General features: G+C 33.7%; 4 protein-coding genes across 4 annotated transcripts; 1 reads left to right on the top strand and 3 right to left on the bottom strand.

The window, feature by feature from the left end:
• The first annotated feature begins 12214 nt into the window (after positions 1-12214).
• LOC142614033 (abscisic acid 8'-hydroxylase CYP707A2) lies at positions 12215-15122 on the top strand. The gene is made up of 7 exons (XM_075786556.1): positions 12215-12590; positions 12707-13025; positions 13261-13647; positions 13803-13977; positions 14098-14204; positions 14303-14421; positions 14555-15122. The coding sequence occupies exons 1-7, from the start codon at positions 12256-12258 to the stop codon at positions 14682-14684; spliced, it is 1572 nt and encodes a 523-aa protein (XP_075642671.1). The 5' UTR covers positions 12215-12255; the 3' UTR covers positions 14685-15122.
• Positions 15123-30918: 15796 nt separating this feature from the next.
• On the bottom strand, positions 30919-33819 carry LOC142612637 (putative small nuclear ribonucleoprotein F). Its single transcript, XM_075784752.1, has 5 exons — positions 33730-33819; positions 33542-33629; positions 33412-33449; positions 32399-32463; positions 30919-31281 (listed from the first exon to the last, which is right to left on the bottom strand). The coding sequence occupies exons 1-5, from the start codon at positions 33733-33735 to the stop codon at positions 31212-31214; spliced, it is 267 nt and encodes an 88-aa protein (XP_075640867.1). The 5' UTR covers positions 33736-33819; the 3' UTR covers positions 30919-31211.
• Positions 33820-38182: 4363 nt separating this feature from the next.
• On the bottom strand, positions 38183-51294 carry LOC142612926 (uncharacterized). The gene is made up of 8 exons (XM_075785100.1): positions 51023-51294; positions 50856-50924; positions 50686-50715; positions 47668-47700; positions 44466-44536; positions 41423-41504; positions 38658-38750; positions 38183-38514 (listed from the first exon to the last, which is right to left on the bottom strand). The coding sequence occupies exons 1-8, from the start codon at positions 51176-51178 to the stop codon at positions 38461-38463; spliced, it is 588 nt and encodes a 195-aa protein (XP_075641215.1). The 5' UTR covers positions 51179-51294; the 3' UTR covers positions 38183-38460.
• Positions 51295-53577: 2283 nt separating this feature from the next.
• On the bottom strand, positions 53578-66575 carry LOC142613110 (AP-4 complex subunit epsilon). Its single transcript, XM_075785309.1, has 10 exons — positions 65950-66575; positions 64402-64923; positions 64194-64304; positions 63648-63845; positions 63428-63559; positions 61368-61424; positions 61137-61253; positions 60054-60131; positions 56826-56969; positions 53578-55134 (listed from the first exon to the last, which is right to left on the bottom strand). The coding sequence occupies exons 1-10, from the start codon at positions 66430-66432 to the stop codon at positions 54031-54033; spliced, it is 2946 nt and encodes a 981-aa protein (XP_075641424.1). The 5' UTR covers positions 66433-66575; the 3' UTR covers positions 53578-54030.
• Between the last annotated feature and the right edge of the window lie 5514 nt (positions 66576-72089).

Below are 72089 nucleotides of genomic sequence, written 5' to 3'. Positions count from 1 at the left end.
GTCTCCTCCATTTTACCTCCCATTTAAATTCTCATGTATTGGGCCTCACTTATTAAAATGCAGTTTCAACCCACACATGAGGAAGAGTATTAAAATTGTGTGGTTAAATTAATAATTAAATTTACCATATTCCAAAAACTTATATTTTTAGGACAATCATTAATTTAACAATTAGAAAGTATATGATTTTTAAAGTAAATCACTCTAGTAAAAAATTGGGGGGGGGGGGTGTTTGAGTCTCATGCTACCCCTAATTTGAGCTATTTAACACGTTCTTTCTTCCTTTTTATCATTTCTTACTTGCTTCTAATAAAAATTTTTGAAAAAATCACATTGCATGCTTATCATGATACTTGACTGAAAATGGGGGAAAAGTTTTTTTTTTTTTTTTAATTTTTAAAAAAAGGTTTTTTTTTAATTAAAAAAAAAAGAGTTTTTTAGAAAACCCCTTTTGGAGTGATATTATGGATGTTACAAATTTTACTATGTGAGCTTAACATACTCATGTATCAACTTTTAAACACAAAACAAAACAAATAATAAAAAAATGAATTTATATGTTGTTAATATGACACTAATCACATTCATTGATACGTGAGTTTTTAAATATTTTCTAATAAATTGATAGTAGCTTTAGAATTTTCTAATCACTTTTTGTACATTTTTTATGCACTTGAAGGAGTAATTTGAAGTGCAGAATGATAGAAAATTCAACACTGTACAGAAGGATCATTGGTAAGGAGAAAAAAAAAATAGGGATAGCAATTTTGTTCTGCCTTACCTTAACCTGTCCCTTCTGTCTTGCAAGGGTTTTCCCCACCCCGTAGAGGTAGTGGGATAGGGATGGAGGATTAGGCTTTTTAGCCTCGTCCCACCCATACTATATTGTTATGTATTAGACTATTAGTGTTAGGATTTTTTAGGAACTTTTTATGGGAAATGAAATTTTTTTTTTTTTAAGTTTTTTTTTTATATTTCTCAAAAAAGTGATATCAAATTTCCTAAAATGGTTTACTAACAAGTTCTCTAAGGACACCCACCCGTTAATCAGACACTTATTGTTAAAGACTTGATTTTTATTACTAAGTTATTAAATGCAAGGATATTAAAACTTTTGTCTTTGTTGTGATACTATCTTGTTAAAAATACTATTATTAAGCCCTTAATAAAATTTAGTTTAATTTGATGTGATAAATTTATTTGTAATTGTATATTTTTATTAATGAAACATATTTTATAAAGATTAAAAAATAAAAAGTAATAGAGTTTTGAGGGGTGGGGATGCAATTACGTGGTGCAAGATAGTTTGCCCTATACGGGAGAGGTGATACTAAGGCAAAACAAAACTATGCAGGATGAAAGTGAAGACCCATCATTCGGTCCCCCATTGCCCCATTGTCATCATTAAAAAAAAGTGATAATTAAATTGAAAACGGCAAAAATCCAGCCATAACAAGGATGGAGAGTGGAGAGAGACATTAATTTAAAAGCCTAAAACCAGTCTTATGTATGCCATTCAAGATAATACAAAGATAATTAATGAAATACGTCTACCTTCTTCTATATAAAATGCGTCGACGTTTGGTTGCTTTTTTTTATATATATACAAGATAGAATTTCTGCTCGAATCTAATCTAAGTGTATATGTGTGTAAAGCTCCCTCTTGGAGACTTAAACTCCGGCCCTTGCCACTCATACCCCACAAGCACTTATACTTGTGGAATGACTATTGCACCAAGAGTGTGCGGTGGTGTTGACATTTGGTTGCTGCATTATCTTTTCATTGACAATCTCGAACTACATTTATTAAATGGAGTTATCTTTTCCTTTATAAGTTAATTATAACCTCTATGATTATAATCTTTTTAACCTTATAAATAAATCGAGTGACTTCATGAAACTTAAACTTTTGTGCATGTGGAGCATCCAAAATGGATAGTGTCATAAAGATTCTCACCACCCAGCCATTACAAAGAGGCCAGGCGCCATGGCTGAATTTGACAGTTTTTTCAATAAATTATATATAAAAAAAAAGTTCATATCTCACAGAAAAATATAAAAAAGAAAATTTCAAACTACATAAAAAACTAAAAAGCGGAATAATGGGTTAGGTGGGTTGCATTAGGTTGAGGCTATATGTAAGTGTTTCTAAGATATGTTTAATTACTTGTAAAGACGCATGGCAATCAATTGAGTTTAAAGATTAAACAAGTGAAAGTGAACTAATAACATAAACACACATGTGTGTACTTTTTTGGCTAACGTGAATATTCATAACTCTTCGTACAATTGGCTATTCTTTCATTTTTACATATATCAAATACTAATTACGTAGAGGAATCTTCTTCTCAAAAAAATAAAAAATTACATAGAAGAATTTATTGAGGTAATTCCAAGATTAAATTAGGAGTTTTGAACTCAAAACTTCATAAATCTCATTAGATCTTGGAAATAACTAGATCAAGCCCTGAGGTTATGTTTGTGTATATACACACACTAAACTCTCATAAAATTTTTGTGCATTAGTTAACTAAAGAACATTTTAGTTGTTGCATAATTAAAAGTGTTGGGATGAATGCCACTCACAACTAGAGAGGATTTTGATGTTCATAATAATAATAATAATAATAAATCTTTGTACCTATTTCTTTGAGAAAAATCACTTTTTTGTATAAACTTCAATCAAAAAGAAATGATTAACTAAAATCCAGTTGAATTAGGTGCACAAGAAAAAATTTGTATTGGTTTGTAATAAAGAAAATGCTAAAATTACTAATTATATAATAAAAGATTTACAAATTGACATGACAATCTAGGTGTCTAATGCCCCATCTACTGTTTAATAGCTAATTACCATAATCATATATATATATATATATATATATATATATATATATATATATATTTTATTATTATTGTGTTTGATGTTTCTTGATGACTAGCTAATGACCAAAAAATTCAACAATGGCTTTGGGGAAAAGAAAACTGTTGCAGGGTGGAAGAAAAGTAAAGGAGGTTTATTTTCTCAACAAAGAAAAAAGAGAGAGGTGTAAAGCGCTACATCAAGTCTTTTATAGAAGGGAAAAATCAACCTATTTTCCTCCAAGGGACTAAGATGGAAGAAGGAATTTGGTATCAAATGATACCATGTTAGTGATATCAAAATTCAATAAGCGTGAGATATGTCATCAAAAAATAACTAATCCACTAACAAATGAAACACATGTATTAGTAAGTAGTTATTTTTGCACACATGTCTTTTTTTATTGGATTTTAATATGAATAATGTTGTATCATTTTATATAAAATATTTTTTCTTAAGCTTGAGGGACTTAGTTACAGGTTCCTCCCTTGCAAATGAGCCTCTGGCTTTATATCCTCAATGCCCTGCATGATTCTAAGAAACAGAAATGCCGAACTCTATATGATCAGAGAATTCTATTAATATGGTGTGTAGAGGCGAAACAAGGCAAATAAAGCCAAATTAACAAGGTTGAAAATGACAGGGTCTGAGCTCCAAGCACTAAGTTAGGCTAGGAGATCCAGTGCAAAACTACCATAGGAGTCTATTTGAATGGAAATACCTCATTCGAAAAGCAAAATAAGTTAGTGTGCATTTGGCATGGTTTAAAAAGTCAGTTTTTTTTACTATTCAGTTTATTTTTGCTACTATTTATGGGTCCTATTACACTTTTTGGTACTATTCATGGGTCCACTGTACTATTTCAGCTACGTTTTAGCTTTATCTACAGTATTTTCAACAAAAATTTTCGTTTTCAGTTAAATAAGTTGTTCCCAAACAAATGCTTAAGGGTTGTTTGGTTTAACCATTTTCATCACTCATTTTTCAATTTCCATTACTCATCACTCAAAATCTGTAGACCCCACCAGTGGTTTTTTTGTTTGACTCAATTTTTATTCTCAATTCTTATCACTCAGTACTCAGACAAGTGACAATGAGTGATGACATATGAAAACATGTTTTGTGTGTTTTCAAATTTTAGAAAATTGAGCTAAGTGGCAAAATCGTAATAACACACACAAAATAGGACCCATATGTGATGAATTGTCTCATCAAGTCAGATGGTATGTGTTACTCCAAGGACCCCAACAACTACTTGCTCCTTTTTTTCTTTTTCTTTTCTTTTCTTTTTTTTTAAGGAACTGGCTATTTACTCATTTACTAGAGAGGAGGGCACTATACCAAACGTCCCACCAGTTGAGTTAAGGAATTATGAGATATGAGAATGAGTGGTAGTTGTGAGTTATGAAAATTAGAGTGACGAGTGATAGGAAATGAGTGATGAGTGATGAGTGACCATTTTTTTTCACCCAAACAGTCCCTTAGTATCCCTTCTTCACTTTAGCCTATTCAACTTAGAGATTCTTATATCTTCTCCCACCTTTTCTTTAATTAGGAATTATAAAATTTTCATTTTGAAGCCCTTTCTTTAATTAGGAATTATTTCTATTTGTAGGTCGAAGTTGCAAGGAACATAGGCCCTCTTTCTTAAGGATCTTCTGATTGACGTCATTAAATCTGAAGAGACTAGTGTCATATGGTACAAATATCATCCTTTCATTGGATCATGAAAACAACATATATATACATATGACCAAAGATCAAGTTGAAACTCCAAGATTCAAGTGAATCCAAATTTTGGCTTCTCCGCCACTGTCGGTATTGCCAAGCAGACCACAACCATGATGACGACCAGCTAACCTCGATTTGACCTTAAAATTTGATTTTTTTTCTTTCCGCCCCCAACCCACTCACATGCAATTGGATCCCCAAAACGCTATTTTCTAGTACCTTCACTAACTTTTTATGCCAAATATGTATTTTGACTCTCCAAATTTGGGATATCTTTAAATGTTGAAATTTTCTATTTTCTGAAATTTGAAACCATTTATTCTTATTTTTGCAATTTATATATACAAAGGGAAATGTTAACTGAAATCTTAAGAGCATTTGTTAATAAAAAATTTTAGGAAATATTTTATAAAAAATGAAAGAAAAAAAAATTAATGTTTTGACAATTTTTTTTATTTTCCTTAAAAGTATTGTCAAAATTTTTCTAAAATAATTTATTAACAATTGCCTTAAGGACGTCCATTAACATAACTTATATATAAATTGCAAAAGTGAGAATATATATATATATATGTGTGTGTATATATGTATGTATGTATTTTGCAAAAATGAGAATATATATTGGTAAAATGTTTGATACATTCCAAGCCTAAAACTTTAGCTAGCAAGGGAATATACATCACGCGCTGGAAATTGGAGTTGGTAAGACAAGCAAGAAGCTACATATACGTACAAACCTATGAATTTCAATCATACAAGCAAATTACACACTATGCATACCACCATTTTGAGTTTATTTAAATACTGTTTATTTTGTTAAAATTAAAAATTTATTACTGAAAAAATTATAGATAAAAGTAAAAATTAATTGAAATAATAGAATAAAATCTATAAATAGTACTTAAAAAATGTAATAAAATTTATAAAAAATAACAAAAATAAACTGAATAATAAAATAATTTTCAATTTTTATTTCAATCCGAGGCTCGATATCTTGCTTTTGGCAACGTGTACTTACGCAAATATGACATATTACATGCAATAATTGATCATCACCCTCTTAATTTCTCCAACTTTCAAGCCCGTCTCTTTTTACTCTCTTTGTCGTCTGTACGTGTCTCTCTGTGTGTCTATGCTGTGGGCCTAATACAATACAAGGTGAGCGTTGTCTGTTTTTTTCCTCCATAAATACATAAAGCTGCATTACTTTGACAATATTATCCTGAATTCTTCTTCCTTTCCTCATTTTTCAGGGCACATTATTTTACATTGTGTATTGGTTTCAGACATGTTGATGAGATACAGGCCTTATCTAGTAACTACTTTTATGGAAAGTCTACTTACATTGTCACATACGTGTAATAAAGTCTGCCTTGTCTTGGTCTAGCAAAAGAAAAAGTCTTGTTTTGCTCAAATGCTTATTAAAAGTCTAACCACCATGCACTGTGCCAAGATAAGAGCTGAATGGATAAACTTTTATGGATTATTACGAGGTTCAATCATTGATATTATTTTTTTATTTTTTATTAATAATTTACTTTTGTAACAATTAAAAAAAAATTTGTCTCTAAAGTTTTTGAAAAATATTTAGACTCCTATTTGATTTATACAGGAATTAAAAAAAACCTCATTTTAATCAAATCTTAACTATTTCATCTTTAAGAAACTTCTAATCCAAACTCGATGCTAACACAATTTTATTGATATAATCCAATTTTGATATGTTTTGACACTAGAATTTGCCAACACATCTTTAAACCCTAAATCTAACCCAAACTCATTGTCATAGTGCCACCCTATAACCCAATTCCAATAGTCGGATAAGGATTTGGAAACACACACATGCATATGGTTGGGTTCAACTTATACTTGGTGTAACCTTAACCAATGTTACATCACCTAATAAATTTTTATTGGATAATATTTCGAAAATTCTATAATTAGATTACATATTCTTTATATTCTAAACATTCATGAAAAATTTTGTATTAATCAGATGTTATTTGTTATTTGATCCATAACCTCATCTTTCATGCATAGTTTTTCTTTGTTTGTGGGTTGATAGAGCATTTATTAGGGGTGTTTCGGTTTGGTTTCGGTCGGTTTTTATGGGTATGGCCAACCGAAACCGAATATTTTGGTTTGTGAAATTCTCAACCGAAACCGACCGAAATGGCTGGAAACCGAACAGTTACGGTGTATTTCGGTTTCGGTCGGTTTTCAGTTTTTCAAAGAAAGGGTTATTGAGATTTTCAAAACCCTAACTTTAATCCCATATAAAAAACAAAGTAATAGAGCAACAGAGAGGGAGCTATTGAACAAATCAGAACGACAAAGAAAGAAAAACTTCCAACAATATTTGTTCAACAATTTACACACAGATTCGAACAAAAAATTGAACTTTACCATACCATAGCAGGAGCCTACCACCATGCTTGAGCCTACCAGTGATTTTTCGTTCCCTGTACAGAGATGTGACTCATAGAGAAGAGAAAGGCATGGCCATGGTCCATGGGACTCATAGAGAACAAAAAGAAATGAAAAGAATGGGGAGGCTAAGGTAGATGGGGAAGGAGCGGCTGAATTGAAGCGAGAACGACAGTGAGAAGGGTAGATGTGAGAAGGGTTGATGAAAAGAAAAGAGAAGAAGAAAATAGTGAGACAGAGAAAAAATTGGGGAAGGGGGCGGCTGGAAAAAAAGAAAAGAGAAGAAGAAATTAGGGAGGATAGGGGTGGGTGGAAAAAAAGAAAAGAGAAGAAGAAATTAGGGATAGGGGCAGCTGGAAAGAAAGGAGAGAGAAGAAGAAAGTAGGGATATTTATATCATGCTATAGTACTAGGGTTTTAAAAAATTAAATAGCAAAAAAATCACTCACGCCCACGTGAAGGCTCGATCTCTGGATCTACTAGCCAAAACATAAGGAGCATACCACTAAGCCACTGATGAGTTATGTTTTAAAGTTACGTAAATATAAATATATATATATATATCGGTTGATTTCGGGGTGAAAAAATCCAACACCGAAACCAAAACTGAACCAAACCGCACCGAAATTTGGCAACGGTTCAATCGGTTTCAATCAGTTTGTTCGGTTCCTCAGTTTTTTGCACACCCCTAGCATTTATGAAGCTTTTGTGAGGAGCAATACACTATCTCTACAAGTTTGCTAAGGGAATGTGTATCTAAGCTGCTCCCCCAATACAATAGAGTAATTACATATTTGGATTGTTGCATTTAATGCAAAAAGGGGAGAAAGGATTTCTCTTGTAAGAGTGAATAATTTTTAAAAGAATAAATGATTAATGAGAGTAATTAATGTTTACGTGAATAATATCTTAAGGGAATGTATGATTAATGAGAGTACTTAATGCTAACATGATGGGGTGAGTGACATTTTGTTAGGCATTGTTTTTAAGGTGGGGAGGTGCTTGGTTACCAAGCTCTCGGCATTCTCCACCAGAGTTTGGAGCTTCGCCCTTCTAGGTGTTTGGCCCCCTGCATCATGTGTTTCAGGATTGAGAGAACCTTTCTTAGATATTGACTAATGCACAAAGTACGTAGGTCACTGAAATGAAGTAGGGTCACCAAGTGGACGTGGTCGCAGGCTGGACCGCTTATGCCAAACTTGACCTTAATAATTTTAAACATAAATATCTAGTGAATTGGCTTCGAGTTAGTAAACCATAAACCAAATTTAACCAAATTCTAAACTAACCTGAACCCCGCAAACACCTCTAAGCATGTTTAATTTCTGTGTACAGTTTGCAATTTAGCAGGAGCATGACTTGAAAATGTATAAGCGATAAATGAATTAAAAAAAAGAAGAAGAAAGCAAACAAACAGAGCACATAGTAAGTATGAGTGGCATCTTTATTCTTTAATCGTTAATTAATCTTCTTGTAGAAAGAAAAGTAAAGAAAAATTCAATATATACTCTATTTCTTAATACTAAAGCATCTATGCATAGCTCATCCAACACTTGCCACAATTTAACTTAACGAAGGTTCGATGGACACACAGTTTACATGAAAAAATGCACTTAGGTAAAAGATTATAAAGAGAGATAGACAAAAGTGATAACTGTTGTACGTTGCTGTGGTGTTGTGATAGTTTTTTTTAGAAAATGCTTGAGCTACAATTATTTTACTATATTTGGTCATGGAATCTATAGGTTTTTGGTAGAATATTATTGAAGAATGGGGAATTTTTTTATTATTATTAAACCTAAGTACGAGTTATTGGTTTTATAACGTAGTCTAAAATTACTGGTTTAGTATTTGAAATTTTGAATCAAATATTACCTCAAAATGTACACCAATAGGCTTACTTGAATCAATCCAATTATATTTTGCTCTTTTTTTCTTTCTTTTTTTTTTTTTTTTGTCAAAAGGGGGGGGGGGGGGCAAGATACAAATATAATAATATAAATAAACTAGATGCATTTGAAAAAAAAAGGAAGAAGAGAGAAATGAGGTCCAAAACCCTGTTTCATAATTGATAGATGCCTTTGTCACTGCTCCAAGAACTTGGGCATCTATTCTACTCAATTTCGATTCAATATAACCTTATTATATGTCTTTGTAGTTATTATAATAATGATTTTGTAGATGTTTGAGTTGAATCCCATTTTGTATCAAATAGCAAGTTGGCATATATTTTTTTTGAATGCAAGCAATGTCATTTTCAGAATCTGCCCCATTTGATAGAAAAGAACACTAGGCAAAAAAATAAGAAGCCAATATAGTAAAATAAGGTTTTAAATGTTATGAGCTAAGAGGTGATGAAAATATTGGCCCCCCAAAAAGTCAACTATTAGTTTAGTTTTGTTTAGTTAATTGGTGATAACAACATTCAATCTGTAATTAGCATCATGTTCAAGCTCCTTACCAAATTGACCAAGGTAGTGTTATGTTGTATCATTATGCACGTGAACATGCACCCAAAATGTTATATATATTTATATGTTGAAAGAAAGAGGATTACAGGAAAAGGAAAAAATTGCAATATCAATAATATAATCTCTCTCTCCCTCTCTCTCCTTTTTTGTTTTTGGTAATAGAAAGAACAGATCAATTTGACTCTTAAGAAACCTTCACCAATATCTTTTACATGCACACTTTACAAGCATAGGGGTACGGAATTAGCATGATAATTAATCCCAATATTTAAATTTTTATTTTTTCAGAATAGTTAGGAGATGAGGTATTTGAGCTCTAGATGTCTCTATTAGAAATGCGAAGTATAAGTTAAGTTACAAGACTGTTAAAAATATTTAATTATCACTGTATGTATACTAAAAATTTCAATATATATTGTTCGGTTGCTCTAAACTCTAAAGGCTCTTTATGGAAGACCAAAAAAAAGAAGAAAAAGAGTGTCTAATAGCCCCATTGGAAATCAATTTTAAACCTCTTAAAAGTTTTTATTATTATTTTTTATCTAAAAAAAAGTTGAAATTTAGAGTTTTTACCCCCAAAAAAAAAACTCTACAATTACTGTTCAGACTTTAAAAATTTAGAATTTTAAATTACTATTGAAAATAATTTATTAAACGTTAAAGATTTTTTTTCCCTCAAGAATGAATAGAGTTGATCATTTGAAATCTTGGTGCAATCAACAAAATACTAATCAACCTGGAGTAATAAAGAAAAAAAACAAAAGAGAATTGTTATAATTAATTACAAAGCCACATTCTATAATCAAGAAATCATGCAATGATCAAGAGGTCACATATCGTGTTTCTTTCTCTCGTGACAGTTGACACACACTAAAAATGGGTGTAACTAACATTGAAATGTTAACTGAATGAGTGGCAAGAGCGAAGACCATCCACATTTGGTCAATAAAAAGTAAAAATACTTTTTCAAAATTTTCATCGTTTTTGAGAAAATAAGAATCCATGTAAAAATACCTTTAGTTGATATTGACAATGAAATGAAATTGATAGAAAATGAGATGAAAAAAAAATCCAAACGTGAAAACGATAACTATTTAAGTAAAATATTTTTTGACTCACTTTCGGCAAAAATGAGTTACAATGTGAACCGCATATTCTTTGAAAAGGTGAAATACTCCCGAATGAAGCACAAACATTTTTTTTTTTTTTCCAGATACTGAGATACCCCATTATAAAACTTTTTATTTTTATTTTTTGAAGCCCCACTAAAACTATTTAAAATGGGAAAATCATTCCAAATAAAGAAATTTGAAAACCATTTCTTTTTGGTGGTAGGGGACAAATTTTTATTTATTTATTTATTTAAATGGCACATAGTCTGAGATCATAAATGCAGCCTCAGCAGCTCCATTGAAATTTTTGACATCATTCAAAAATAGGAAAACCCATGTTATGAAATAATGCCATTTGGAGTAGAAAAATTCGCACATTTTGAATCATGAATGAATTATTTCAAGGTGGGTGGCAACCTCACTGAATAAAGAATTCCAACCCTTATCTTCTAACTGCTACCACATGGTTTGAATGTGAAGGATTGATTAAATAGCCACGAGTTTTGTAGTTGAATTGATACATTCTCATTCAAAAGTGTTTAGAGTTTAGAGAAAAAAAAAAGTTTGAGCTTCAGGGATAAAAAACTGGAAAAAAAAAGGTCTAAATTATTCTATTTATAACTTGTACATGTCAAACATTATAAGACAAAATTTGAAAACATAGGTAAAATATTGGATAGAATTCGGGTCATCTATTTCTGTATCAATATAAAATACTAAATACTAAATAGTGTAAGAGGATATTTTCATGGGTCCAGTTAACAAATTTGTTTTTGAAAAAAATTTATCAAAAATTAAAAAAATTGTCAAAACCTTTTCAATTTTGATAAAACTTTTTTAAAAATAATATATTATTATGTGTCCTAAAGACACACGTTAGTAAAATTCTATTTTTATTATTAACCATTATCTGAGATGGCAACTATTTTCATTATTGACCATTATCTGAGATGGCAACTAAAAGCTAATAGTAACAAATAATTCTGTGGGTTTGGCAGAAAGTTGGAGTGAGAATGCTGAGTAAAGGGAATTACTAAATAGGAAGTGTTAAGAAATGAAGGGTAATGGTTTTCTAGCCGACTCCAGAAGAAAGGTACGGACAGAGTTTTTTTAAAAGGTTCTTCACTTTAAACTCCCCTTTTGTCTTACTCAAGGGCCACTTTCTTTTTTAGGTTCTGGTTCTTTGTGATTCCAAAAACGCACCCCTTTCTTCGTCGATAGCCACTAATATTACTCGTGTGTAAGAGTAATGCTACAAACATAACATGATATTTATTTAGTAGTCGAGTTAGTGAGTTTTTACTTGCTATTAAATGGATTTATTACCGATTTTTTTTTCTTTTAATCTACTAATAACAACTTTATTATTAACAGTTGTAAATTTTTTTATGAGAGATGCTTGCTCATTGCTGACTCACTCACACGGTAAACCTACGTTGTATACTCCTCACACGATCTTTTTCCAACTCTCGTGACACGTGCTCTCTCTTTCTCTCTCCAAGGATAGGCAAGACCCAAAAAAGAAGAGGGAAAATAAAAAAAAAAGGCATAGGAAAAAAAGAATGAGCTGGAAGCGAGATTCCGTGTATTGAGGATTCAAGCTGTAATCGAAAGGCTCCTCTCGCCCTTCCCTCTTTCTACCTCTCTTCCCATGGGCATGGGACAAAATAAAGTCTATATATATCCCTTAATTCCTTCACTTGTTTGCTCACACTTCTTTTCATTATTCTATCTACCATTACTCTATTCCTCTTCATACAAATACTACCCAACCCTCAAAAACCTAATGGAGTTCATCACCTCCATGTTTTACCTATTTTCTTCCATTTTCTTCATCTTCCTTCTTCATTCTCTCATCAAATTCTTCACTTCAAGTCGCCCGAAATTGCCACTTCCACCCGGTACCTTAGGATGGCCTTACATAGGGGAAACCTTTCAACTCTACTCTCAAAACCCAAATGTATTCTTTGCCTCAAAAGTAAAAAGGTTCATACCCTTTTGCCCTTTTATCATTAAATTTGCTAACTAATTAGTAATAATGTTATGTAAAGTATATATACTAATTTATAAGAGATGGGATTTGTTGGTTTTTTGACTTATAGGTATGGCTCTATCTTCAAGTCCCACATATTGGGTTGTCCTTGTGTGATGATTTCAAGCCCGGAAGCCGTGAAATTTGTGTTGGTGACCAGAGCTCATCTGTTTAAGCCAACATTCCCAGCAAGTAAAGAGAGGATGTTGGGAAAAGAAGCTATCTTCTTTAACCAAGGAGACTACCATGCCAAACTGAGAAAGCTTGTTCTCCGCGCCTTCACTCCCGAAGGAATTAAAAACGTCGTCTCCAACATCGAATCCATTGCCAACGATTCCCTCCAATCCTTGGAAGGGCGGTTGGTTAACACCTACCAGGAAATGAAGACAGTGAGCTCTCTCTTCCCTAAACATTTCCTACCTACTTTTCCTTAAATAAAAGAAAAACAGAGCAAAACAGAGCAAAGCAAGACTCTGCTATGTCCGAGCAGACTGCTGAGATTGAAATATCTAAGGAAAAATAATAATAATAATAATAATAATGAGCTTAAAACTAGATAAATTAAAATGGGTTCGTGGTATTTCATCAAAATATCTAAACGCTAAACTTTGTTTGCATTTGCAGTACACATTCAACATTGCACTGCTTTCCATATTTGGAGAGGATGGAGTTTTGTACCGAGAGGATCTGAAGCGGTGCTACTACATTCTTGAGAAGGGTTACAATTCAATGCCCATTAACCTTCCTGGAACACTCTTCAACAAATCCATGAAAGCAAGAAAGGAGCTAGCTGAGATCTTGGCCAAAATTCTTTCAACCAGGAGGCAAATGAAGAAGGACCACAACGACTTGCTGGGATCTTTCATGGGTGACAAAGAAGGTCTCACTGATCAACAGATTGCCGATAACATCATAGGTGTCATCTTCGCCGCTCGTGACACCACCGCCAGTGTCCTCACCTGGATCTTCAAGTACCTCAGCGAGAACCCCAGTGTTCTTCAGGCAGTCACTGTAAGATATCCTAAAATACTTATAATAATTACTTTATAAGTAACAGCTAGTTTTGAAAATAGTTTCTTTATTTAAATTATTTTTTTCACAAATCAAGAAAAGTTGGTAATTGTTGCTGCAGTAACTAATGATTTTGAGTGATTTTGGATTTACAGGAAGAGCAAGAGGCCATTGTGAGGAGTAAAGAGGAATGTGGTGAGGAGAAAGTTCTAACTTGGGCAGACACCAAGAAGATGCCAATAACTTCAAAGGTCATTCAGGAGACACTTAGAGTTGCCAGTATTTTATCTTTTACTTTCAGAGAAGCTGTGGAAGACGTTGAATATGAAGGTCAGTCAATTACTTAGAAATATGATACAGTTTATATATCTATAACCCATTAACCTTAGTCAGAGTTTCATGCATTATTCTTATGCTAATACTAGTTTCTGTTTGGATATTCTTCTTCAGGGTATCTTATACCAAAAGGGTGGAAAGTTTTGCCACTATTCAGAAATATTCACCACAGCCCAGAGATTTTCCCAGACCCTGAGAAGTTTGACCCCTCAAGATTTGAGGTAAATTTTCATTTGCCAGTATTCTCTCTTAGAAAAAAAAAAAAAAGTTTTACACCCTGGAGCTAAATTTTTAATTGATTTTCTTTAATGATCCACAGGTTGCTCCAAAAGCCAATACTTTTATTCCATTTGGCAATGGGACCCACTCATGTCCTGGGAATGAATTAGCTAAACTTGAAATATTGATCCTTCTCCATCATCTGACCACAAAGTACAGGTAACAGAATAAGTAAACCTTTTTAACTTTTTTTTTTTTTCACTATTGGTTATGACTTATAGAAGGCCAACTTCTAAAAATAGAATGTTTTAAGGAGTGTGCTGACATGAATTTTGTCTGTTACATTATGCAGGTGGTCTGTGGTGGGTGCACAGAATGGGATACAGTATGGTCCTTTTGCTTTACCCCAGAATGGATTGCCCATTAGATTATTTCTGAAGAAAGACTACACCAACACCAAAATGCTAGTCCCTACAGTTTAAGAAGAAGCACTTTCTAAATATAGAAATAATTGCATCACCAATTGGTTTCTACTTTCTCAAGATAATTATTTACGATGATGAAGAAAAAGACCAATCAGCAATTAAGTGGAGAGAGAGAAAAACTGTCTTCACTTTTGGGCCAAGACACCCAAAGGAAGAAAGTTTAAGATTATACCAAGAAAAAAAAGGTCAAGAACCAAGTGTACAGAAGAGTAGTCTGCATACCAAAAACATAAAATAAAATATAAAAAAAGTGTGCAAGCAAATTTTGCTCATTTTTCTTCTTTCTTCAAGAGAGGAGGAGAAAGCTCCTCGGGTATGGGATTAATGTATTAAAGTAGGTTTATACAGATTTAGTAGTGTTCTTGTTATTGTTAACAATTATAATCTCGGCCGCAAGGTGAAATGAGAATTCAATGATCAACATTTTGATTCCAATATACTTTTCTTGTTTATATTATTTTTGCCTTTCAATTACTTACGCCACAACTCAGATCATCCCAGTGCACGTATGAGCCATGAGGATAATGCTTCCCAAAATACTTCACAACAAACAGTGTAAATAGACCCCATACAAATTATTATAAGGAACAGCAAAACAGTGAAAATAGACCCCAATTATTGTACAAATTTATATATATATATATATATAAAAAAGGCAATACTTATGAATCACTGCACTTCCAGATCATTCCAATGATCATCTTGGCTTCCAGCTCTTCATAAAGGCATGATCCAAGTCAATTTTTTACCAAGGTTATAACTTTATACGATCGAATCATGACAATACATCACTGTCATGTCCAATATTAGATAACTTTAGTTGCATGCATAAATGAGAGTGTTACTGACAAAAATTTGTACTTAAATATGTTTGTTCTTTCTCCCAGTGATCGAGGTTGGAACATCTCACAACACTGACACGTTCCACCCAAGTCCTTCTAAGTTCTAAGCAATACAGAATTAATTCAGTGATAGTTAAGAGGATAATAGCCACTTCTGGCAAAAGTCTGAAAGGAATATTAGGAAGCTAAACCAATCTTAAGGATTACTAGACTTGGCAATTGCTCCACTCATGTCAAGTTCAATCTAGCTAGTTCAAGCCAAAATATTTGAATTTAAATGGGTCAAACTTCAAAGACTTGGCAATTGCTCCACTCATTTCAAGATCAATCTAGCTAGTTCTAGCCAAAATATTTGAATTTAAACGGGTCAACACTGATATGAGCCAACCCGCACACAAGTCACTTCTCTGTCCCCACCCCCCAAAAAAAATTAGAAATATACTAATTAATTAATTAGTAGCATTAAATTTGATAAAATATCATATATCTCAATTAGCATGTGATATATCTTAAGATTAATACAATTTACAATTACTCAAGTTAAATAATTTTAACAATTTACAACCAAAATGAACTTAATGTGATATATATTCAAAAAAAAAAAAAAAATTTAAAAATGTTGCTGTGGGTACTCAGGATCTTCGCCTCAAAGGCCAAGGGCGGACCTTGGAAACCTTGTTTTTGGCTTTACACCTTGGTCCCACATCGAAGAGAACTTCTCCCACTTTCTGCTTTATAAGCCGTGAAGCGAAGAAGTAGTGTACCATCGCTTCACGGCTTATAAGGCAGAAAGTGGGGGAAGTTCTCTTCGATGTGGGACAAAGGTGTAAAGCCAAAAACAAGGTTTCCAAGGTCCGCCCTTGGCCTTTGAGGCGAAGATCCTGAGTACCCACAGTTGCAAAGCACACGTATATAATGAATCAATATGTTAAAGGAAAGATTAGGAATTGAATCAACCTTAAGGATTATTTACTTGGCAATATAGTTTGGGTCATATCAGGTTCAAGTTTGACCCAATTTACTTCATATAAAAGTTATTAAAATTTAAACGTGTTCACTCGGATTCAGGCCAACCTGCAGGTCATTTCTCTTTATTTCACCCCACCCCAAACATTAAAAATATATTTGCACACATATAGTGAACCTTTTTTTCTTTAATTCAGTTTTGTTTATCGTATATTGTATCTATCGTGCATCATATATACATAATTACTATATAAAATTTATAAATATATAAGGTGTATTTGTTACAAATTTGAGATATATTAGCTTAATAATTTATTTTATCATCACTTAATTATGCTATAATATTTCACAAAGTTTAGAAATATATTTACAATATCTACAGTAAAATTGTTCATATAAAAAGGTTCCATATATGTTATAGACTTGCAATCCTATGATTATTATAGATAAAAACCATGAAAATAAGAGGAGAAGGGAGGATACGATTAAATAAAATGGAAGAAGAGAAAGAATACAAATGAACGTAGAGAGCTGTTTCGTCTACAATATTTTTACAACGTTTTCATAACAAATTTTAGGTGGTAAGTTGCTATTAATTGTTATTGGTGGGCAAAAAAGTAATTCTAGTGGTAGGTTCAAATTAGATCTAATAACAACTTATCATCTAGGATTTGTTGTAAAAATGTTATGAACGTAACAGTTGTCCTCACGCTAATCTATCTGGTGAAATGGTAGAGAGGGTGTATTTATATGGAGGCTCATAACCAATTTATGTTATGATCCTAGTATCTCACATGGATTAAGTATAAGCTTAACTATGTGTTTATAAGCTCTTAGGTACACTCAAGCTAGTTTTCAAGAGTGAGTTCTACTTATGGGTTTGTAACATTTGGTATCAAAACCAACTATCACATCGAGTAATTGGATGTAACTCATTGAGTATGGAATCAAATGAGTTGTGGCTTTGCGGTCGGATCTCAAAGGAGGCAACCTAGAGGCTAGATTGAAATTAATAATAGGTGAGTGAAACCACCAATAAGAGAAAGGGCTACCATCAAGTCAGTGTCGCTAGAGTAAGCTGTCGTGGATGTCAGCTGTGAAGCATGGTGGTATGTTATAATCCTAGTGTCCCACATAGATTAAGTATAAGCTTAACCATGTATTTATTAGCAATTATACCCATGAGTTTGTAACAGTTTCATAGTTTTTATCAAATCTAGCATTCTGCATGGTATGAAACTCGAGTTGTGAGGATGACTATTTAACCCTGTACATGTTAACCCTTTTTATTTTTGTGCTTCATTTTTATTTTTTTTGTGGAGTGAAAGAGAGATAAACAATTTAATCAAAATCAAGAATCTTCTTATGTTTATTTGACTCATTTGAGGGTTTATTTTCCTATATTTAATGGGAATATTCAACCAGATATGTTCATTGCTTGCCTAAAAAAAGTGGTAGCTAGAAAGCAGTACTAGATTAGAAAAACGTAATTTGGAAAATTGTTTACAATTTGAGCCTTTTATGTAATTTTCCCTAGTATAAATAGATGTGTATGTATAATTCTAAAAATTGAACCAAACAAAGAGCTGGTTTAGGTCTCAGTACTCGATTGAATGGGTTAAATGAATCAGTTGGTCTAGTTAGATTTTTGAAATTTCAAAATAAATAAGTAAAAAGGTCAAAACCGAACTAAGTCTATATCCTAGTACACATGGTCAGATCAAGACCGACCAGTCCAATTCAGTTTTGGAAACTATGGGGGTAATTGAACCTTAGGAAATCATCATTTCTTACATTTCTCATATCAATGAAACCTCTTTCTTTCTTAATTTTTTAAAGTTAATTCTTGCACTCTTTATCTTTTTTTCTTCTTTCTTGATTATAGATAGTTCACTAGTCACAAATAAGGCTAGAGTTGTATAGCTGAATATATTTATATTTTAGCGACATTACCTTATGTGAAATACATTAGATTCTCCTCTCTTTTTTTTTTTGAGAATTCTCCAATTAATTTTAAACATATAGTTCCATTGAAATTTAATTATTCTTGTATAAATAATAATGTTTGTAATTTATTGATCAATATTGTTATGTATTTGAATTTAATTGGAGAATTTAATGTGCGCATCTAAATAACTATACTTAAGTTTTGTCCATTATAATTTTTTTTATATAAGATAGAAATTTAACTCTAGCATAATTTACGTGTATATGTATGTGAAATTTCCTCCTGCAGACTTGAACTCCGGCCCTTACCCTCCACACCCCGCAAACATTTATACTTGTTAAGTAACCATCGCACTAACAATGCGCGTGGTGTCCATTACAATTAACTTTTTCAACATTTGGTAGCCATTGAACATAGCCATAATGTGTCATCGAACTTTCAAAACTACTAATGGTTTTCGTGAGAAGGCATATCCTATGTGAGCCCATTACTTTTGAGGATAGAAAAGATAAGGAATATCAGAAAATCTACTTGTGATCGAGTAAAGTATAAATTTAGTTTGGCTGTAAAGGGTTTATAAATTAAAATAACAATAATTGCGATGGGTGTCATTTCAACAAAAAAAAAATGTTAAATTAAAATTTTTTTTTTTTTGATATCACAACAGATTTAAGTGTGATTGACATTATATTTAAACTTTAATTTTTAATTTTTAGCTTTAAGCTTTTATGTGTAATTTTTTAAAACATCATTTTTTTTTCTTACATTTTATTATTTTTTTCAAGGTACAAATATATTTTAGCATTTTTTTTAAAAAAAATTCCCTAAAAACTAAATAAATTGTTCTAAAAAACAAACAATATAAAGGTTTATGCAGTAAAATCTATGTAGTATTTAGCATTACTCTTGTATAACTAATATCTTGTGCACTTCAGCAAAAAAAAAAAAAAAACTAATATCTTGTGCAAACATGTGTGCGATTATGATTTGTCTTATAAATTTTTTGCTTTTAGAGTAGAGTCTATTGACTGACTGATATGAAGCAGTGATTAGTGACAGGTAGTGGTAGGTAGGGAAATAAAATTCACCGTAGGAAAGGTGATCATTAGTTAGGAAATTGTACATTAATCACATTAATTAGGGTGATGGTCTTCTAAAGCAGGGTAATATGGGACTGGATTGATTTGGACAAGTTAACAGGGTAAGACTTTTCTTTTTTCCTTCAAATTCATTACTATTTTAATAATTTTTAGAGAAAACCTTTTTTTGTGGGTTAATAGTTGATAGTAAAAAGTAAAAAAAATTTAAGATTTTTTTTTTCCTTCCGTTCTTTCACTTCTTAAGCAGATGCAAGATCAATTGCAAAGTATGCAATGAGCTCATAGGTAACAATACAAAGAATACATGTTAAACATACATAAAAAAAAAAAAGTATATCAATACATACAAGAGTTGCTATAATATGAACTTGTAGCCAAAAGACTAGTAATTTAATTAACAATAGAGCCGACAATGACAGCTTGCAAACACGACACTAAAATGACACAATTTTTGAGGGTTAGGGCTCAGTCTTAACGATTTTGGTCATAATCAAGGCAACCCGTAATCAAACACGGTAAGAAACATGTCAATTTCATGTTAACCTTTCTAAACCTTAATTGACATGATTAGTATGGTTATTTAATTGTGTCTACACAAAATGACCAATTTTAACACGACCCATTTAACATGCATAACAGTTAAATATTTATTTTATTTTAGATGTAATAAATTAGGACTTTATATGAAATTTGTTATTTATTAAATTCAAAATAATATTAATCAAGTCAAACAAGTTGAAATGGTTCGTGTTTGAAGTGGGTTAAAAAAGTTGTATTTGTGTCAACTAACACAACTTGCTTTTTAAAATAGACCATGTAGCCTTCGTGTTAACTCAAAATGATCCATTTATACATTGGTTAAGTGAGTCATGTCATGTTAACTAGTTTTATAAACAAATCAAGTTGGGTTGAAACGATTATTAATAGGTTGTATTCGTGTCAACTCATTTACTCAAATAACTCTAACTCAACGCATCACACTAACACAAATTGTCACTCTTGATTGACAGCTCTCTACATACAAAGTGTTAGGTGTTAAGGGAAAGGAGTTCAAGTAGCAGAGAAAGCCATATGTTAATATATATTTCTAACAACTTAAAAAAAAAAAAAATTTAAAAAAAAGGGCATTCCGGCTATGTTCCAAACATTTTTGTTTGTTCTATCTCTTTCTACACTTAAGAGTTTAACTATTTTAAAGAATTACTCCTACTGCTTAGGTTCTTATCATGTTCTATATGTGTTGTTAAGTAAGAGATCATAATGGAATGCTTTCAGATGTGCTGTTTTAGAAGCTAAATACCAAAAACGCATGTAAGCCGTAAGGCACTGAGCTTTGACGGAAATGCATATAGATTGTAATTCTTGCCAACTATAATACGCAATGCATGGGAGGCTCAAACTTAGATATTTCGGATACAAAACAAACTCAGTCATAGATCAGTCGGACTTTTCTTTGCAAGGAATTTACAGATGTGCTAACAAGGCATGCACTGATGCACATGGGCACAATAGGATATTGAGAACATATTTTTTTTTCTTCTAATCTTTTTCAATTTAAATTTACAGATGACTAATTTGTTTCCTCTAGCCGACCTCTCTCTTTCCTTTGTTCTTTTTTTAAAAAAAATATTTTAAATGTGTGTGCGTGTGTTCTGGTTCTTAATTTCTTGTGCCCTTGTGATTTTTTGTCTGTGTCTTTGCAAAAGCCAAAAGAGAATAAAGAACAAAAAAAAAGTTCAACTATGTTAATTTTTTCCTAAGATGACCTCTAAAGTCAGTGGTGTAGCTTGTAGGGTAAGTGTTGAAATATCACGACTAGTATAGAGGATTGGAATTAAAATATCTCAGTACGTACCAATTACACGATTTATTTGTGTTTACTCCATATTCTTTTAATTTCTCAAGGAAAAACTAGTTTCATTCTTCTAGAGGCCAGCAGAAATGGACTAACTTTTTACATTCAAAGAGGCGAGGGGTGGGGGAAGAAAAGTCATACACAAGATTGAAGATAATTTTAAAGAAAACCCTGCTTATTTTGAAGGATATAATAAAAAGACATAGCTTAGTAGCTTACCATGATCACATATATATAGTTTTCTTAAGGGATGCAATAAGAGCTCTCTTTTCATGCTTGTTGAGATTCTCTAAGTCATAGAATGAAATTCATGCAAATCCCATGCCCTTCTCCAATTTCACTACTTAATTTTGGCTATTTACAAGTAAAAAGTTTACTTTCAAATTGGTTTAGAAGAAAATTATTTCAGTTTACTTGATGATGATTGATAAAATCAGGCACGAGTACTTTTAATCATATAAACTATTTTATGAGGCGTGTGATTTGTTTAAATAACACACATTGTTTATGAATTGCCCCATAATGGGATGAAGAAGATTTCTTCAAACTGAATTTGGAAGAAAGTTTTGTTCTATTTATAACTTTCCTACACCAATTACTTGTTTGCCAATAGTTTTTTCTTTTATGTGAAGGTCCTATTTTTTAATCTTTATACATTTTAAGTGGTGATAGGTATTTGGATCTTAAATATTTCTATTTGAAATACTAAAAAAGTGTCATTTGACTCACAAATCATTAGCCACAGTCAAATTAACCCAAGACAAACTTGGTTAGCTATAACCACTATAAATATATGAAGGATAAATATATGACCTTCACATCTCAAAAATGAAATGAATACGTACGTAGTTTGTGAAGATTTTAGGTTTTGCAAATATTGCTCTCTCTTTTCCAAAACCATTAAATTCGGAACAAGGTTTTTCTGCAGCTGATTCCAACTGAATTCTCAAACCACTTCATTACGCTTGAAATTGTAAATGTTCGTTCATTAAGTCACTTTCACTTTATCAACAAAAAAAAAAAAAGTCACTTTCACTAGTTCTACGTACTGCTTTCATATTAGTCCAGTCCAACAGAATAAGAACCAATTTCTAGACTAATAGAATTGTCCCTACTTAATTAGAGACTTTTCACACGAATCTACTATAACAATTTTTTTAAAATGTTAATAAAAAAGACAGCTTACCATGATCATAAGAGCTCTCTTTTCATGCTTGTTGAGATTCTATTAGTCATAGAATGAAATTCATGCAAATCCCATGCCCTTCTCCAATTTCACTACTTAATTTTGGCTATCACCTATATTTACAAGTAAAAAGTTTATTTTCAAACTGGTTTAGAGTAAAATTCTTTCAATTCACTATGCGATGATTGATAAAATCATGCACGAGTAATTTTAATAACATAAATTATTTTATGAGGCGTGTGACTTGTTTAAATAACATACATTAATGGGTTTATGAATCGCCACGTAATGGAATGAAGGAAATTTCTTCAAATTGATTTTGGAGGAAAGCTTTGTTCTATTTATAACTTTCCTACACTAATTACTTGTTTGCCCAGTTTTTTCTTTTATGTGAAGGTCCTTTCTTTCTAATCTTTATACATTTTAAGTGGTGATAGGTATTTGAATCTTAAATATCTCCATTGAAAATACTAAAAAAATGTCTTTTGACTCACAAATCATTAGCTAAAATTAAATTAACTGAAAACAAACTTTGTTAGCTATAACCACTATATATATATATATGATGGCATAAATATCGGACCTTCACATCTCAAAAATGAAATGAGTACGTACGTAGTTTGTGAAGATTAGGTTTGCAAAGATTGCTCTCTCTTTTCCAAAACCATTAAATTAGGAACAAGGTTTTCTGCTGCTAATTCCAACTGAATTCTCAAACTACTTAATTACGCTTGAAATTGTAAATGTTCGTTCATTAAGTCACTTTCAATAGTGCTACGTACTGCTTTCATATATTAGTCCAGACAATAGAATAAGAACCAGTTTCTAGACTAGTAGAATTGTCCCTATTTATTACAGACTTTTCGTACAAGATGCTACTAAAAATTTTTTTTATAATCTTTGTTTATTTGATTTTCAGCATAGTAGAATTAGAGAACCAAAGAACTACACTTTGCTAGTACTGATTAATTTTCAGCAGGTCATTATGATCAAAATCAAAGGGAAAATTATAATTTAAACTTTTTTTGACCTAGTAGATATATTATATATATATATATATATATATATATATATATGAATTTTTGACCTAGCATATAATAAAGAATCAACTGAAAAAAAAATCCCAGGTTTACTACATCATTGTTTACAAGAATGGAAACACCTCTTTTGACCAAATAAAACAAATAAGTTTCATTTTCAGGGGTGCCCAAGTGTTACCTATAGGGCTCTTAAAGGGTCACATTCAGTTGAAGGAATTTTATTTGCTAGACTTTTTATTCTAAGAAAGAAAATTAATATATATAGCTGTTCATGAGTGACTGGTTGGCTGAATCTTCGAATATTCATAAGTTCAAACTGCTCGGGTCATAAAGCAACTACTTTTTGTTTCATGATAAACTTCAAAGTTGGAATGTTTCTTTAGATGGAGATTGTTTTGATGATTCGTGAATAATCAAATATTGTTTCCTAATCATAATTTCAATGAATCAGCCATTGAAAAGGACTCATTTGAATCATTACAACTATGATTAAACAAGTCAGTTTTTCAGCCTGCTTGTTCCATTCTTTTTTTAAGCTCTTTTAATCTCTTTTTTCTAATTCCAAGTTTGAACGTAGAAAATAATGAGGGATCGAAATGGGAGAAATAATGTAAAAATGTTTTGCTCATAATCACTTCCAGTATCCAAAAGGCTGAGCCAAAAAAGAAAATTTGTAAATTGTAAGCGCAAGCATATATATATAGGCTTTGGCAGCAGAAAAAGTTATAGAAGTATATTATGCACCCGATAAATTGTGACTCAAACCACTGACAAGAACATCTTTGTAATGACCAAATCTTTAAGATAATGCACCTTATTTTCTTTGCTATTTCAAAAATAAATTTGAAGAGAGAAGTGAATAAATAAAAAACCTCTCTCAATAAGTAATTTCGAGCAAAGTTCGTCTATCAACCCAGCATAATGGCGACCGTTCATAAATGTTAAGAGGAGTTTCAGATGTCTTTGATTTCCTCATTGAGTACGACAGTGTGACAGGAGCTGAAATAATAATTCTTCTTCTTCTTCTTCTTCTTTTTTATTTTTTTAAATGGAAAAGAGATAGGCATATGGAATCAGAGAATGCACAAAGAAATATTTTAGTGCGTCTTCCATTCACTCATCACCTTTTATTCTAAGCAGCGCTGGAGTTATAAATTTTATGCTGGTTATCTAAATTAATCTACAAAATAACAAAAACACACACAAATTATATATATATATATATATATAGCTTTTTTCTCTTTCTTTTTTCTTGTATAAAATAAAATTTTCATCAATATAGTTCTATATCATTAAAAAAATATTTTATTTCATCAAATCATATACAATAATCCTTAAAGTTATATTAATCATAATTAATAGTCGTTAAACATTTTAAATCTAGGTTTAATTTTAATAAATAATTAAATTGAAGATTACACATTTACACATAATAATATACACTAGAATTGTATACAAATAAATCAAGTTCAGATAGAATAAATAATAAATGTCACACTTATGTGCTTAACAAATACAATGTAAATAAGATAAATATAATAAGCACATAAAATAAATGAATTTCCCTACATTTCTTAAATAAATAAATGAATAATTTGTTTTTGGAAAAGAAAGTTTTTAAATAAATAGATTTACTTATATATTTTGTAAATATATTCTTTAAATAGTAATTTTTTAAATGTATGTTTATAATATATTTTTTCACCACCGCACACATTTGGTGATGGTCACTCCACAAGTATAAGTGCTTGTGGGGTATAGAGAGTGGGTAAGGACTAGGGTTCAAGTCTCCAAGAGAAAGCTTCACACACATATACATTTAGATTAGGTTAGAGTACGAAATTTCTATCTTGTATCAAAAAATAATAATATTTTTTCCCTAATAAATGAGAGTAATAAATAAATTTGAACATAATTCTATTATTTTCTTCTTTCATATTTTTCGACTTACCATGACAAGAAACAAATGGATGACAAGAATGAAAGAAGAAAATAATAATATAACTTGTTGGATTGGGTGCTAATCAAATGCATACATGCCGATGACCTTCAAGTCAAATGTTACATTTTCTATTGTTTTTAATAGAAACATGTAGGGTTTGCATTTCCCGCCCCTTATTTAAAATGTATAAAAAAAAATAAAACATATATTTAGAAATAAATAAAAACATTATTTTTTTTAAAATGCATATATATATAGGGATTATCTAATGCTAAGTTCTTTTCTTTTTAAATCTTTTTCATGAGAAACATCTAATACTAATTTGTTCAATTTCTGTAAAAGAGAAATACTTGCTATTCAGTGTTCACGGCACCCCTTAATAATTCCAAAATGATGATAGATATACGCATCCATTTTTCCAAGCAAGAATTTTGACTTTTTTTTTTTTGATGAACAAAAATTTTGACATTTTTGTTTTATGGGCTATATGAAAAAAGGCATTACATTGATTCAAATCAATCACTGTTATGTTTCATTAGATTTAGACAATGCATGTTACGTGCCTACATAGTACTCGTTCGAAATTACGTGTTGTTTTCTTTCTTTTTATAAGTTCCGGCCATTGCGGCAAAATAACATCATTGCTAAGGTGTCAAATGCATTTTGTCTACTCCTATTATTGCTGCTTCGCATTTACTTCACATTTTATAATTAGTGTTTTTTTTTTTAATGAAGAAATATCAATTATTTTTATTGATAGTAAATTAAGCTGTTGGATTCACACCAAAGAAAAAAGTATTTAAGTTTTTTTTTTTCTTAAGTAAAGTGTAATAATTCATCATCTTCATGAAGGGAGTTAGGGTTTAGGAAGGATATTTCGTGTTTTTTTTTTTAAGAAGGAGAAATGCCTTTTATTATGGAGTGATGGGTTGTAAAGGAATTGAAATATTTAAAAATGAATAATGGTAGAGATACAAAAAAAATTTACAAACTATTGATGTGATGAGTGATTGTTAATAAATGAAAAAGTTATATTAATGACGGGTCTAGATGAAAATCAAAAAAATGTTGTCCACATCAACATTTTGTAAAAATGTTGTGAAATAGTTTATGCCCATAGCATTACTCTTTAATAATAACTCAAGCTCAAATTGGAAAAATATTAGTTTATGTTCGTTTATATACTAAGTCGGTCAAACTCAACTTAGGTTTAGGCTCAGCTACTAAACTAGTCAAGTTTAAATATGTTAATGTATTCATTAAAAAAAAACTTGGATATGAGGCTAGATTTAAATATATATATATATATATAAATAATATTTTTATACGTATACATGAATAAAAATATACTTATACAAACTTGAAATTAGATTATATAAATTTATAAATAAGTTCACTAGATATCACATGATTAATTGTTATTTATTGATAATATTAATAGTCTACTGAAAATTACTTTTAACAATACACTGTTGGAAAATTTAAATTTATAATTAAGTTTGGAAAATAAAACCATTTTATTTAATTAATATAATTTCAACTATAATTTAGTTATTGATTATTAGCATTGAGTTTTGAATAGTTAAAAAAATTAGTGGTAGTGTTTACTGTGAATATAATAAATTATGCAAAAAATTTGTAAACAAACTCAAATTTGTTCTACAAGAAAATGAAACAGGTTTTGAATATGTACATAATATAGTTTGGTAATAAACTTGAGCTAGATTCATGTTCAGTAAAATTAAATGAACGATCTTAAATTGTTAATACTTTGCTAAACTTGACTTGTTTACAACCCTAAATCTAGTTTATAAAATGAATTTGAATTTATATACATCTTTTTACCCCACATATATATATATATATATATATATATATATATATATATATATATATATATATATATATATATATATCTCACTTGCAAGTCATGCTTAGAAAATCAAGTAAGATGAGTATAACTACCACAAAGTTGACGTTTTCCCCAGTTATTAGCACAAATGAAACATAAACAATCTGTCCATATAAAATCATTTCTTAGGGAATCAAAGAAAGAAGCACAATTTCACACATAACATAGTTTGTTGAATTGGTTTAATACAATAACAGAACATCTTCTATCAAAACGCATCAATCATTTTACAAATAATGGCTAAGGCATCCTCCTTTGACTTGAAAATTGAAATGTCTCCAAGATCCAAAGCCGAAATGGTGACTTATGTGGTCCCATTTCTAAATACTATAGGACAGGTGTCTCTCATTTATACTATGATGTAGTGGACAGATTTTCCAAAGTATGCATTTGGACATTTCCACACAAATGAAAACCTACTAAACGTTCAAAAATGGCTGACTCTAAATATCCATTTTCAAATTAAAACATTCATCATCATGTATGTCATTATAAAATGTCAAAGGACTTTTTCTTTATAGAAAAATTCTAATGATGATTCATGAATAAACAATATTTCTTGTGTGGTCATAATCTTCATGGTAATGTTATGTCCACTTTGTATTCGACCTGTTCTGGAGCCCTTGAGAAATGACTCAACTGACCACTACTGCTACCATTAATTTATCAGTTAGTTTCCTGACTATAACCTACCAACTCTATTTCTTTCTCATTATTCTTTAAATTCGCACTAATAAAATTGACCCACCAACTCTTTTATCTTTAAATTCTTTTTATTTATTTACACAAAATACATGTTTTTAGGCTGTATTTAAACTATAGTTTCCAAAATACATGTTTTTTAATACTTTTCTCTTGAATTAGTTCTTCTTGAGATCGGACATCTGTTAGGTTGGTAAACAATTATATTTTCTAACCATGAAGAAACACAAAACAAAATACCGCTCAAAATAATTTATGTGGAAAAATTATGCCTTTACTAATGCAAGAGAAAGTTGATAATAGGATAGCATATACTGAAATTTCATGTACTTCTCCAAGATGCTGAGTTAAAGAAGACTATAAAAGAATACACTTCTATTTGGAGTTCATATTATGCATTTAAAGTCCTTGATGTGTCTTAAATTTTTATTCTTTTTTTTTTTTCAATCTAAACTTTGATGTTTTTGAGTCTAATTCTTTGCCTTTGATAGTAGCAATTGTCTTTTACACAATAAATAAAAAGGCCGAAAGCCCACAAATTCAGACAAAAGTCCATATCTCCAGCACACTACCCGTGAGAATAAATAGCAGAAAGTCAGTTGAATTGGGCCCGCAAAATTTAATCCTAAGGGCCCACTAATTTTGCTAATTAAATAGACCAAATTTACAGTCTAAAAACTCATGAAAAATTGGCCCATCATCAATGAGATTATTAATTAATGTGGGTGGGAAGAAAAGAGGACGTGAAAGAGCCATATTGGTCCAGCCCATGGGAGTCAACCCCTAAGCCTAATTCACAGCCCATGTGTCATGAAATCAATCAATGCCATATTAATTCATGTAGCTTACCTTACATTAAATATAAGATAAATCATTGTCATTAAAAAAGCCTCCTCTCTCGTATATGTTGATGCTAGTAATTAGTCCATGCATACATGAAAAAGATATTAGCATCTTTAAAATTTTAGCAAATCAAATACTTTAAAATTTTAAAATCTTAAAGAGTTTGTATTAGTACCATCAATTTGTCTACAAAGCCAATGCTAAATAGATCTACAAATTTCATTCTCATATTATATGTCACTTCCAAGGTGACTAAGTTCTTTTCATTACAGTTTGCATCCTTCCATCCTTTAAAAGCTGTAAGAAGTATGTAGTCACTGTATAAAAATATGTATAATGTTACACAAAATTCATCTCATTACAATCAACATCTTAAAGCTAATATCCACTCTAAAAATATGTAACCAATGTTATATATTGGAGTGCTGTAGAGGGCAAAGAGTAAAGCAAACATTTTCTTATGACCACGCCCACATTTCTTCTATGCTCTAACCATAATGCTAAGGAACCCAGAAATATCAGTAACCCATAAAGTATTATTGTAGTACATTTACTTTAGGACAAATAAATTTGAGCAATCAAAATCAAGCAAATCGATTTGAAAATTACAATTTCAAACACAACCTCACTATGAAATTCCACCAACATCCAAATATCACTTAGTTTAAGTAAAAAGTAATAAAACTAACCCCGAAAAGTATCATTGTGAAAAATTCTTTTGAACAAATAAATTCGAGCAATCAAAATCAAGCAAATCCATTTTAAAATTATAATTTCAGACACAATCACACAAACCCACTATGAAATTCCTCTTTAAATGTCTAAACCGCTTTTATCGAACCATTTGATTGACAAAATTGCATACAAACATCACTTAATTGCAAGTAAAGCCAATAAAAATCACCAAAAGAAGGAAAACCATCTTGCTGGAAAAATCACATAGACCAATAAATTAGACAGAAATATAAAATTAAACAAACTCATCTGCAAACATGTATCTATGACAAACTCAAAAATATATAACAAATTTTCTGCTATCTTCAATCTACAACAATAATCCTTCTCCTTGAAAGATTATATAAAGTAAGAATTTTCTCCACCGCCATAGTCCAAGCAAAGAAAGCTGCTTATAAAGGAACTTTCTCCAAATATTTTTCCATGGGAAATAAGGCTTGTCCCCATTAGAAAATTGCATATAGAAAGATTTAACCTCAAAAACTTACTCTTTGTCGGTCTCCAACAAATATGATCTTCAACGTCCCACCTAATCTCGATTGAATAAATGGGATCCATTAAATATCCACCAACGTCTCTCAACTCCCAATCATTATTATCCAGAACGAAAGTAACACCCCAATACATTTCTCAACTCCCAATCATGATCATCAACAACGAAAGTAACACCCTAATGCATGGACCCTGTACTCCAATTATAGAGCGTCTTACAAAAAATAACAACTTCAATTAATCAAGTTTTGAGTTATTTTCCTTCAAAACAAGGGGCATTTCTTTCTCTCCAAAAATACCATATAAGATAAAGTACAACACCGCTGTACTTAACTAAAAATATATTTTCATCCCATGAGAAAAAAGTCACATGGCTGAATCTTAAAAAGGAAAACATAAAAAACAGCACCTAAGTTATTTTGAAAACAAATTAGAAATCACATTTTCTTGCATTCTTACAAGCTCCCTTCATCCGTGATTTAATACCACCTAGTGTTGTCGATAAAGATTACTTGAAGATCAACGGTATAAAATGTCGTAAAAACTTGACCTCCTCATCTCCAAAAGTGGATATGTAGACTAATTATTCCATATGTGGGAATTAATAATTAAACCATAAATTAAAATCTCATTTGATTCTCATTGTGATGAAATTATTATAAATGCAATGGAAGAAAAATGCGTTCATTTTAAACCAAAGGGATAGTTAACACAATGTGAAATATTTTTGCAGTGCATTGAACTATTCACCATGATAAAGGGCAGGCAATCAGAACCAACTTAAGGGAACAATACATCTATGAGGGTCCTTTTATAAGGCATTGTTAGCATGAGCCATGGAACATCCAGAATACCTCTACATGGGATACAAGTACAATGTAGGTGCCATGACTCAAAGAAGCAAAATAGAATACTGGAATCCTACTTAGGCCACTACTGAACCGCTGGGATGCCCCATTTCTTAGTCTCGATCAGCTTCTTCGATTTCCTCATCCTCTGGTACTCCACGAAGATAAAGAACATTGTTACATCTGCAGATGGAAAAACAATAAAAGATGCAGTGAGTTGTCCGAACATTGAGTCTTAAAATTTGTATCAATTTTAATTCTTCTAGTCATAAATAGACTACTATTGTTCATCATATATGTGGAAGCAATATTAGCTATATATCACAAGTTTTGGATGGAGAAGTTATTGTCCCATACTCCAATGAGCCAGAGCCTTAGACTGGTTAGTCTTTGACTATTTTCATTTAAACTCCAGTAGTATGGCACCATGGTTTTCAATTTTGTGGTAATTATAACTATTAACGATGTCAAAGCATTATTTGTAATAACTCACACCTTTTGGAGGCCTCAACTGGATAGTCTTTGACCATTCCACTTGAACTACAGTATAGTTACTGGTAAAGCATTCCCAAATTTGACAAGTAGATTAAAATACTCTGTTCAGCAGTTTTATGGCTTAAAGGTAACATAAAAATACAAAATTTAGTTGAGAAACTAAATTTCTGTTCCACTCTAATAGAATTTGAGAGAAATATGGGAAATCTAATTCTGTATTAAGCTAAATAAATTAGATTACAAGAGCTCTGTTCATTATACCAGAGCAGCGTAAAGGTAAATAATAGAATCACAAATTATTAGTTCTGATGGGTCAACACGTGGCAGAACTTATAACTAATTCCCAAATTATGTCGCTAACCTATACGACTGGTAGATTAAGCTATATGTACAGAAGGGGCATAAACAAAGTGTCGTATAGTCATTCTCAATACACTCCTTCAATTTTAAATCAAGGTGGTCACAATTTACACATCTTTCTGGGTTGACTATTTTGATTTTCCCTTATGAACTAGATCCACTTCTAAAGGACAACTTTGAATTTGCAACAATATTAAAAGATTCACTCTCACATCCGGTTGTTGATATTATGGAAAAAGTAAGCAAGTTTATAAATAATGCGACACCATTATTAAAAACTATGAAGTAGTTCTTGTCATTACTTATAAGCAGTTCTTCATTTATCATATAGCACATGTGATAATCTATCAAGGAAACATATACTTTAAGTAAGAGAGGTCATTGAAACAAAGGAGTATTCATGTAAAACTATAATAGAGAGATTCCAGCATTAGACTGAAGTTACCTGATCAAAATCTCTCCCAGATTTCCAGTGAATTGCCCATCAATGTATTCTTCGGTGTTAGCCAGCTACACATCATATATGTGTAGCATTAGAATACAAACATGCAGATGTGTACTAAATACACGAGAAGGTTGAAAACAGCTCAGTATATGAAACTTCCAAGTTCAGACATTATCATGATGTTTGAATCATATTTCAAATAACAGATATCTTCATATATAAGACAAAATGGATTTTTTTCCCCTTTTGCTCACATCTGTCAACATGGTTCAAACATAATACATTGGACAAGACAGTAATGTGAAACTATAAAATAAGATTCTTATACATATGGCTTAAATTAGGATCAACTCTTTTTAGGATTTATATGATGAGAAGTCTATAATTTCATTTCTACCATTTCTCATACAATTTCAAATGGTATCACATATCGGCATCAACCTTAAAAATCAGTATTTGGTCAAAGAAAATTGCTTTCTTTGATTAATACCTTTTCACTTTTCTTTATGGAAAAAAGAACAAGTTGTCTCAAATTTTGGATTGCACAAATGAATGTTTTAGATGTCATTCTTCACCTTGGGAGGATCGGGCAGTAATTGACTGTTTTTTTCTAGTAGAATAAGATGCAGCAATGAAAACGTGCAAGGAATAATAGCCCAATATTATTGGTCTATTCAATTTGGACCTAGTGTAATGCATATATTACTTTGTAGCCTACTAAATGTCAAGTTTTCCTTGTTTCTTTATTCCATATAAGAAGAAGCACTACACTGCTAGTGAAGATTTCGAAACCACATAGCACTTGCGCTAACCTTGATAATCAAATTCATGAAAATAAACAAGGAGCATTACTATAATGAGTGTACATATTTTGTGTATCTTAAAGCAACAATAAAATCATAATTGCTAAATGTAGCAACCTACGTGACATGAATGAAAGCTTAGAAACTAGAAATTGAGGCAAACTCGAAGTGGGTACACAGTAAAATGATTAAAAAAAAAAAAAGAAGAACCTGCAAGTTCATGTATGAATCCACTGAGGCAAGAAAACCTGAATAGAGACCAAATCAAAAAGAGAGAATAAATTAGGGAATGGACCCATTTAAAGAATTAGAAGAAGGAAAGCAGAGAAAAAGAAGAAACCTTTGTACTCCATTCCCCACTTGAGTTTGACAATGACAGGCTTCCCGGTCAAATTGTTCAAGAATGGCTTTGGGTTAACTGGTATTGTCTGATGAAAATTTTCAAATTGATTACTTAGAATATATATGCATAAACATAAACACAAACTTATTGAAAATTGATTAAAATAATAAATAAATAAAACTCACCGCCATTCGGAACGAGAGAGGAGCTGTTCTGTGCCGAGTGAAGAGGGTTTATGGGCTTTTTTTTAGGGTTCTATTCTGTCCTATTCTTCTTTTTTTTTTGATAAGTGAGTCTGTCCTATTCTTCTATCTAAGGCACAGACACTCAGGTAGTATTGGAAGGGTATTTAGGATTTTTTCTTTTTTTTAAATAACTATAAAAGCTAAACTATTTTATCAATGAGCTTTGAAACTATTTTGGCATCTAAGAGCATTCGAAGTGGTCATGGTAAATGCCAATGCTAAGCCCTTTTTTCCATTTTCATCCAAAAAAGTAGCTCCATTAAAACTAGTAAAATTTTTCAATTGTAAAAATTTTTACAACATTGCTATAGTGTCATTCTACAAGTAAAATGCACTATAACACTATAGTATAAATTTTTTAATCACTTTTATTCTTTCTCTCTCTCCTTTGTCTTCTCTTTCTCTTTTCTCTGGGCTGAGAAGTCTTCTTTCTTTCTCAACTCACTCTTCCTGTTTTCTCATCTACCCTTTTTCACTCTCTGAATCGCTGTTGGCCGAAGCAAGGTCCGACGAAGGCGTGGCGGTGATGGCGTTTGCTGATCGGTGATGGCGTGGGTTTCAAATCGATGGCTTGTGGAGATCGATCGCGTGGGTTTTGACCGCTTGGGTTTCAAATCGGCGGCGTGGGTTTCTAATCGATGGTTTGGGTTTGCTGATCGGTGGCTTAGGTTTGCTAATTGGTGGCTTGGGGTTGCTGATCGGTGGCTTGTGGAGATCGGCGAGTCAGCGTGGTGGGTTTGAAGTGATTTCCTCGTGGGTTTCTTATGTTTCTTGGCAATTTTTTGGCAATTTTCTCAATCGGTGGTGGTGGTTTTTGGCAATTTTTTGTGTTTCTTTCCCTCTTGGTGGTTGTTTCTGGTGGTTGTTGTTGGTGGTGAGTTTGGTTGTGGTGGTGGTTGCTGGCTGGTGGCGTGGTGGTGGCAAGGTGAATTTTTGGGTTTTTCTTTTCTGGAACAGGGTTTCTCTGAGAGGACATTTGGTTGGTTATATATTTTAATGTGTAAATATATTTTTTTAATGAGTAGAATAGTAAAATAGAAGTTTAGATGTTGGGTGTAGTGGAAAATGGTATTGTATAATTGAAAAAAAGGTTTTTTGAGATAGTAAAATAGGATAGAATTGAAATAATGAATGTGGATGCTCTAATAAATCGAGTTTGTTAGACTCGATTTTGCTCTTTGAAATTGCACTTGAAACTCAAGTGTGAAACACTCCCAACTAAGCAAAATCAAGTCTAACAGACTCGATTTGTTAGATACCAAAATAGTTTCAAACCTTAGCTAACTAATGAAATTATTTGAGAGATTTAATTATTTTTTAAAAAAATCTAAGTATTTAAACAACAATTTAAATAACAAAACATATATTTCTATTTTTCACAATTTCTTTTATCTACAGGTATTTTCAAAAAACTTAATCAGTTTTACTGAACAACGCTACCAAACCAAACTTCTCTTTCTTCTTTTTAATAAAAATTTATGGAGGAAAAAAAGAAAGAAACGAAAAGGTATAGCCCCATCCCTGTTACGAAAAAGGCCTATTGGGCCAAACATTAGCTACTCAATTAGCTTTTGAATTTACGATCGAAACTAACTATTAGCTTTTGAATTTACGATCGAAACTAACTAGAAACAAAAATTATTCAACATAAATATACTATGAAAAAAAATTTAATCCTCTACAGTATATTTTCTAATGGGAATTTGAGAAAGTCTAGGATATTTGTTTCATCAAACTAGTATTGAAACCACACAACAATAAATTTAGATTGTTCAGTGCACTGGACATGACAACACACACATGTCAATCTTGTTATCCTTCTAGAATATAAGAACACTAGACAAAAGTCTTTTCCTACACAAGTCCTCAAACATGATTTGGGCTTAGGTAGCTATGAATTAGATTAATCCCTAGATTTGGGCTTGTAGTTTGGGTTCTTTTTTTTAGTTGGGTTAATCTAGGTGTGGATTTAGGTAAAAGAGAAGGTTGACTTGGGTCAAGTCTGGGTTACCGGAATCAAATAATTATAAAATTTAGGTTTGATATAGAGTCTCAATAGAATTCTAAATGGCCAAAAGCCTTCGTGTAGTCTCGTGGGTGTGTATCTATTGACAGAAAGTTGAGCTTATTCACTCGCAAAAGTCTATTAAAATATTTAAATGTTAAATATTTCAAATTTATAATTAAAATCGTGTTTGCATACAAGAGTGTATGATATTTCAATTTTAATTGTGAAATATTTCAAGTTTATAATTGAAATCATATTTGTGTACAAGAGTGTGGAATAAGGTGTATGCAACAAGATATAACCTATTAAAAATATTATATGACTAAAAGTACACTTGAATATTCATTTCATCACCATGTAAGAAGTTCAAATTTTGAACTTTGTCATCTTGCATCTAAAGTCTTTTGTAATCATTTTTTGCCCGCTGTGTGGGCTTCTTCCCAATATTCTTCTTGCAAGGTTTTCGGCCATTCTAAACAGTGCGCACAAGATTATAGAAATGGGCTGAGGAGAAATGGACTGAAGTGATGTACCTTATTCAGTGGAGAATGAACTTATTTAGAATGCTTAGCATTAGTATTAAAATTGCAGTGATGGTCATGGATTATGTACTATAACCGTGTAAGTAGATAATTCCTGACATGTAGCGGCTGATTCTGTAAAAAGTTTAAGGAGAAAATAATATTTTGGTTCTTGTATTTTGTAATTATTGTCAATTTGGCCTTTACATTTTGGTTGCAATTAATTTGATCATTGTTATTTTTAACTTCTAGTCAACTTATACTCAAATTCTATTAGTGAATTGATAATAGGGACCAAACTAACTACAAATTGAAGATAACATTGACCAAATTGACTACACTAAAATGTATGGACTAAATTAATTGATATATGTTGTTCCTAAGAACATAATTTAATAAATAAATTACAAAATAACAACATATATAATCATATATCACTAAATTTTATTTACCATAAAATTAAAGAACAAGTTGAGATATTACCTCACTTAAAAATCCTCTCATAATAATATAAAGAAATTACCATTAATTCCACGAGTTTTTAGATGGGAGGGTTGAGATGTAGACTAAGTTATTCTCTTGAGATGATACACGTTGTTTATGGAGTTTTCCAACGTAGTAAATTAACAATTCTGCATACCATCTCTAGGATACAAGTCTAACCACCTAGCTGTATATACTTAGAGCTCATGGTAGCCTTTCCATTCCATTCAATACCATTTCCAGGTATCAAAAAGATTTTCAGAACTTAATTACATGAGCTATACAAAGGCATGGCTCCAGCCTCCATGTATTAAGCCTTTGACCAAAGGATAGTAATGGATGGTCATTTAATTGAGCATGAAAAGCCGATAAGTTACCAGCCGTTTGAGCTTAAGCATCAGATGAGCCTCGCTGGCATCATATTAGTGTCCCTCTTTCTTTCTTTATTTATTTCTTTTTTTTTTTTTTTTTTTTTTTTTTTTTTTTTTTTTTGAGAAGGAAGTGTCCCTTTGTTTGAGTGTGTTTGTATATCACAAGTCTTTTAAAACTCTTTTGGATGAATGGCCCACTGAGGTTCTTTGCACCATCAATATGTATGTCTTGTTAAAAATAAAATAAAAATTATAGGTTGATTTTTTTTCCTATCTTTACATATTAAATTAACTTAACTTTAGTTTAGTTAGTATTAAAGTTAACACTTTTGGCCACAACTATAAAGAGCTGGCCCTGTAGAGGAGGGACAGTTGATGTTAGGCTGCTTGCTTAGTAGACTGAAATTTCATGTACTTCTCCAAGATGCAGAGCCGAAGAAGACTATAAAACAATGCAATTCTATTTGGCGGGAGTTCATATTATTCATTCTAAAAGGCCCTAGTGTGTATTAAATATTGATAATTTTTTTATTATTATCTAAACTTCGATGCTTTTGAGTCAAATTCTTTGCTTATCAACAGAATTTTCAAGAACAACCATTAAAAACCAGATTTTCTTTAGAAAATTTGCCAAGCCATTGGGATTCAAGATGCAAGGAAGAGAAAATTCGAGCTCAAAATTGGCTTGTAGGTGTAGACGTGCAGTTCATTTGAGCTTGTACAAGACTTACAGTGGATTATTATTTTTAAAAAAGACATAATGGATCCAGGAATTAGCTTAGAGCCCAATAATACTTCTTGGTCAGGATAGAAATACTTTGGACCATGTGGGCCGACAAGCAATTGTTTTTTCCATTTGTAGTTAGAAGGTTAGAGCTTTAAGTTAGATTAGCGTAGGCGTAGCCGATGATAATGGTCCATGTCAACCTAGGAATGTGTAAGCAACCATTTGGAAGTTTCCAATCTCACTTGAACTTGCTTGGGTAGTTAGCAGCAATTACTTCATCAAATGCACCCCAGAGAAAAATAGTGTCAATAAGCTATATTAGATTCAATAGCAATTGACACGGATATCATAATTGGACAAATTTCTCAGCTTCTCATGATCTTAAACATCAGAATAAGACTAGTCCATTAACAAGAATTCCTATGAGCCATTAAAGGGCTATACACACTAGAACTGTCACAATTAACAAGCTGTGATATACAGGTTTTGAGAACAAAAGATAGACAGACATACATTGTAAAAATCCACTGAAGGAAGCAGCTGTGAATATGCAAAACCAATTTAATCAAACATGTTGCTGCCGAATGTCCCGTAACTCAAACTCCTGTTTCTTAACTGCAAATTAGCATACGATAAACTAATTTAATCAGCCATCAAACACTTTTCATGACAACTTTTGACATAGCTTTTTCTTTCCTTTTTTTCAGAGGGGGGGGGGGGGGGGGAGAGAAGATTGGGTTAGAGAAAAAACATTTTACCTTCTCTACGGCATCTGCCAAGCGTTTGACATCTTCCATCTCTTTCCTGCGGATTTCAACCTGAGCGCGAATATGGCGATTCTGTTCCTCAACCTAACAAAGTGGCGATAAGAATACTCACCCACTACTTTATAATCATTCTTCTTTCATCTTAAAAAAGCAAACAAAAGGACCAGAGATTGAAACAATACTTTACTCTCTGTCCAACTGTGGTAAATTTAAGAACATGGAAACAAACAATATTTGCTTGGGTAAGGTTCTAATAAGATTTGTGTCGAGCCTGTATTGTGTTAGTCCATATAATTATAGGGGGTATTTTAGTATTTGAGAATACATTAGAAGCTTTAAGCACTATATGTTATTTTCACACATGGATAGGGCAGTATATATACCTATGATCCTTGTAATTAATTTTGTAGGTCAACAAAAAGCTGAAACAACTTCGTGTGCATAGCCTTGGTTTTGGGGTGAACCAGATAAAACTGGTGTTCTTGTGTTTGTATGCTTAGATATATTCTGTTTATGTTTTCTGTTGTTCACATCTCACAAATCTTGGGTTAGGTTTCGTATTTCCTAACAAGTCCATCATCCAGAAGAGTACAATAGAGAAGTTAGCACATATGATGATTTACCTTCGGCAAGATTAAATTCATTATAGCTAAAGAATCAGCCACATAGTAGAAATTTCACCTCCATGTGGCAGTCCATGTGGAAATCTAGGTGGCATATAGAACATTTTTATTATGACCGTTAGCCACAAGCATTTTCCATCCACTACTTAATGGCAAGTGGGGACTATTTTGACACAATACCAAACGTTGGGGCCTAAACTGACACATTTGAAATGTTAGGGACCATTTTGCCACATAGTGCAAAAACATTAGGAACCAAAATGGTGATTAACCCAAAATTATTTATTGTTAAATACAAATAAATAATAAAAATCAAATAAATCTTTAAAATCTTTGCTTGGGTGGAAGGCTAAAATAAAGTGGAAGGATAAAGAGTAACACATGGTAATTAAAAGATGATGAGGTGGAAGGCTAAGTGAAGGAGTTCTCTAAGTATGCGCCGCAAGGAAACACATCATGATCTCACACATGAGGTTTCTGAATACACACACACACACACACATATATATATATATAGAGAGAGAGAGAGAGAGAGATTAGCCTATTTAAAAGGCCCAGAGAAAAAATTGTGATTGATGATGAATAAAATTTGATACTGGATTATCCAATATCTAGGTGCTGATTTCTGGCAACCAAAGTGTAAATTCCTAGGTTTTCCTGCATGGTGCTAATTCCAAGTAATTCTAGGTTTTGGTTCATACGCTTTCCTATCATTTTTGTTTTATTTGTTTTCCTCAATGCCCCTTTCAATTTGTGCTGCACCACAAATCATTCCACAAGTGACCTATCCTACCATCCCCAACCAAAAAAAAAAAAACCCCTCTTCCACCCTATCATCCCCAACCGCAAATTAACAAAACTAAAATAACCTCTTCCATCCTGCACTATATGTTTCCAAAGGCTACACCCATAAGACATCCCAACCAAATCTGTATCCCAAGACTCACCACACTTCCCTGTAATTAATAGCTCCCATTAATGATCAATTTCCTAACATAGGACAAAATGAGGAATTTGTTTGTACGTGCTTGTGGCAGGGTTCATGGCGACTTAGGGTTAAGGTTATGATTCAAGTATGACTAGGGTTTTAGTAGGGAATAATAGCATGAACAGTTCACGCCAACAGTGCATGTGGACAGTGACATGAATAGTGACACTATCAAATAAAGGGGAGAGAGAAGTGCAAAGGAGAAATAATACAATAAGGCCAATGTGCCTCAATACTAAAAAAAACCCCATTATTTTTATAATCAAATCCACCTTAAATAAGTACAATAAGACACTTAAATAGACTCAAAATCTGAACTTCTATTATAGAACTAGAGCTCCAACTTTGACTATTACATGAACTCCTTGTTAGACTAGTACACTAAAAACCTACTAAGGTAATAAAAGACTTGCACTCAAGGAAATAAACCAAAGATACTTAGAATCTCTTAGATAATTCTAGACTCCACCATAATACCATTATTTCATAAGAGTTGAAAATTGAAAACTAACCATAACTTGTAAATTGAAAAACCAAATTAAAATTTGTTTGAACCCCAGAACATCTATAACTAGACATATAAAATAATGACTTTTGCTTCAACTAGACTTCATACATTGACCCGATAATATAAACCTTGAATGGACAAAATTCCGAACTAGCAATAATCAATCTTTCATGTCTACACCATATCCTAAAAAAACACACACACGCGCGCGCACAAACACACACACACCATTTGCCCAATAAAACTTGGTTGAGAGTACATAATTTACTTATTCCTAATCTTCCAATACACACAAAACTTTTCAAATTCTGCAAATTTAAGTAATGTCTTGTTGTCAATTCTATTAATTTGATTTTGTGCAAATAATATACAAGCCTAAGCACTGTGGCTTCTGGAGCAAGATTTTAATAGAAGATATCTAATGATTCATCTTGATCAGAAAGGGGAAAAGGAGATGATAAAATAATTTATCCTAAGCAGGTAACTTACACCCTCTCCAACCAATGCATATATAGCTGATTTTATCCCTTCTACAAATACTGACAAGTGTGTTCATAAGTAAAAATATACCCGTAAAAAGAGATGACAACTATCATAGCCTATTAAGTTAGTTAAATACAAAAGCTCAATCACTCACCATATCCAGCATACCCGTCAAGTACTGGATCTCACTCCTCTTTGCTGATGAAAGATTTTGAGCAACATCCATTACATTAGTCCTGCATTTGAGTTAATACGTTACAAGCACTGTATAAATCCAATAAATAAGATCAAGGAAAATATAATTCCATTCTAACCAACATAAAATATTGTTGAATGCCGATGCATAATCATATATTCTATTAAGGGCACTGTTGTGAATCCATTATAAAGTATATTACTACTATAACAGAGAACCTTATTCTTAGGTTTCAGACTTCTTCTGGTTTTCAATGTTTACAACTTAGAAACCACAGATCTTACAAGTCCTAGATAGAATATGATAAAGTAGGAATGCTTTCAAGGTTATTGCTAAATTTCCACAAACAGGTTGACTAGACAGCAACACCTTGTGTGAGTTATGGAAACAGATATAGAAAAAAATATTTGTATTTATTCACAATTCAAGAAAATTTTCAATTACAAAATAGTGTGCGGGGATGGGAATGGAAAGAGGGGGGGGGGGGGGGGGGGGTTTTAAAAGTGGAGTTATAAAGACACCAATAGAATTGGGTAAGGTCTTGGGTTCAACTCTTAAGCTTGACCAAAAACAGAAATGGGGTATTAGGTATAAAGGTAAAGCAAAAATAATTTTCTTATGGAATTTTGTCCCCTCTCCAAGCCTGCCAACAGTGGGGGAAGGGGAAGGGATCAGGGTTTATTTATGAGTGGTGAAGAGAAATTGGAGAAAACCAAAACTAGAAGATAGAAAATTCTAGAGTTCTCAAAAAACATGAAGAGATTCAAAACCAACAGGCAACAAAGGGACGTTTTTATAAACTATGAAAAATCTTCTTGACAAATGGTTACCCTTGAGGAACACAACTAATCAACATGAAAATAATTAGGACTGTCAGAGAGACATGTCCTGAAGGGAAAAACGCATAGGGATCCTGTGAACTTTGGGCCATAATAAAAGTGACGCCTAGTTCTTCTAATTTGAAATTAGAAACTCTTTTTTTTTTGATAAATACAGAATATCCTCAACTGAAAAGATCATGATTTAATTTAATACAATTCAATTTAAAACTCAATATTTCTTTTTCTTCTCTCCTAAGCAAATAGCAATGGCAAGTGCCTTCTACCCCAAGTGACTAATCATGGTTCAGAGTCATAGAATTAGGGGCTGTTTGGTAGTGTATTTTGAACAACAGTTTTTAGTGTTTAAACAATATTACACATATTTCCACACACTTTTTCACCCACACGTATTTCTAAAAAATACAAATAACGTTACTAGAACAACATTACCAAACGGACCCTTAGTCTTCAAAGAAAATGGGGGTAATGCTACTTACCAATCACCTTTCCTAGACCCCGCAAAAGTAAGACCTTTATGTACTGGACACGGCCTTCTGTTTCTCTTAATCTCCAACCACCTACTTCTTCTCTCTCCTACTTATCTTCTTTTCCTCTTTCCTTCTTTCTCATATTCTCTCTTCCATCTGAACAGAAACTTCACCTCCTTTTTCTATTCTTCTTTTTTCATTCTAACCAAGTTGACCCCCCCTGCCCCTCTTCTTCTTTTCTCGCCAGAGTGTCACCGCGACAATTTTTGGGGCACAACAAATTTGAGTTGTGGGTGTCACAGATTGGCCTAAATCAGCTTGGTAGTTGATAGGTTGGCTAGCATGGTCAATGATGGGGCACAACAAATTTGAGTTGTGGGTGTCACAGATTGGCCTAAATCAGCTTGGTAGTTGATAGTTTGTCTAGAATGGTCAATTGAGGTTTGAAAATTAGATCACTTTTGTGTTTAAAGGTGTTCTGTTTGATGGACCTTTGAATTAGTAATGGGTTGTGCCGGTTTAGTGTGGAAGGGATGAGTTTAGGTGTTAGTTTGAGTGGAGGGCCAATGGAGTAGAGCCGCCACTTGGGCGTTTGGCTGGTTATTTGGGTGTGTCTATTTGTGCATTTGGCATATTTACTAAAGGGCTTTGAGTATACTTAAGGGAACTAGTTGAGGAAGGTGGTAGAAATAGAGTGATTTTGGGCGGGTTTCATGGTGGCCTGCATTGGTGCTTAATTATAAGCGGTGAGGCAGTGGTGTTTTGTGCCTAAAAGGCAAGCTAGATGTTGATGGTGATGGGGGTCTCCTATGGTTGCTAGGTTGGCTCAATTTTCAGCCATGGGTAAATCCACCAAGCCACTGGTGGAGGAAGAACAAGGGGAAAAAAAGAGTGAATTTTAAAATGAATTTTTTATTAATTTCAAATCAGTATTTTATTAAGATAAATCATGTACCCCATACATGATAGGATTTTATGTCCATTAAGCCCAAACGAAAATAAAATTAGAAAAACAGTGTGTCAACTTTATTTTGACCCAAAGTTTAAAAAGTCCTTTTGCATTTTTCCCTTTCCCAAAACCAAAAGAATTAGAAGTCAAAGGGTGCCAATTTGCAACCCAAGATTTGAATAGGACTTAACTACTTCCCAACGAATACAAGAATTTACAAATTACATAAGGGAATGAAGATTAACTTCAGCAAAGAAATATCCCCCAAGAAAATAATATTCTAAAATTGATTATGATACCAAGATAGAGGACATGTTGAATAAATCTGACTAATCCTGAATTTGTTAATGTCTTTGAATTCCAGTATGAGCGTTTCAGTAAGCTGTAAAAGTTTAGAATCAATGGTTCTACTAGATTCTTAGAAGTCTTCAACATTGAAACAATCCTATAAATATATGACATCCCATTTACTAGAAATAATATAATAATAATTGAATTGTATACTTTGGAAGATTCGGGTTAGATGAGAAGAGGGCATAATTTGAAAGAGGAGAAAATTAGATATTAACAAGCCAATTATAAAATACCCTTAAGCTGATACAAGAATAACAAGCCAATTATAAAATAATTTATCAAATAACAACCAATACTAATAATAATGACAACAATGACAACAATTTTAGCAGCCAGCCAACCAATCAATAAATTTGAATCAAATTAATCAAAAATTAAATGATACCTACTTATCTGAAAACAAAGGGTCCAGGCCTTGTTCTTCCACAAGTTGCTCTACAGTATCTAGAGCAGCTCCCACCTGCATGTACAGTATAGGTTAACATGGTGACCAATTCATTTTGCTTACTCGGTGATGTGGAGCAACCAAGACACAAGAAAAAGCCAAGGATTCTTGAAGCAAAGTGCCAATAATGTGACAGTTCTGACTGGAAATTATATGAATCATCTTAGATGGTAATAAAATCTTCATCTGCTCGCTTTTTTCTTTAAATAGAAAGTTTTATTGAGAATAAAGAAACCATCCAGTACACAAGGGGTGCACTTAGAGGGCAAAATCAAGAAAAATTATAACAGTCAAGAAACTCTAACAGATTGGAACACAGTTGGCCTGGTAAAACAGACATCCATTCATACAAAGAATGTAAAAAAAAGCAACTTAAGCTCTTTCATAGATCGTTCAATGCCTTCAAAAGGTCAGCTATTTCGCTCTTGCCAAATGGCCCACATAAAGCACAAAGGGACAGCCTTCCAACTACCACCATTTGATGTTTTGCAAACCTCCCCGTCCAAAATGCCAAAAAGCAACAAATCAACTAACTGACTAGGATGACCCAGTGCATTCCAAAGAAACACAAAACAAGAGACCATAACTCTCTGGTGTAACCACAATGCATCAATATATGATCTACAGTCTCTCCACCCTTTTTACACAGATAACATCAATCTACAACAACAACCCTTCTCCTTCAACGATTATCGGCCTTCCAACTACCACAACTCTGAAGTTTTGCAAACCACCCCGTCCAAAATGCCAACAAATCAACTAACCAATTAAAAATTTAAAATGACCCATGCACTCCAAATAAACACAAAACAAAAGACCATAACTCTCTGGTGTAACCACAATACAGCAATAAATGATCTACATCTCTCCACCCTTCTTACACAGATAAAACCAATCTACAACAATAATCCTTCACCTTTGAAGATTATATAAAGTAAGAATTTTCTCCACTGCAATAGTCCAAGCAAAGAAAGCTACTTATAAAGGAAATTTCTCCAAATACTTTTCCATGGGAAATAAGGCTTGTCCCCTTAGAAGATAGCATATAAAAAGATTTTACCTCAAAAACTTGCTCTTTGTAAGTCTCCAACAAATTTGATCTTCAACATCCCACCTAATCTTGATTGAATAAATGGGGTCCACAAAATCCACCAACATTTCAATTTGATTAATTGAAGTTGTTATTTCCAATCATGATCATCCCGCACAAAAGTAACACACCAATGCATGGACCCTATACTCCAATTATAAATAAAGGGTCTTAAAAAATAACAACTTCAATTAATCAAATTTTGTTATTTCCCTTCAAAACAAGGGGCATTTCTTTCCCTCGAAAAACACCATATAAGCATAAAAGGGTCACATTTCAAATCCTCCCGTAACCTCTCTTACGAAAGTCTCCTTTCCAGCATTATTGAAGCTCCATCACGGAACAACAAAGATCCAACCAACATAGTTATGGAGCCACCACACATTGGTGCAAGTGTCACCAAATTTTAAGCAACCAACAAAGTTATTCTGCCTATGCGCATTGGCAAGGCAGTGAATAAAGGTAGTAGTTCTGTCCCTTTCCTTTAACCAGGGAACCCATGACTTTTGTCTCCAACTCATTTCCTCCACAACAATTAACTTTTGCAATTCCAATTTTTTATCTTCCTTAGTAACTCCGACATCAGCACTCAACCTTCCATCTTCCTCCCTCCTATCCATCTCCCTTATTTCGTTCAAGACAAAAGACTTCATTGATGCCCCATCCCCAAAAAAAATTCCTTATTCCAAATTCTCAAATCAGTTTTCAAAGATTTGAGTTTCTGAGCCAATACCCAATTGGGTGACCCTTGACATTATAACTCCCACACCAATTTTGGACTCTTTCCACAAAGCACAAAGATTTCAGCCATATATTTCCAAACCCTATGTTTACGCAATTGCAATAGAGTAGGATAGGAAAGGGGTCTTAGATGAGCTGTTGGAGTAATTTTTTACTCACATTAAGAAAATGCATTTCCCAATTCGATGATACCAAGAATCTATCTAGCCTGGACATTAATGGTCGATCTAGATTGCTTGACCAGGTGAAGGTACCCTACCCCTATCCAAGGGTAAATCTAGCAAAGTATGTTAAGAAAACCCACAGCCCTGTTGTTATTCTTGTTGCTCTCCTTCTTTTGCTTGAAAAAGGAAGAACACTTAAAAACCCCCGATGCACCAAGGAACATTCCACCAACTAACAACTCCCTAGCTCTATCCCATAACACTAACATACCACCTGAAGCTCCAAAGGAATCTAAGTGTAACCAATTTGAGTAAGTATTCCCCTAAATGCTTCTATTCTTTTGGTCACTGGCTCAATCTTGGATCCTTTAACATTTAAAGATAAGGGGTTTGGATAATTGGATGGGAAGGATTTTAGACTCATTAGCCTAATTGGCAATGTTTATAAGATTCTGGCAAGGGTATTGGCAAAATAGATTGAAGTTGGTCCAAAGGAAGTCAGTTTCTCATTCTCAAAACACATTCATCAAATGTAAACAAATTCTTGATTCAGCTCTAATTGCAAATGAGTGTCTTGATAGTAAATTGAAACAGGGCATGCCAAGAACGAAATCCTCAAATGTTTGAAGGAGTTGAACATAAAACAATGGAGCTTAAGCTTTTTATTTTATTTTATTTTACATACTTTGTATGGTTGGATGGATACATTAAGTGGCCATTCTTTCTCAGAATTACTCAATTTCGTATATTATTGTACTTTAAGTTAATTTCTAGCCATTAAGTATACATTCAGTGTACTTGGTTGTAATCTTTTTTCTTGATAAAATTTTTACTTACCTATAAAACATTTAAAAATTAAAAGATCATCGGTCACGTAAACAACATAACCAAAACTTTCTTGTTTTCACTGTGTAAGTGCTTTTCATTGTGGTTCCATTAATTCTAAAGGTATGTTTCACATATGAGGCAACCCTCCCCCAGCCCCCTCACTTTTTTTCTTTTTCCAAAGTAAAAGGAAAAAAAAATCATATCCTAGCCACAGAAACAACCTGCTTCAATTCTATGATGTGTGAGATACTAAACATTCAACAAAGAAATTGAAGGTAATTAAGAAAAAATGATAACAGCAAAGATATTAATAAAATGAGTACCTGTGTTTCAAGACATAAAGACTCGAACTCATCCTGTCAAATTCAAATAGGGTAGCATGAAATTTAGAATTATACCATAAGATTATATCAAAACAGCAATTAAGAAGTTGACCCTGTTTTAATTGCCACAGAGCCCAGGTAGCAATCTAATTTATACATTCTATATAAAGTTGATGAAGGAGCTATTTCAGGAACTATACTTTTTTAACACATGCAATATTATCAACAATAAAAACACCACGCAATGGGAAGATCCCTACAAAGAAGTCTGCTTTAGCTAAGATCTTTAAGCAACACTACAAAGGGAATAAAAGAAATAAAAATGAGACTAATTTTAAATCAAGCATGAAAGTTTTTTTTCCTGGTGGATAATTCGATAGTTGGGCGTGAGGTCATGAATACAAAACTCATTAGGGATGTGTGTAATTTACCTATGTATGTATGTATGCATGTATGTATATATAAAGCATGCAAGACTATTGTAATAGAAGCATCAATGCCCAACCAAAACATGCTTGTTACCAATCCAACTTTAGCAAAGCATTAAATATTCAGTCGAAGAATTTAAAATAATCTCACTTGATAACAAATAAAATAATGAGAAATTTTTTTTGTAGGAACAAGTCTATCATATTACATATGCACGATATTTTCATTAAATTTGATATGAGTGAATGCATACATATTTTCATATATCATCCAAAATTCCAAATAATATACTAGTTCAAATTCTCCTTTTTCAAACCATAATGTCTGCTATTTTTATTTTATGAACTTATTAATTGTAAAACATGATAAATGCCAACATTACAAAGAAATTAACCCATTGTTATTCACTTATTCTTCAACATCAAAGTGAGATAAAGTACTTAATTATTTTTTCATTCATTATGTGACTATTGGAGTTCCTAGACAGAACACATTTATAAAAACACTATCTGATTTGATTGGCATTTTGCAGAAATAGTTCAGCATAGAAGAAAAATTCATTTTTCCGTCTATGAGGCTATGTCTCCTGAACAATCACAATATCACGAACGATCATGAATTTTCTATGAGGCTATGTCTCCTGAACGATCCTTTTGTACTTAGGTGTCTCTTTTTTTATATCAATAAACCTTTATTATTTATAAAAAAATCCACTTGGTATTTAAGTATCAATTCCAAAGGCATTTCATGTACACTAACACATGAAATAATGACAACTGTCCATTTTATTGGAAAAGTAGTTAGACATGCCATAATAACCAAAGTGTCCATTTAACTCAATTTCATAAAATGGTTTTTCCATCAATAGAAAGAGGGGTAATCAGACTGCAGCTAAGCTTATTAACACTTGAAAAGTTTCAATGAATTGCAATAAACTGAAAAGTTAAGATCTCTCTGATGAATTTTGTAATGTAGGAGCATAGAGTAATTATGTTTCCTTGCAAATTTAGAAAATAAAATCAGAACGGTTCTGAATGTTAAGTAGAGAGTGAAATTCACTAGAGTAATGGTCATCTTCAATAAGGTTTGCACTGATGCAGCAACACAGGGTAATTATGTCTAATCCAATTTTTCAACTTTAGAGAGAGAGAGAGAGAGAGAGAGAGAGAGAGTATATAATAAAGGTGGTAAAAGTTAGGCTAAAATACTATTTACACCCTTTAAGTTTGAGGTAGATTCCAAATCGGGGTCCCTTGACTACGAAAACTTGTAATTTACTACCCTGAGTATTACATCAATGCTGATGTGCCCTCCCATCAGCATTAGTTAGCATCTTCCTATTAACACCCTCCCCCCCAAAACAAAAACAAAAAAGAAATGTTGTATTGAAAAGAATTTTTTTTTAAAAAAAAAAAAGTCAGTTTTAGGCGGGTTAACAGTGAAAAATGTGACAAACCATAATGGAAAGGGCCCTTTAACATCATTATAATAGTAGATAGTATAAACTGCAAGTTTTGGCAGTCAAGAGAACAATTTAGAAGTGACCCCAAACTAAGTGCGTGTAAAGTACATTTTAGCATAACATTTAAGTTGAGAGCAGCCTGAAATACTAAATGTTTCATAAAAGCTGAGAACTTCAAGGCTAAAGAATGTAGAGAAGGAGCTAAGTAAATAAAAAAGAAAGCGCAAGGAAGATTTAAGTAATTGCATTTGTGAGAATACACTGAAAAAATAAAATCACTATCACAATTCACAAATATGAAAGTGCAGCAAGTTTAAAAACAAGCCAATTACGTAAATTAATTGGACCATTCAAACACACTGACCCTCACAAATAAACAACTCCTACAAAACAGCAATCAAACAAGTTGCAACAAAGCTCAAACTCCATTCTCTTAATTTTGACGATTTGGCACACGACACCTTTTACACTTCCCCTGCATCCACTCTTGCATACTTGCCGTAAAATCGACTTTGAAAGAATGAACAAATTTTCTTTTTTCTTTTTAATTTGGGTAAATTACAACTTACCCACCCGTGGTTTGACCGAAATTTAAGTTGTCTACTTGTGGTTTGAAAGTTGACATTTTACCCACCTAAGTATTTCACTGGATTTTTTTTTATCTTATTTGAATTTTTATGTTTTTTGTGTTTTGAGGGGAGAGAGACATAAAAGCGTAGCAAAATTACATATTTAGGCATGTTTTTAACAGAGATAGGTTACAAAAATCTAATTGAGCTAATCTCAGTTGGGTAAAGTGTCAAATTTCAAACTAAAAATAGGCAACTGAAATTTCAGCCAAACCACTAATGAGTAAGCGTGCGTTTGCCGAGCAATGATTTTGCATTTTATGTTTTTTACTAGGTCCCATAGCACTATTCACAGACTAGCCAAGTACTGAAAAATGCAGCAATAAGCAGTGAATCATGGGTCCCATAGCACTATTTATAGTTTAAAAATTATTTTGCTACAGTATTTTCCTTCCAGTTTTCAGCAAAATAATTAATATCCAAACAAAGTCTAAGTTGTAATTTGCCCAAATTATTATGATGCAGTTAAACAATTTTCAAGAAAGTAGTAGTGTGTACCTCAATACTTTCATGTAATGATGTAAGGACCTGAAACAACAACAAAATTTAAAAAAAAATTTAAAAAAAAAAAAAAAAAGCAGCATAGAGAAGAGAGTGTTAGTTCAATAAGACCTAATCATAATCATAAATTTTAAGTGCAAAAAGAAGAAGGGATGGATGTACGGTACCTGAAGAAATAGGCGGTGGAGACGTTGTTGCTCCTCGGTACTGAAATTTGGAAAGGCGCTGCAGAATCCCTAGACCAACACGAGTTTTACTTGGTTGATTTTTTATTTTTTATTGTTAGGTTTTGAGAATTTGGAAAAGAGAAAAAAGGAATGGAATTCAATTTTACTTGGTTAGAGCAGGCGGTGAGGAGAGGGCGAAGGGCGAGGTTGAATGATTTCTTCATATCCCAACTTCGCATTCCCATCCCCATCCCCATTGTTGATGAAGGAGGAGCGCATTGGATGTCAAATAACGAAGGATCGCATTCACCACTTCCTTCCATTTCTTTTTTTTGAGAGAGAGAGAGAGTGTGTGAAAGAAATGAAATGAGAAATCAAATGCGTGAGAAACTTTCACTTTCCGTTTCTAAAAGGTTTCTTTCTCTGGAGAAGCATAAACCTTTTTTTGAATTTTGAAATTTATGAGGGTTTGGTTACCACCACTTCCATTTCGTATTGACTAAAATGCCCCTAATATATTATATTGTCACTATATTTAAAATAAAATAAAATTTAAAAAGAAGCATATAAGGAAATTCAAAAAATTCAGAAAAAAAAAAAATCAAATGCCAGACTTCGCGAGTTTTTTTTTTGGTTTAGTGTCATAATCTTTTATTAATTTTAATTTGAGGTTTACACGTTTTTTCACAAAAATTGTATATTTAGAACTATTAATAGAGCTAAAAGTGTCATAATGCTAGCTCTAAAAAATGAATACAAAAATAGCATTGAAATCATATGCTCGTGTGGATTTGTTCTTTTTTTATAGCTAGCCTTATGATACTTCTAGCCGTGTTAGAGCAAACACATCAGTCCATGTAAAAATTTCCTCTATTTTACACAAAAAACCCTTTTTAAAATTTTACACATTCACTTTTACAAATTACCCACATCAGTTCATCTATCCTACTCCCTCTATTAATTAAATAATAATTTTTTCACTTTTTTTATTAATTTCCTCAACTACCCTACGCGCGTCTTTATTTCATTTCTCCTTTTCTTCCGTTCTGATTAATTTCTCTCTCTCTCTCTCTCTCCTTCTCTTCATTTCTTCTCTTCATTTCTCACTCTCTCTACCCAGATCATCTCTCTCACTCTCTCTCTACCCAGATCAAAGCTCGATCCGAGCTCCGATCCAGCGGTCCGAGCGCGATCGGAGCGCCGATCCCCCGCTCCGAGCGCGATCGGAGCTCCGACCCAGCGCTCCCAGCGCGATCGCGAGCTTCGATCCGGCGCTCCGAGCGCGATCCGAGCTTCCGATCCGGCGCTCCGAGCGCGATCGCGAGCTCCGTCCGGCGCTCGGCGCGATCCCGAGCTCCGATCCAGCGCTCCGATCGCCGATCCGAGCTCCGATCCAGCGTCCGCCAGCTCCGATCCACGGCAAGACCCACGAGCTCCGACCAGTCAAGCACCGATCTACAAGTCAAGCACCGATCTGTGGTTGTTTGTGTATGTCTGTGTTTTTTTTTTTTTTGAGCAAAGTATATCTCTGTATTTGTGTTGAGAAAATGATGGAGTCTGTTGAGAACGGATCAGAGAGAGAAAAAAAGGAGCGAAGGGAAAATGATAAAATATTGTTTAGCCGAGCTACAATAACCGTGTATATTTACACGGTACTGTAGCTCGTGGATGAGTTTCCACATTTTTACCCAGTTTTAGATACACTGATGTAGCTCAAAATGTGTAAAATTAAAAAAAATTTGTATTATACATGATTTTAGATACACTGATGTGGATGCTCTTAGTAGTTCTAAATCATATTGTGTTTCCATGGCCAAGTCCAATTTGTGCACATGCACATATATTTGAACTTCCTTGAAAAAATATTTACAGGCGTGATTTGCGCACATATTTCCGACGTTCTTGCTCCAACCCAATTGGTAGCAACCACGAGCAGGTACCACTAGGATGGTGAGATTGGTGGCAAAAATGAGCAAGGTCAAGACCACGAAGTCCAGCGATGATGCAACCTCTCTCTTTGTTAAGTTTGTTTTCGGTTTTTCATTTTTTATTTTAAAGAAAAGATGATAGATTGTTTTTGGTAATTTAATTGTACATGCGCATTTTTAATAGCAAACTAACAGATGTCTTAATTTGGCAAAAGTGTATAGTTTACCGAGTAAATTGGCTAAATTATAATTTTAGGAATGTAATGGCCACTACCTTAAAGTTCAAAGGGTTTTTTGGCATTTTTCCTCCATTTGATATTTTGAGAATCAGCGATAACAGAATCAGATAAACTGAGAATAAAGCATGCATGTCCAACGGAAACAGTCTTTTACAATTATGTGCAAGAGTATGTACCTTTTACCTAAATAAACCAGAAAATAATTTGAAGCATGAATAAACGAATGTAATTTTCAAAAAATATATGTATCACATAGATCACTTATTAAATGAATTGGTGACTCTTTCAAGGCTACTCAACTGGTACCACTTTAAATTGTATCTTAAAAACTTTAGCACTCTGCTCTGGTTCTACCAAGCTTGTACGCACTATACCAACAAAAAACCAAAAACAAAAACCTAGTATGCACTGCACTTTATGTAATGTGATTACCTCCAATCCATGCTCATTATTATATTTGAGATTACACGATTAGATCTTGAATGTCAAATTCAAACAAGTGGCCTCTCATGATCCAAGATGATGTAAAATTGGAAACCAATGAAAAATGAAAAAAAAAAAAAAAATTGGAAAGAGAACTCACTTATACAGCGTTATTATTACAACAAGATGTCTCAAATGCCATGCGGAGCAAAAGCATACAAACATGCTCAGCAGAACCCTTTTGCTTCTGGAGTGCTCCAAAACCCCAAATGGGCTGCGACAGCATTAACAAAAAGCTGCATACTGACTCGCTCAAAGGGAAAACCTCAAATGCACCGACTATGGTTCTATTCCTACCAAAAGTTCTATTGTCCTTCAACAAATACAAATCTGTACCTGATTTTACAGTTCTGGAGGTTGAATTACTCCATTCTCAGAGTGACTTGCTACTCTGTTTGTTTCACTAATTGTACAATTTATAAATATTGCCCTGTCAAATAGCAAGCTGCTCCAGAAAACCATATGCATATCACAAAGCAATCAATCTTCAAGCATCTTTGATTTAAAACTTTCTGTCTGATGAATTTAGCCAAGCAAATCACTAAACAAGTTTGGATTTTGACTTGAAGGGGTGACACCCATCTGCCTCACAAGTGCATCCTTTTCTAGGGCATCTTTAGGGTTCGGACCTTTAGTAAATTGTGTTGGAAGTGTAGCTCCTGCATTAGTAGTGCCGCTAGTTAAATTAGATAACTCAGATGTGAGATTGACGTCATAGATGTTGCTTGGCAGAGAATTTTCAGCACTGCTACTCTGTCCACCAGCAGGTGTCCCTACATACAGCGCCATAATATCAGGTGCTTCAGTAGCACCAACTGCACCATGATTCACTGTTGAAGTAACTTGAGTTGTGTCAAGGAGCCCTTCTAATTGCTTGAATGGATCCACAGATGGAGCACTACTTGTAACAGTCGGTTCACCCAAGTCAAGCAAGTCTGGAGGAGGTTGATGATTGATCTTCTCCAATGTAGCTTGATTGGATACGACTGCTGCCTTTGGTGCCTGAGACTTCTCTGCAGCATGGCTACTTGCCTTGGCTACCTTATGGCTAGCTGAAGTAGGCCTCTTCTCAGTTTTTGAGGGTCCACCAAACAATGAAGCAGCAAGCTTCTGCTTTTCTGGAGTAATTTCAGCTTCTGGCTTCCTTGAATCATGAGTTTTATGTGCTTTTGAATTTACATTGGCAGCAGAATCTACTTGTGTGACCCCATTTGATGTACTCTGGGAAGCATTTGAGGTAGATGATGTAGGAGAAGAGTATGTTGGTTTACCCCACACTACTCGACGAACACCATCAAGTTTTAGCCTGGGTTCTGTTGACCCTGCATCCGATATGGATGGCACTGATGCAACCTGGTGGGTCTCCCTTGAATAAGATGGCTCAGGTACTGGAACAAGTTCAGCTGAGGGTGCAACTGAAGCTGGAGGTATTCTTGATGTCACTGGGGCCTTTGGAAGCTCATATGCCTCAAACTTAAGACCATGCATTGAAGCTTCATGCTGGTCTTGGCTTCTGAAATTGCTGATATCTAACGTACCAGAGCGCTCACTCTCAGGAATGTAAGGCTGAGCACCATTTTCCAGCGATTGTTGGACATAACTGTTGAGGAATGAGAGATTTTTATCAATCTGCAAGGAGAATTTACAGGTTTTAGTATTCTGGAATTCAATGATGTGAAGAACATCAAAACAGACCAATCAAGTGGCAGGAATTTAAAGTCAGCCAAAACAGAAGAGATGCCTTTCAAACATACAAAGATGCACACCCATGCAGGCACACTGCCCACCCGCCCACAGGTGCATGCACACACACGTGGCCCCACACCAACACACGCACATGCCTGCATATGTCCTCATCTACTGAATTGTGCATCAGCACAAAGTAAGAATGCTCTTCCAAGCAACTAACAATCATAAACTAGAGGGGCAGAAACAGGATGAACACGAAACAAATTTAGATTACTACCAAGCATAATGCATTAATATACAATCCACCACCAAGAATTTAGCCACTTCAGTACCCTCCACTGTAAGAAAACATACCACCAAGTTTATCTGACTATTGGAATCTCAGAACATATATATCTCTCATACACTCAATTTTTAATTCATATTTAACAATATTAACAAACCTTGAACCACAATTTATCTTTGATTAACTGTGCCATCCCAGAAATTAGAACCAGAATTCAGAATAGCACTTGCAAAACCTGAAGTCTGTATCTGTAGTAATTACTTTTTATATCACCTACCTCAGTCTTAATCTCTCTAAGTAAAATCACATAAGGTCAAGTAGATGATAACCAAGCAGGACTTGATAAGTCCAAGTAATTAGTAACTAAAAACATTTTATCGGAAGATCACATTACCTAAAACATGGCACAAATTGAAGTAAACTAGATAAACAAACTCAACACCTGATATCAAAAAGGGAACTTAAGCAAGAACTCAAAATATAAGCATGAGGCCTCTAGAAGAGCAAACTTTTTTTTGATAAGTTAGAAGGGGCAAACTAATAAACAGAGAAACAAGAAATAAGTTTAGATAAGCCCCTAGCCCATTATTTTTCCTTGGAAAAGCGTTTGGAAGGTTAAGGCTCCTTGGCGTGTTTCCTTCTTTGCGTGGACTGCCATATGGGATAGGATCCTTACAGGTGAAAATTTGAGGGGTAGAGGGATCGTTTTTGTTGACTGGTGTATCATGTGCCGTCATAATGGGGAGATGGTGGGTCATTTGTTACTTCATTGAGATAAGACTCATCGGTTGTAAAGTATGGTGTTTAGATCTTTTGGAATTTCTTGGGTCTTGCCAAGATCAGTTGTGAATATTATATTTGGTTGGTGGAATTGGCCTGGAAAGCATGTGTCTAGCATTTGGAATCTAGCTCCACTATGCTTGATGTGGTGTCTTTGGAGGGAGAGAAATAGGAGGACGTTTGAGGACATAGAAAGTTCGGATGACCAGCTATTGGCTTCTTTCAGTAGCTCTCTGTTTGACTGGTCTAGGGCTTGGGGACTCACCTCTAGTGACTCTCTCCCTATGTTCCTTAGCTCTCTCTTGTGTAATTAGTATCTTTTCCTTTCTTTTTTCTTTTTTCTCTTTCTTTCCCTTTGTACTTTTCTCTTTGCCTTATGTTTTCTGCATAACGTAGTGCTCTTGAATATATATCTTTATTACTTATCAAAAAAAAAAAAAAAAAAAGATCAGCACATAAATTGGAGATAGGCAGGATTAAAATATCTTCCAAGATTACCAATAAGCATTAAAAGGGGCGGCACTTGCATGAGATTCAAAATAATGCTAGCAAGTTCTGTGACTACCTCTATGTCCTCACAACTTGCGTCTAATGGCATAATAATCTCAACAGCATGAGCATCCAAGTTAACGACCGCTTGCAATTCATATGCACGTTGCTGCAAATCCGTAGAGTGGGAAGCTGATAATTCTTCAACCAAAGATTGACACTACATCAAGAGAAAGAGTTACTAATCTAGAAATTCATTTGCAAAGTATCATAATATAATAGCAATGCCAGATTAAAAAAAACATACATGAAAGAATACATTCACAAACAGATGCAAGAATGCCCTAGCATTTAGTGGAAATTTTCTATGAAAACTAAAACTTATAAGAAGTTACTAATAGAAGTTAGGGCATCCCAGCAGACCCCAAACACAGTTAAAGGTGAGCAAGGATTAGTTAGGGAGTTTCCCACTAACAATCGCAAATCGAAAAATAGTAGCAAAAATTTTATAAAAAATGGAAAAAACAAAAATAAATCACATGAGATGGCTTCAATTTTTTTTTTTTTTAATAAATAACGAAATGTCATTAAACAAAAAAGACCCAGGTACACCGGGAGTGTACATGAACAGTAATACATCAAGATCGTAAATTACAATAATCAAGCATAACAAAAAGATTAGAACATGAAAAAGAACAAAAAACAGAACACCAATCAAGCAAAGAGTGGAGGAGGAGAGATTTAATCTCAAGAATCGACCGCTCCGTTCCCTCGAAGCATCTAATGTTCCTTTCCCACCAAAGACACCATAATACACAATGTGGATGGCCCTCCACAAGTCTATGTTGCGATGTCTACCAAATGGGCCCAGCCAAGATGCGAATAAACCTACCACACTCTGAGGCATAACCCAGATCACACCAAAAAGGACCCAAACCATAGACCATAGCTTGAAAGCAAAGGGGCAATGAAGAAGAAGATGGATTAACGATTCCCCACTTCTTTTACACATATAACACAAATCCAAGACAGGGACGCCCTTATTCCATAATCTATCAAGGGTCAAAATCTTGCCTAAGGTGGCAGTCCATGAAAAGAAAGCAACTTTAGGAGGAATCTTTGAGCGCCACACAGGTTTCCAAGTAAAAAGAGAGTCAGAGATCGAAAAGAGGGATAAGTAGTATTCACTAACCTTAAAGCCCTTATTCTTTGTCGACTTCCAACAAAGCTTGTCATAGATGGCTTCAAAAAATAATGGGAAAATCACCATAATTACCAGATGAGACTAGCAACTCAAATCATGTAGTCGCCAGAATCTGGTGACCACGTCAGTGCTGACATCAGCAATGACGTCATTGCACGGATGCAGATGTCAACAGCCCAATCATCTGATGACAACCTCCAAATTATTCTACTATATTCTAAGGTTGGATCAATACACTCTGATGCCAAGTTGAGTTGTAAATTATGAGATATTATGGTTAAAAGAAAGAGAGAGAGATCTACCAAGGAGACTTGGTGGCAGAATGAGAACATCCAAGAAGCAGTTAGACTAAAGAGAGAACAGTATAGAAGCCTGCCTAGATGTAGAGACAATGCTGCTTATGAAAATTATAGTGATAAACAGGAAGCAAAAAAGACAGTCCGAGAGGCTAGATTTAAGGCCTAAATAGAATTATGTGGCTAGTTGGATATCTATAAACTTGCTAAGACAAGTACAATGAAAACAATACTTAAATTGTGTCAACATTAAAGCTGAATATCAAAAAGTGTTTGAAAAGGAAGAGGAGATGATAGAGAGATTGAAGAGTTATTCTGATAAACTTTTTAATGGAAGCCATACAATATAGTAGACCGACCAAGTTGAGTAATCTAATTGAGGATAGAAAACAAGAGCAGGGGAAACGTTCAAGGCTTAGTCTTGTTTCTTGAAGATCCACAGTTGCCTCTGAAGTTTTGAAATTAAGACTTAGTTGTTGTTGTCCTAATAACAACCAATCTCGGATAGAGAGAATAAAACAATAAGTGTTTCTTTTATGAAGTAAAAAAAAGTGTTAGATAACTGTAAGAGAGAAAGATCATAACGTAACATCATATCTTAATTTCAGTTTCATTATGAAGCAAGCACTTAAAGGGGGTATTTTGGGAGCATTCAATTTCAAACAGATATTGAAGGAACCTCTACCAAGCACATATGTGTGACACAATTATAAGAGAACTCCAAAAATATTACTTGAACAATTGTTGAAGAATTCTATAAAAACAACAATTTCTAATTTATGGGATTTTTAAAAAAAAAATTATATATACCTTAGCTTAGCATGGCAGGTCACTACAATCTCATATTTGTTTTTGTTACAGATATTCAAAATCAATCTCATTTTTCTACCATCTAAATTATGGCTCAGATGATCTTCTTATTACTTAAGTCACATCAGATTTAGAAAGAAACAAAACTAAAACTACCGGACAAAGAAAAACCTATAAGCCAATATATATTTGTTACGTGTTGAAATATGATTATATATTTGTTGCATGTTGAAATAAGATGAAGTACACTACATTTGATCTTCATGTCTATTGTTAAAAGCTATAAATACCCACAATAATATTTAGCCGAAACTAATAGGTATATGGACAAATAAGTCATTTACTATAATCAATTTTTGTTTGTTCTACATTACCCATGCACAATCATTTGCAAGGCACAATTTGACCCACTAACTCCTCTCTTTCTTTCTAGGTACAGAAAAGGCGCTATTAATTAGATTAGGTAGCAAAATTACTTAAACATACAGAAATGGGAAAAATCCAAAAACAAAGCAGCTTCTACTTATCAAAAAAAAGAAACACTGAGCAGCTTCTCTCTTTCTATGCTTATATATCTCTATAAGAGGCAACCGAGGAATGGAAGAAACCATGGATGCAAGACAGAGCTCTTAGCTCTCTCTCTCGCTGTGGAAGTTCATTTGGTTGTGATAAATCTCAAATCTTCAACAAAAAAAAAAAAAAAACACATACAGGGTGAAAATGATGCACTATCTTCTGCCAAAAACATGGGATTCATATCCACACGCTCATGTCACATCATGTTGACACAAGTACCACAGGGAAAGTGCCAAGTCCATGGAACAGCCAGTGGGTCATGGTTTTTTCTTAGCAGCATATTTTGCTTTTGAGTCATTAAAAATGTCGTTATCTATCTCAGGTAACATATCCACTCTTCTCCCAGATGCCACTCAAAATAAAGAAATCAATTACAATGGAAAGGATATTTGGTCTTCAAGCTTAGAGTTTCACATACCTCAGGTAACATATCCACTTTTCTTCCAGATGCTATTTCAAACGCATATATTTTCATGAGTGCTGTAACTGCATATGCCTTCAAAAGAAAAAAAAAAATTGTCCAGTTAACAACAAAATGTAAAAGAAATTAAGGCAGAAGTTCTTTGATGAAAAAATGTAATGTGCTTGGAGATAAATCAATTTCCTTCTCAAACTGAGTCATAAAATTTATAACCAGCACTGATGTGCTAATATTGAGCTTAAATGCATTTCTTCACTAATTAAAATCACAATCAATTCCAAAGAATAAGAAAAAAATACCTAATGAAAAATATAGCAATTTGGTACTTACCACATAATACAGTATACTAATGAGTAGTTTCAGCAATCATATCCTCAAATTCAGCTCTATATTCAAATCATGCTTTATTTTATTATGTATTTTTCATTAATGTTCCAATTGCAAACATTGATCTCACAAATAAGCTGTAACCTGAGCTTTTTCTAAGAAATTCAATTGTAGAGTACTCAGTTGCTTGAAATCATCCCTTAAAACGCCCATATTCAGATAGATTAACATCTTCCCAGCCATCTCAAATTGTTTTAAACTAGGAAATTACCTGAATATCCGCTCAAATCAGTTACTCTCCTATTGCATCCATTTCTTCCAAGATACATGCATATATAGGTGATTAATGAAGCATACAGCTATACAGGCATGTTCCAAAGGGTTTTTAACCAAAGATGGAATCAAACATGTAACTTCAAAAAGTCAACTACATAATGCCCGGACATAAATTTTATTTTTTATTTTTTAAAATGTAGAGTTGGACAAAGATGTCAATATTAGCACTAGCAAGGAAAATAACACGATCCAAGTATCATGATTTAACCTTGGGATGATGGAGGTGTTTGAAGGGTGGTGTCAACAATAGGGTGAATGTAGTCACTGCAAGGCAATAATATGGTAAACTAGAATTGATGGTAACATTGGCAGTAAACCAAACAAAACCTTAATTACTATGAGAAGTATTCAATAAAGTTAAAACATGCCAGCCAAGGGCAACTTAAATTTCACCATACAGAATGTAGTGAGGGATACCTTTACAGTTTCATCATTTGAATATGCCTCTGCCACATCACATAATTTACCGGTAATATAAGAAGCAGAATACTTCCCATCAGCGGTTCCATACTCCCCAAAAACCCAACAAATGACCTGTAATCATAATTAAGTATTAAGATAATAGTAAATTTTTTTAAAGTATTCTTTCAGCAACATCTACATGCAGGCAAATAAATAAAACTGAAACCAAAGTAAGATAGTGTGTACTTGAAGAAATACAGATGGAAGCTTTGGCTCTCCAATAATGCGCAAATATGACTCCACCTGCACCCCCAAAGAACAATTGCCATCAATAAAAATAAAATGGATAAATTAAAAAACAGTCTGCATTGCAGAGCTGAAGCTATTCACATATGCATATTTGTGGATACAATCTCCATTCCATAAGCTCCTGATCTTTTATGATCACACACAGAAACAAGTGAAAAGGGTCTTGCCTTACATCTTATCTATTAACTCTATTCGTGGACAGTTCGGTTCAGTCAAAGAGGAAAATAATATATAAGAATTTACTACACTTATCTTAGGAACGGATAACAGTTCTTACAAAAAGGATGTACACTATATCTTAGTGCAAAACCATATCTGTATAGTAAGAAACAATTGGGTGAATTATATACAACAAGATGGAAAATATTACATGCTTATGCAAGCTTTCTGCCGTAACACAATGTAGGCTGTCCAAGGGTGGTTATATCATTCTCTCTGTCATACACCATGATTCAGGTTACATCAGTTTGTTATTAGACCTTGAATGGATAAAAATAGCCATTTGGGAGATCACGTGCTTTCCTAGCTTCTTTATTACCTTCTTAACTTCTCATTCTATTATGCTCTTCTCCTAAAATCTCCTCTTAAAAATCCCTCTCAATCTTTACTCCTCCTGGATTCTCTCACCTCTTTTTTCTTTGATAGGTATCTCTCACCTCTTCCTTATCTATCTTCTCTCTACTAAGGAATTTTTCTCCCAATCCCTTCCTTCTAGATAATTCTCCTTCCTTCTTTTTTCTCTCATCAGTTCTTTTCAACATAAAAGAAAAAAAAAATTATTATCACATTTCTCTCAACATGTTTGATGAAATACCCTGTTGGCCCCGAACTTCAGGACACATCAAGAGAACATAGCATGGAAAAAACTTATTGGCTTATATACTGTAGAAGTCCCATCTAGTCACTTAGAGCGTGACTCACAAATAAGTTCAAGGGCAAGGTTATGAATTTCTCATCTATAAGTTGATGCTCCTCAGATCCTTGTTTGAATGGATGTTGTGTTAGGTTTGTTTTCTTTTTCTAATCTTTTAGAGTTGGTTGAATATTGAAATTTTTGAATTTAATTGTATACTTCATGTGCACTAGGGCTTATGCCATTCTTATGTCTGACGACAAACAATTTAAGAAAAAGGAACGAAAAAGGAAGGTTTGGATATTGGATTAGTGTTATATGAGCAAGTGTAATGGTGAATTGGTTGACCATCTTTTCCTTAATTGTCTGGCCGCTATGGATTTGTGGTCTATGGTTTTGGGTTTATTTGGAGTAAGTTGGGCTATGCCAAAGTTAGCTGTAGGACTTCTAACTTGCTAGCAAGGTCAATTTGGTCAGCATCGAAATGGACATACATGGATTATTGTTCCCCATTGTTTGATGTGGTGTCTTTGGAGGGAAAGAAATAACAAGTGTTTTGAAGATAATGAGAGATCCATGCCAAACCTCAAGTTATTTTTCTTTAGAACATTATTGGATTGGTTGTCCACTTTGCAAAACCAATCACTTTCTTCTTTTCTTAATTTACTCAATTTATGTAATCTTTGTACTTGATTTTTTGACCCTGTACACTTCCTGTGTACTAGGGTGTCACTTTTTTATATCAATAAAAATTAATACTCATAAAAAAGAATAGTATGACTTTTTTTTCCCATACAAGCTAGTAGATTATGTGACATAGCAAAACAATACATAGCAGCATCCCTACTTGTATCTTAGAAAATCCATTACATTCTTTTTTTCAAAAATTATAGGAGAAAACACAACTAAGAAAACACTATTAAAATTAACTCAGCTAGGCTTTTTGTTTACTAATGAAAAGTTATCTAGATTTTTCCTATTCTTTTTGATAAGTAGACTTACCTATCATAAGTAGCTCATCTACATGATTATCTTATCTTCAAAATACTATATAACCTCAAAATCTAGAAAATTCAGACAATGAAATGACATAAAAATTTGACACACATATTTCATAAATAAGGTGCACAACAAAGTAACATACAGCAGATGATCTGAGTTGACTATCTGCAGCATCATCATCCTCACCAAATCCCTCTGCGATCAACCGCATCAAGTTATGTGCCACCTTAATATTCACAAGATCTCCCGCATGCTCAAAGACTTTATTCATGGTCTGTGGAGTACACATCATAAAATTTATATTATACTCAAAAACACTCTAGAATGCAGAAATGCAGAATGCAAAGGCATCTAATAATTACCTGGATAAACCAATGATTACTGGGTGCAAATTGCTCTGCAAGTTCAACACATCGAGATGCTATATAGGTTTTGTAATGGTTGTCATTAATGCTTATCATGTAGTCAATCATGCGGTCGACAATCACTTCAACATTGGAGGACTTAGTCATTTTATACAGTAGCTCAAAGGTTTTTCTCTTTAGAGTATCATCTGGGTCCTGCATCATGCACATCAAGCCTCTATTAACACAAGGAAAGGACAAGCACAATTAAAAAGCGATTTATATATAAATAGGTACAATTCCTTTAGTGCACTACCTTAGATTCCCCAAATAAATTCAAACACACAGTTGTATTGACCAATGCAGCACAAATAGTGTTATCTTTCTCGAGTGCAAGTAAATTCAATGCAATTGTGTACAGCACATAAGGAACCATACCTAGGTTTTACCCCACATATATAATTTGCAATGAGCAAAACTCCACATCAAAACCATAATAATTACCACATGAATAGATTTCAAGCAATTTGAATAACAGTGAATTTAATAGAAAATATTTCTCACCTCTAAGCAATCAATCACAGCAAGTTGGTGTTGTTCAGCAATCTCAGGACTTATCTTTATGAGTCGACCAAGGGCATCAATACCCATATATTTAAGATTGTGACTGTCACTCTGCCCACAAAAAAATAGCATTTTTAGTCATTAGAGTGATCAAAAACTAGTATTATGTGAATAACCTCAATCTGGGTATTGCAGCAAATGGGCATACCTTCAAAAACCTTGAAATTACTTCAGCAGCAGCTTCTAGCAATTTGGGATTTGGATATATAGATGAAACACAACAAATGCACTCATAAAGTACCGCGTTTCCTATATTGCTCGTCGAATCACACTTCCTAAATATGTCCCCAACAACAGTATACATCTTTTCACTCGCTAGCTTATCACCACTTCCCAGCAATGCTAAAATCTTCAGCAACCTGATCTGAATAAACGGCGCAGGCATCTGATGATAGTCATAACCTTTCGGTAACCTTCGTTCAGCTACTTGTTTAAGAATACTCACAAAACTAAGCACCAAATCCTTATAAGTATTAACATCAACCGTTATAAGATCGAAAAGAGGGCACAGAGTGGCACCCATGACGCCAGGATCATTATCGCAGAGCCGTTTACGGAAATTAGAGAAGAGATGAGACACTGAAGAAGGAGACTTGTGGTAGAACCGATGGAGCGCCATTATCGCCTTTTTTCGGACGGCTTCTTTCTGGTGATTTAACAAGTCGACTACCTGAGGCAAGAAAGCAATTTATAAAAATAAATAAATCCCACTTTCAAGACCTGTGGTTTCTAAATTTTCTGAAGAATACAAACAAAGCCCCCAAAGTCATTAAAACATCTTGTGTGTTTAACCTTGAATCTAAGGATTCCATTACAAACCCATAAAGGAAATTTAAAAATTCGCACTTTAAAGAGCTGAGTTTCTAAACTTTCTGAACAATACGAACTAAACCCAAAACCATTAAAACACCTCACGTGTTTAATCTTGAATCTATGGATTACATTACAAACCCATAAAGGCAATTTAAAAAATCACACTTTAAATAGCTAAGTTTCTAAATTTTCTAACTAAATGGAAGTCCTAAACTATTTAGGATTATTTACTCTAATGGATCAAAATATTTAATCATAAAGAACTCTATCCTTAACTTACTAAGATTCTTAATCTCATTATAATCTCTAACTTATAATTAGAGCTTTAATCTCATTAAAAACATCTAATTAAAATAGATAAAAGACTTTTTAGTCATACAAAAATTCCAATCTCATTAAAATGTTTATTAAAAGAAAATCCTAAACAATTTTAGGCCAAGAGTTCTATTTAACTAAATGCAAACAAAACCCAAAATCGTTAAAACAACTCACGTGTTTAACCTTGAATCTATGGATTGCAGTTCAAACCCAGAAACAAAAAAATTCAAAAAACAACACTTTAACCCAGAAAGGAAATTTAAGAAATCGCACTGTAAAGAGCTGAGTTTCTAAATTTCTGAAGAATACAAACAAAACCCAAAGACGTGAAAACCCAAAAAAACAAAAAAAAAAAACTTTAAAACATATCTCACCTGTTTAACCTTGAATCTATGGATTTACATTACATTACAAACCCAGAAAGGAAATTCAAAAAAAATCGCACTTTAAAGAGCTGAGTTTCTAAATTTTCTGAGCAATACAAACAAAACACAGAAATCGTTCAAACATTTTCACGCGTTTAAGTTATGGATTACATTAAAGAGATGAGTTTCTAAAATTTCACCTGAGGCAAAACGGCAGGGATAGTCTCGTCGTTTATGAGCCTACACACGGCGTTGAGGGCGGCGCAGACGACGAGATAATTGTCCGATTTCAAGTCCTTTTGGATGGTATTGACGATCAAGATGATGAGATCGTGATCGTCGTTCAAGAAAAGCGTGACGGCCAAGTAACCGGTGCGCTTGAGAAGCAAGGTGTCGTCGTGGGTCATCTTGACGGCGTGGATGTACCCAAACGACGCGTCGTGGCCGAGCATTTCGATGTAGACGAGCCGGATTATGAACTCCTTCATCTTCCTCTTCGGAATGTCCGGCTCCGAAATCCGACGTTTCAGGGTTTCGATCTCGTGGAGCACAATTCGATCCTCCTCGGCTTTCGATCGAGCCTCGCCGATCGATTTCACGAGCTCCAAGAACTCCTTCGATTGGCCGAACCCGCCTTGGGATCCCATTGCCAATTCTCGACCGATGGTTTTCAATTGCTCCATTTTTTTGGTTTCTGGGAATTGGTTTTTCTAGGGTTTTGAGATTGGGATTTGTATAAGCATTTGATTTTCGTAGATCTGAGAATTAGAGAGAGGGAGAGAAAGGTGTGAAGTGTGAAAGTGAGAATTGGGGGAAATCAGGTGGTGGGTAGTTGTGGCAGTGCAGTGGGGAAGAAAAGGTGAGTTTAATTTGGTTGCATATTCGAGTCGAATCAGTGGGGTTCGGGATTTGTATCCACCAATGCCTCATAAACAGGTTTTCTTCTCTCGCTCCTTCAAAAAATATCAAGAGTTTTTTTCTTATCTAAGATGAAATAAAAAAATAGTTTTTTTTTTTTTTTGAAAATAAGCTTTTTAATAGTTATTTATTATCAAATCAAGATATTAATAAATTTTTTGTGTAAATAAGATTTATTATAAATCTCTTAATTTAATCATTATAGACTTTATTGGAACACACAAAATATATCATTATTAACTATATTAATAATATTTTAGATTAAATATGTTTCTAATAGTAATCAACTGATATCTTGACTTATAATCATAGATTGAGATTTTATTATGTACCTGTTTGGGTATTGATGAAAAGGGATGCATTTGCATCTGCATTTGCGTTTTCCTGTTTTTTAAGCGTTTAATTGATGTGATGGCTTTTTAAGTGGGTCTTGTGCACTGTTCATAGGATCCACAAACTTTTTTTTTTTAACAAAACTTTCATTAAATATTGATTATACGGCACTATTTATACATTTGAAGATTATTTAGCTATAATGTTTTCAGTTTTCAATTTTTAGCAAAATAAACGGTATTCAAAAACACTTTATGTCTATCAAAATGAAAGTGATTGTTTTTAATTCATGGTAAACTTTCTTGTTAGAAAAAAACAATTAATATAAACTTTTTTTTGATTGAAGGTGATTTATGATTTGGCCAAACTAAAAAATAACATATTATCGCCATATTTTACATATTAATGATCGTAAACACTTGATTTGTATTTATGTTGATTCCAAAAAAATAAAGATGAGGGCGGAAATTGAAGCTTAATTGAAAATTGAAAAGGACAGACAGAGAAGAAATGGAATGACAATTTGATGTTTTTATGGACACTCATTGCATAATAATTAGTTGCACCCTTTTGAAGGGTTGTGAACATGGACAGATACTTCTCTATGAAGGAGTCGTATCCGCTCGAGAAACCAAAATGCATGAGAAGCTATCAAACCACCAAGAATTTTTAGATGTTGCCACTTAATTAATTTTATCAATGAATTTTAAAAAATATATATATATCATACAAATTATACAGGAATAAATTACAATATAGTTTGAATTTTTTTTATAAAAAAAAAAAAACATACAAACAACAACAAGGTTTGGATCCCTATATTATAATATAAAACATAGCAAAATACGAAATTTTATTTCTTACTTAATTCTCACGGAAACAATTACAATAATGAAATTACATAGATAAAAGCTAATCTAAATATCTTGGTCACTATTGTCAACCCAAGTGAAGTCCATCTTATTTCTCTTTTAATGATAACTGTAAGGACTAAAAATCATACAACAAACTGACTGCCACAATACGTTTTATGACTAGAGATCCGAATACAATGAATTTGTAGAGAGGGTCACAACAACAAAAGTCTCCCTTTCTGTGTCTCTCCTCTCTTATTTATACCCTTTACCCTTATTATCTCAGCCTTACACCTCTCCATCTACTTAATCTCTTATACTGACACCTGTCCAATCCTTTGTAGTCGGTAATGGAGAAAAGTTTTAGCTCTGTGTTTTGTACTGTTCAAGTCATGTCTACATTAATGCAGCGAATAAAGATGGTATTCCTTTATTTAATGCGGCCAGAATGGTTGGTACAGAACATTCAATGCAATGCTCATAGTTATTCAACCCCACCCGGATATTTGCAATATGTCCCATATAACATCAATCTCTCTTCGTTCCTTGCCTGACCATCCCACTTTGTCCTCGGGCAGGTTCCTTTATTCTCCTCTGCTCATTATACCTTCCAGTATGTCTCCGGGTCTTCAGTTCTTTGGATCCTCGAGTCTTCGGATTTTCGGGTCCTCACAACAGTCCCTTAACACTTGAGTTATTAACCGTGAGTTAATAACCAAGTTTTAACTTCTCGGACACCCTTCTTACATGCTTTTTGCTTTCACACGTATGTACGTCTTTTCGCTGTCCATGACATGCTTTTGACGCCTCGTAGTCCACGATGGCGCATTTATGGTGTCAGGCGGTTCTTTTCCTATGCACGTTCTACGGCTGGATGGATATCGTACGGCTCAGATTGGGATCTCAATTATGAGCGGGAAAGTTACCGCCCTTCCATTATTATTTTTGTTTTCTCATTCCTATAAAAACGAACCTTCAGGCTGGCTGAAGCTCATTTTGGCGTTTTGAAGGATTAAGAAAAAGAGAGCTCCCGAGGAACAATTTTAAGCACTCTTCAGAGATGTGTCTGCTCTCCTTTTGTTTATTTTTGCTTGTTTACTTTTCTTTTCCCATCATAAGAGCTAATGGGTAGATACGCTAAACAAACAGATGAGGCTAAGGCTGCCTTTAAAACCCAATATAAGATTCCCGATGATGTAGACATTCAATATTGTGAGGAAGAAGAGTGTCTACTCGTATCACGACCACTCGAGTCAGTTTTAATTCTCATGATCGCTTTTATCGAGGGTGGAATGGAAATTCCCATGGGTAGAGTAACTCGGGATTTTCTTGTAAACTATAGGCTTACCCCAGCTCAATGTTCCCCCAATGTCCTTAGGATTTTAGGATGTGTTGATGCCATAAATCGTAAAATGGGAACCAATTTGACTTGGCATGCTGTAAATTGGGTGTACAATTGCCAAAAAGAGGACATAACCAAATATTACATGAAGTGTAGGGTCCCCGTCGTTAGACTAATCTCCTGCTTGCCTGACTCAAGCAAAGGAATGGACGAGGATTACCTCATTGTCTCGGGGAATTGGCATGATGGCTTACACTGCCCTACCCAAGATAGGGTGCCAGGTAGGGTTCCCGAGGACCGATATAATACTTAGGAATAATCGTCTTTCTTTTATACCCTAATCATTGATTAACTCTTCCTAATTATTTTTACTCCTTATTGCAGACAACTACCACACCGCTCTGAACATAGCCGCTGTGAACCGTCAAGATTTAAACAAAATTCTCGGGTCAGAAATATTCTTGCACAGAGACGGACAACTCCGAGCAGCCCAAGTCATCCTTGGCTACACCCCTTCCACCAAACGATTTCAAAGTCCGAAGAACGTAATCCGAGCTAGGGATCTTCGGCTAGCTCATATTGACGTTGCGGTTCCTAGCTTCTTACTACCTACACCTCCTCCCGTAGGAACTCAAGATGCACAACTTCCTGCCCCTCTTGCAGCCAAGTTACTTTACCCCCTAGAGCAATCTGCTAATCTACCGGTAGAAGAAAAAACTTCAACTCCCGAGTCTAGTCATCCCGAGGTGACGGAAAAAGACTTTGAAGTTTTTTACCGCGAATACGCCCCTTGCAGTTCACCTCCTTCAACCAGCGATATGGGTTTCCAAGAGAAAGAACTCGACCTACTAGCATTGCTTCAAGCACACGCGGGCAGCTCTTCCCCTGCCGTGGCCGTACCCCCTCATCCAATCACCCCCGCCGTGACACATACGCCTCCCGCCGAGGTCGTGGACAAAAAAAGAAAGAGGGGTCAAAGTAGCAAAAACATTATAGAAATTGAAGAAGGGGAGAACCCCGACCCTTCTTCTAAAGATATTTGGGTTGGGAAAGCCTTTTCCAAGAAATCTGCTCATACTGGACCTTCAAAGGACACCAGTAGCGAGCCAATAAGGAAGGCATCCGTCTGGCGACCTAACTTCACCCTAAGTTCAAGCAGCCCCGTTCTTGATGATGCCAATCTTAGGGACCCGAAGAAGGGAAGCTCAAGCTTGGTAGCTGAATGCTTGGAGAAGGCCCTATGCCTTCCCGAGGATATGGCTGAACTGCGGTCTTTCCGCAAAAGAGAAGTCTTCCTGTCTCTGAAACAGGATTTAGCTAAGGTATTTTCCAAAGTCTTTTTCACTCTATCTTTATTTCTGTGAATAGCATTACTTATCTAACTTTCTTAATTCATGTGCATTGTAGGCTATTCAGGCTTCATTCATGGCTGAGGAATGGGTGGACCATTCCTTGGACTTAACTAGGAAAGCCGAGCATAATGCCGAGGTAGCTGTGAGGGCTCAGAATGAAGCTGAACAAAACTTGAAGGAGACCCTCATCCGCCTAGCTGAGGTAGAAAAATCTCACAAAAACGCTGAGTCTGCCCTGCAGAGTTACAAATCGCAGGCTAACCTGGCTCTCGAGGCCCAGAAGCAAGCTCAAAGTAGACTTGCCCTTACTGTGGTTGAACTTAAGCAAGCATAGAAGGAACTAGCTTCTAAGGTGCAGGAGAAGGCTGATGCTGAGCAAGCAGCATATGATGCCGGAGTGAAAAAGACTGCTGACAGCTTGACTGCCCAACTCAAAGGAGTTACTAGAGCATTTTGTTTAGAAGTGTGGGGTCGAGCTTTAGATGCTGCTGGAGTATCCACTGACTCCAAGCTTCGAGCTCCTGACAGTGTTTACTACCATCCTGCTTTGCACTTAGCTCCTACTTCCCCTAAACCTGCGAGTGACTCAGCTGCATCCATTCCGGAGCCTGATCCATCTGCTGTGCAGATAACTGAAAACCCCTCTCCTCAAGCCAAGCCCGTGGATGAAGTAAATGAAGCCGACCCGAAGGAAGGGGGACAAGCAAAAAAGAAGAAAAAAGAGAAAGAAACAGAAAAGAAGAAAGACAAACAACCTAGCGCTTAACCTTGTTTTCCGTTTTATTCTTTTCTTTGTTGTTGTTTTTTTTTTACTGAATGGAAAAGACAGATAACCGTGCTGTGCCTTTTTGTTGTTTATTGTTATCATATTGCAAGACTCCAATATCTACTTTGTTATTATTTGTTTGTCAAACACAATTCCTTACCGCTCAAATGTTAAGTTTTCATGCATACATATAATGGATCGTACCAACCACTTTTGCCATATAAGCCAACAGTAAACGGTGTTCATTGTTTTGTCTTACACTTATAATTTGAGAAACTAAGCAAGAAACAAGATTAACTTAACCTTGACTTTCACCACGCAACAAGATTAATTTATGTTGACACTTAAATTTTCAGAAACTAGATTACGTTAAGTTAACACTTAACCTTTCGCCAAGAAACGAAATTAAGTCAAAACTTAGTTATTAGCTTTTAGACTTATGGCCCGAGGAGCCGTTCATGACCTAAATTTGGCTTAACAATTTGACTTTTATAGGTTGTTAATTTCTCTTAGACTTGTGGCCCGAGGAGCCGAACAAAGACTAAGGTCAGTTTAACAATTGTATTGGTATGAGTTGTTAATTTCTCTTAGACTTGTGGCCTGAGGAGCCGAACAAGGACTAAGGTCAGCTTAACACTTGTATTGGTATAAGTTGTTAATTTCTCGTAGACTTGTGGCCCGAGGAACCGAACAAGGACTAAGGTCAGCTTAACACTTGTATTGGTATAAGTTGTTAATTTCTCTTAAACTTGTGGCCCGAGGAGCCGAACAAGGA

The sequence above is a fragment of the Castanea sativa genome, chromosome 10, assembly GCF_040712315.1.
Source record: "Castanea sativa cultivar Marrone di Chiusa Pesio chromosome 10, ASM4071231v1".
Classification (NCBI taxonomy): Eukaryota; Viridiplantae; Streptophyta; class Magnoliopsida; order Fagales; family Fagaceae; genus Castanea; species Castanea sativa.
The sequence above is the reverse complement of the archived record's forward strand: the minus strand, read 5'-3'. Positions and strand labels throughout refer to the sequence as shown.

Excerpts from the sequence above, each read along its gene's own strand:
- LOC142614033 (XM_075786556.1), top strand. The coding sequence starts at position 12,256 with ATGGGCATGGGACAAAATAAAGTCTATATATATCCCTTAATTCCTTCA. Across the intron at positions 12,591-12,706 it reads TTTGCCTCAAAAGTAAAAAG|GTATGGCTCTATCTTCAAGT; the intron begins GTTCATACCCTT and ends TTTGACTTATAG. Across the intron at positions 13,648-13,802 it reads GTGTTCTTCAGGCAGTCACT|GAAGAGCAAGAGGCCATTGT; the intron begins GTAAGATATCCT and ends TTGGATTTACAG.
- LOC142612637 (XM_075784752.1), bottom strand. Across the intron at positions 33,450-33,541 it reads GTGGGGAATGGAGTACAAAG|GTTTTCTTGCCTCAGTGGAT; the intron begins GTTTCTTCTTTT and ends GTCTCTATTCAG. Across the intron at positions 31,282-32,398 it reads CTGGGAGAGATTTTGATCAG|ATGTAACAATGTTCTTTATC; the intron begins GTAACTTCAGTC and ends TTCCATCTGCAG.
- LOC142612926 (XM_075785100.1), bottom strand. The coding sequence starts at position 51,178 with ATGGAAGGAAGTGGTGAATGCGATCCTTCGTTATTTGACATCCAATGC. Across the intron at positions 44,537-47,667 it reads CTTTATGTCTTGAAACACAG|GTGGGAGCTGCTCTAGATAC; the intron begins GTACTCATTTTA and ends CTGTACATGCAG. Across the intron at positions 38,751-41,422 it reads TGACGGGTATGCTGGATATG|GTTGAGGAACAGAATCGCCA; the intron begins GTGAGTGATTGA and ends CCACTTTGTTAG.
- LOC142613110 (XM_075785309.1), bottom strand. The coding sequence starts at position 66,432 with ATGGAGCAATTGAAAACCATCGGTCGAGAATTGGCAATGGGATCCCAA. Across the intron at positions 63,846-64,193 it reads CTGTGATTGATTGCTTAGAG|GACCCAGATGATACTCTAAA; the intron begins GTGAGAAATATT and ends TGCATGATGCAG. Across the intron at positions 61,254-61,367 it reads TTCCATCTGTATTTCTTCAA|GTCATTTGTTGGGTTTTTGG; the intron begins GTACACACTATC and ends TTATGATTACAG.